Genomic DNA, 72089 nt, shown 5'->3' with positions numbered 1-72089 from the left:
TTAGAACTGACCAACCATTAAACGTGGTGGATTAGAACTGACCAACCATTAAACGTGGTGGATTAGAACTGACCAACCATTAAACGTGGTGGATTAGAACTGACCAACCATTAAACGTGGTGGATTAGAACTGACCAACCATTAAACGTGGTGGATTAGAACTGACCAACCATTAAACGTGGTGGATTAGAACTGTTGTGGTCTGTCTCTAATGGAATTGGAGAGCTTGCTTCAGAGAGCTCCCTGCAGGCAGTGTCCGTAGATCTGTTGGAAGTTAAACAGGTCCAGCTGGGGACTTAGCTATGGTTATAAAGCACACCGGCGGTACTGCCAAGGCCTTCAGGATGTTTGGCCAATTAGCTTAGGAGTAAAATAGATCATAGGACATAGAGTCCACTGAAAGTGTAGCCCAGTTTCAATGCCTCCCAGTTATGAGTTGTGTGAATATCAAATAAGATAAGCGATAGAAAAGGTCTTTAAATTTTAAAACATTTTACAAATATTGGTAATTAATATATTGGCATTAACTGCCTAAAATCATGTTTCTATTAGTAGTATCTCTCATTTAACAATTCGGCAGCATGTTCTAAATCTGTCAATAAATCTATGGTTCCCTAAATGGGTGAGTCTTCCACAAATTTTGAATGCATTTTATCTGAATTCTGTGTGGCTAAATGACCACCTGCAACTAAATGACTCTGCTGTCTTATCGCTGCATTCCAAAGCCTTCATCCTCTTTTCTCTTACTCAGAATCTAAGGATGCAGGGGAATAATAGAAAGAGTACTAAGAAAGAATTCAGAGGACTTGAATAGCTTTCTTGTAACCTTAGGGAAGTAATTCAAATTTCCTTAACTTGTACTCATTGTATATACCATTAAATGAATTTTCTCCTGAACCCATAGTATAGTGGCAAAGATCACGTAAGACGATGTACTTCATAAGCAATTGCACGAACATAGGATACTATTATTGCCGAACATAAGTTCACTATGTTGATATGTTTTGAGATATGAGAGGCAGAATCCTAGATGAGTGGATATTTCTAGCACAACACTTACATGTTTTACATACTGGTTTACGTATCTCTCGCTCTAGTGTATGCTGTGTGGCTTAATTCTTTTAGTGTTTCTGAATATGCTTCTGTCAACTTACATTCCAATCTTTCAACAAGTCTTACTAAGTGCCATATTTAAGTGGCAAGTTGTATTGGGGGATGTTAATACCACAGGGAGCTCTATGTCATGCTTCTTCCCTTCACAGAACAAATGCATCAACAGGATGGGACAAAAACATTCTTAAATAGTCAGCATTTCTGGAACAGATACGGGGTTTATAACATGAGTAAACTGTCTTATATCTGGAAGTATGTCACAAAAAGCCAACATCACCACATTCTAGGAATCTCTTCCTCCAAATCTGTTATCTTTACTTTCTCACTTGAACATTTCGATGAAAGAAAAATGAGGAAATATCCAGGTTGAACAAGCTGTTATTCTGATTACCTACATTATTGAAACAATATTGCTGAGATCACCTGAATTTTGCAATTATTATCAAACTCTTTAGAAATAGCCTAGCATCATACAATGGAACACATTGGAACCTGTAAATGACAGAAAAAGAATTAACTGTGAAAGCGATGTTAAGATAATTATTGCCACTTTTGTTTATACCCATGAACATGTGATTATACATACATATGCCCAAAACTATTGGTTTTAAAGGATAAACAAAATTCCTTCAACTTACCTTGATTTAGAAACAAACAAATTTGCTAGACACTGTGTTCTCCCTGGAATGCGAAGGGCAATAATGACATTAATGCCATTCTATTGGCATTCTATTGTTTGTCAAACCACTGTAAAAACTGCCAATATCTGACAAGAATTCCTATCCCTAAGTGGTAGAAATTATTGAAACCACAGGGCATATAGCACTCTCTCTGGGAAGCTTTATCAGGGAGCTGTTGGAGGCAGGCTTTTTGGAGCAGCCTGTCGTTTACCCCTCAATTGATGCCGGTCAGGTCTTTTACCAAGAGAGTTTTGCTTTCAGTATTTATTTGTGCAGGCAACTGTTTACCTCGGAGCATGCAAGTCAATCTTAGTGCTTAGGAATCAGTATGCCATTACGGCTTTGTTGCCCATGGAAACAACAGCTTCTATGGAGAGAGGGAGCTTTGAATGGGTTGCGGCCGAATATAATATTATCAACTCTAGTCATTGCCCTATTTGAAGGTGTTTTGTTGTATGAACAATAGGCACAAAGAAATTGTACAGGATTATAATATTTTATAATGATTTAAAAACATGCTTTTAAGATTTCTAAATTGTATAGAGTAACAGTTGCACTTTCCTTTAAAGAAATTGTTCCTAACTAGAGTAAACATTCAACTAAGATTGACTTAGATACTTTCTCTTACCTCAAAAAAGAGAGTAAGGAAGTTGATGCTAATTCTAACTACCGTGTAGTAAAGGGCTCTCCGAGCGTGTTATTAAGAAGAAAGCTATGCAACTGTCTTGCATGTTCTTCACATGTACCCCAAAACCTAAAATGCAATAAAAATAAATAAAAATAATAATAATATCTAAAAAAAAAAGAAAGAAAAAAAAAGAAAAGCAGACATGCAAGAAAAAAAAAAGAAGAAGAAGAAAGCATTGGCCCTAGATTAAGCCAGGAGCAGAATGCATGTTTTCAAATGTGATGAAAATGACTTGGACCAGAATTTCACAAATGTCTTGTGTCTTTCATCTAACATTCAAAATATAAACTAAATCTTATTACAGATTTTATTAATAAAGAATTTTGGGGGATTAGCACCCTGACTTTGCCGATGGTCCTGTCATTAGCTCATTTTTTTCCCTCAAAAAAAGCAGAGTAGCAGGTGAATGGCAAAAGAAGATAGAGAATGAGAGACCACTGAGGACAGTATGGCAATAATCTGCCGAGCAATACAGAAGACACGTGGGACCAGAACGGGAAAGAGGAAGAAGAGGAGATGTGTAGTTATTGCCTACTTCGTTGTTGCCAAGCTCAGGGCCGGAAACTTCATAAGTTATCTTATGCAACTATCCTACTAACTCTCTGAGACAGATATCACTATCCCCGGGTGACTGAAAGAAGCACTGTGGACACAGAATCAATAGGTTTCTGAAAATATATGTGGGAGAAAGAAAGCAAATTTTCACAACTAAATTTTCTCACTGAATGAGATTATATCTATCTTTTTTCTTCTTCTTCTTTTAAATTTGAATTTTAGATTTTAAGTTCCAGGGTACATGTGCAGGATGTGCAGGTTTGTTATATGGGTAAATGTGTGCCATGGTGGTTTGCTGCACCTATCAACCCATCACCTAGGTATTGAGCCCAGAATGCATTAGCTGTTTTTCCTAATGCTTGCCGTCCTCTCTGGAGCCCTCTGTCCCTGACAGGCCCCCATGTTCCCTTATTGTGTCCATGTGTTCTCATTGTTCAGCTCCCACTTATAAGTGAGAACATGTGATGTTTGGTATTTTATTCCTCCATTAGTTTCCTGATGATTATAGCTTCCAGCTCCATCCGTGGCCCTGCAAAGGATATAATCTCATTCCTTTTTATGGCTGCATAGTATTTCATGGTGTATATGTGGGCATTTGGATTGATTTCATGTCTTTGCTATTGTGAACAGTGCTGCAGTGAACATACAAGTGCATGTATCTTTATAATAAAATGATTTATATTTCTTTGGGTATGTACCAGTAACAGGATTGCTGGGTCAAATGTTATTTTGGTCTCTAGGTCTTTAAGGAATTTCCACACCATCTTCCACAATAGTTTAACTAATTTAAATTACCATCAACAGTGTACAAAGATTCCTATTTCTCTGCAATATCACCAGTAACTCTTGTTTCTTGACTTTTTAATAACTGCCATTCTGACTGGTGTAAGATGACATCTCATTGTGGTTATGATTTGCATTTCTCTAATTATCAGTGATATTGAGCATTTTTTCATATGTTTGTTGACCACACGAATATCTTCTTAAGAAATGTCTATTCATTTTCTTTGCCCACTTTTTAATGGGGTTGTTTGTTTATTGCTTGTAAATCTGTGTGAGTCTTTTTGATTCTGAATATTAGACTTTTGTCATATGGATAGATTGCAAAAATTTTCTCCCACTCTGTAGGCTACCTGTTTGCCCTGGTGATAGTTGCTTTTGCTGTGCAAAAGCTCTTTAGTTTAATTACATCCCATTTGTCAACCTTGCCTTTGTCACAATTGCTTCTGGAGATTTCAGTTATGAACACTTTGCCCATGTCTATGTCCTGAATGGTATTACCTAGATTTTCTTCTAGGGTTTTAATAGTTTTGGGTTTTGCATTTAAGTCTTTAATTCATCTTAATTTTTATATAATATGTAAGGAAGTGGTCTTGTTTCAATTTTCTTCATGTGGCTAGCCAGTTTTCCCAGGGCCATTTATTAAATAGCGAATCCTTTCCCCATTACTTGTTTTTGTTAGGCTTGTCTAAGAACAGATGGTTGTAGATGTGCAGCCTTATTTCTGAGTTCTCTATTTGGTTCCATTTTCTATTTATCTGTTTTTGTACCAATACCATGCTTTTGGTTACTGTAGCCTTGTAGTGTATTTGAAATCAGGTAGCATAATGCCTCCAGCTTTGTTCTGGAGAATTGTCTTGGCTACATAAGCTCTTTTTTGGTTCCATATACATTTAAAAATGACTTATTCTAATTCTGTGAAGAATTTCTATGGTAGTTTAATGGGAATAGCATTTAATCTATAAATTACTTTGTGCATTATGGCCATTTTCACAATATCGATTCTTTCTCTCCATGAGCATGGAATGTTTTCCTATTTGTTTGTGTCCTCTCTGATTTCCTTGAGCAGTAGTTTGTAGTTATTCTTGAAGAGGTCCTTTACTTCTCTTGTTAGCTGTATTCCTAGGTGTTTTTATTCTCTTTGTAGCAATTATGAATAGGAGTTCATTCATGATTTGGCTCTTAACTTGTCTGTCGTTGGTGTATAGGAATGCTTGTGACTGAACATTGATTTCTGTATCCTGAGACATTGTTGAGGTTGCTTAATGGACACTGTTCCAGAATCTCTGAGACACAGCTAAAGTAATGTTAATACAGAAATTTATAGCACTAAATGCCCATATCGGAAAGCCAGAAAAATCTCAAACTGACATGCTAACATCGCGATTAAAAGAACTAGAGAACCAAGAGCAAGCAAACCTCAAAGTTCACAGAAGACAAGAAATGACTAAGCTCAGAGTGGAACTGAAGGAGAGAGAGATACAAAATACTCTTTAAAAAAATCAGTGAATCCAGGACCTGGTGTTTTGAAAAAATTGATAAAATAGATATACCACTAGCTAGGCTAATAAAGAAAAGAGAAGAATCAAATAGACACAATAAAAAAATAATAAAGAGGATATCAACAGTGACCCCCCAGAAATACAAAAAACCATCACTGAATACTGTAAACACCTCTATGCAAATAAAATAGAAAGTCTAGAAGAAATTGATAAATTCCTGGGTACTAACACCCTCCCAAGACTGAACCAGGAAGAAGTTGAATCCCTAAATAGACCAATAACAAGTTCTGAAATTGAGGAAGTAATAAATAGCCTAACAACCAAAAAAAGCCTAGGACCCAGTGGATTTACAGCTGAATTCTATCACTGATACAAGGAGGAGCCCTTAACCATTTCTTCTGAAATTATTCCAAACAGTTATAAAGGAGGGATTCCTCTCTAACTCATTTTTTTTGAGGCCAGCATCATCCTGACACCAAAATGTGGCAGAGATACAACAAAAGAAGAAAACTTCAGGCCAATATCCCTGACGAATATTGATGCAAAAATTCTCAATAAAATATTGGCAAACCGGAGAGGCGCAGTGGTTCACACCTGTAATTCCAGCATTTTGGGAGGCCAAGGTGGGCAGATCACAAGGTAAGGAGTTCAAGACCAGCCTTGCCAACATAGTGAAACTCCATCTCTACTAAAAATACAAAAATGTTCTGGGTGTGGTGGCAGGTACCTGTAATTCCAGCTACTCAGGAGGCTGAGGCAGGAGAATCATTTGAACCCAGGAGGCAGAGATTGCAGTGAGCTGAAATTGTGACATTGTACTCCAGCCTGGGCAACAAGGTGAGACTCTGTCAAAAAAGGAAAAAAAAAGCATATCCACTGTAATCAAGTTGGCTTTATCCTTGGGATACAAGGCTGGTTAAACACACAAGTCAATAAATGTAATACATCATGTAAACAGAACTAAACACAGAAAGCACGTGATTATCTCAATAAATGCAGAAAAGATCCTTGATAGAATTCAACATTCCTTCATATTAAAAACTCTCAATAACTATGTATTGGAGAAATATAGCTCAAATAATGAGTCATTTATGGCAAACCTATAGCCAATGTCATACTAAATGGACAAAAGCTGAAAGCATTCCCCTTGAAAACTGGCACAAGTCTGGGATGCCCTCTCTTACCATTCCTATTCAACATAGTATTGGAAGTTCTGGCCAGATATATATATTATATATCAGTAGGGTGTGGTGACCTACTGAGACACCAGCAGGGGCAAATAAGGAAGCTCTTGCATTACCCATCCCTCAACCTCAGGTAATATAGCCTGTGGCTCCAAAACAGACCTCTTCCTTCTCCTTGAAGAGAGGAAAGGGAAGAGTAAGGAGGAATCTGTCTTGCATCTTGGAGACCAGTCAGCTACAGGAAGACAGAGCACCAGTCAAGTTTATTAGGCCCTCATTCCAAGTTCTAGCTCCCAGATATTTTCAGACACATTCTAGGCTGGAAGGGAACCCACTTCCTTGAAAAAAAGAACTCAATCATGGCAAAATCCATCACGGACTAAAGAGTGATGGATTTTGACTGAAGATACCTTGTACACTGAAGAATCAGTACTGATACCCAGATAGTATACCATGGACCATTGGTGGGACTCAGATTTACTGGCTTCAGTTAAGAACCAGCACATTTTGATTCACTGTAGTGGACACAGTGAGAGACTCTTGCTTCAGAAAACAGGAGGGAAAAGTAAAGCAGACTTTGCCTCGCACCTTAGATACCAGCTCAGTCACAGTGGGGTAGAGCGCCAGGTGGGCAGTTGGGGTCCTTACTCCAGATCTTGGCTCTGGGACAGCATTCCTGGACCTGTCCTGAATCAGACAAGAAAAAAAAACTCATTAAAAAGTTGGGAAAGAATATGAACAGACACTTCTCAAACAAAGAAATTTATGTGGCCAACAAATATATGAAAAAAAAGCTCATCATCACTGGTCATTAGAGAATCGCAAATCAAAATCACAATGAGATACCATCTCATGCCAGTTAGAATGGTAATCATTAAAAAGTCAGAAAACAACAGATGCCAGAGAGGATGTGGAGAAATAGGAATGCATTTACACACTTGGTGGGAGTGTAAATTAGTTCAACCATTGTGGAAGACAGTGTGGCTATTCCTCAAGGATCTAGAACCAGAAGTACCATTTGACCCAGCAATCCCATTACTGGATATATACCAAAAGGATTACAAATCATTCTATTATAAAGACACATGCACACAAGTATGTTTATTACTGCACTATTCACAATAGCGAAGACTTGCAACCAACCCAAGTGGTCATCAATGATAGACTGAATAAAAAAAATGTGGCACATATACACCATGGAATATTATGCAGCCATAAAAAAGGATAAGTTAATGTCCTTTGCAGGGACATGGGTGAAGTTGGAAACTATCATTCTCAGCAAACTAACACAGGAACAGTAAACCAAACACTGCATGTCTCACTCATAAGTTGGAGTTGAACAATGAGAACACATGGACACAAGGAAGGGAACATCACACTCTGGAGCCTGTCAGGGGGGTGGGGAGCTAGAGGAGGAATAGCATTAGGAGACATGCCTGATATAGATGATGAGTTATGGCTGCCTCAAACCACCATGGCACATGTATACCCATGTAACAAACCTGCATGCTCTGCACATGTATCCCAGACCTTAAAGTATAATTTTTTTAAAAAAGCAGAAAAAGACACATCAAATAAAGAAAACTACAGGCTAATATCCCCGATGAATATTAATGCAAAAATTCTCAATAATATGCTAGCAAACTAAATCAAATAATACGTTACAAAGATCATCCATCATGATCAAGTGGGATTTACCCCAGAGATGCAAGGATGGTTCAAAATATGCAAATAAATTAATGTGATACATCATATCAAAAGAATTAATGTCAAAAACCTTATGATCATGTCAGTTGATGCTGAAAAAGCGTTTGATAAAATTCAACATCCCTTCATGATAAAAACCCTAACAAAATTGGGGTTAGAAGAAATATATCTCAATATAATAAAAGCCATATGAGACAGACCCAGAGCTAGTGTCAAACTGAGTGGAGAAAAAAACTGAAAGATTTTCCTCTAATATTGGGAATGTTACAAAGATGCTCCCTTTAGCCATTGTTATTCAGCATAGTACTGAAAGTACTAGCTAGAGAAATCAAACCTGAGAAAGAAATAAAGTGGCATTCGAATTAAAGAGGAAGAAGTCAAGTCATCCTATTTACAGGTATACGATCTTATATTTGGAAAAACCTAAAGTCTCCACTAAAAAAACTATTTGAATTGATAAATAAATACAGTCAAGTTTCAGAATAAAAAAAATCAACATTAAAAATCACTAATATTTCTATATGCTAAGAGCAAACAACCTGAAAAAGAACTTGAGAACGTAATCTCATTTATAACAGCTACAAATAAAATTAAAAACCTAAGAATTAACCAAAGAAGTTAAAGATCTCTACAATAAAAACCATCAAGAACTGATGCAAGAACTTGAAGAGGACAACGAAAAACTGTAAGATATTCTAGGTTCACAGATTGGCTGGATCAATATTGTTAAGATGTCCATACTCTTAAAGCAATCTACAGATTCAATGCAAGACTAGCAAAATACCAATGATATTTTTTGCAAAAATAGAAAAAAAATCCCAAGATTTATAAAGAATCACTGAGATCTAGAAGAGCCAAGCTATTTTAAGCAAAAATAACAAAACTGGAAGCATCACATTACCTGTCTTCAAATTGGGCTGCAGACTCATAGTATCCAAAACAGCATGGCATAGGCATAGAAATAGACACATAAAACAGAGGAATGGAATAGAGAATCCGTGAATAAATCTACCCATCTACAGTGAAGTCATTTTGGATAGAAGTGCCAAGAACGTACGTTGGGGAAAGAACAATCTCTTCAATAAATGACACTGGGAAAACTGGATATTCATATGCAGAAGAAATAAACTAAATCCCTGTCTCTTGCCATATACAAAAATGGAATCAAAATGGATTCAATACTTGAGTCTAAGATCTTAACTATGAAACTATGACAAGAAAACTTTGGGGAATTCTCCATGACATTGGACTGGGGTAAGATTGCTTGAGCCATACCCCACAACTACAGGCAACCAAAGCAAAAATGGACAAATGGGATCACATCAAGTTAAAAAGCTTCCACACAGCAAAAGAAACAATCAACAGAGTGAAGAGACAACCCACAAATGAGAGAAAATATTTGCAAACTACCCCTCTGACAAGGAATTAATAACCAGAATATACAAGGACCTCAAATAACTCAATAGAAAAAAATCTAATAATTCGATTATTTAAAAAATGGGCAAAAGATTCATTAGCCATTTCTCAAAAGAACAGATACAAATGGAAAACAGGTATATGAAAAGATGGTCAACATTATTGATCACCAGAGAAATGCAAATTAACAGTACAACGAGATATCATTTCACCCAGTTAAAATGACTTTTATCCAAAAAGAAGGCAATAACAAATGCTGGTGAAAATGTGGATAAAACAGAACCATTGTACACTGTTGATAGGAATGTAAATTAGTTTAACCATTGTAGAGAACAGTTTGGAGGTTCCTCAAAGAACTAAAAGTAGAGCTACTATATGATCCAGCAGTCTCACTCCTAAGGATATACCTAAAAGAAAGGAAATCAGCACATTGAAGAGATATATTCACTCTCCTGTGTATTGCAGTAGTATTCACTACAGGCAAAATTTCGATGCCATGTAAGTGTTCATTAACAAATTGCAAAGAAAGTATGGTACATATACACAGTGGATTACCATTCAGCCACCGAGAACCTGTGGCTCATTCAGAATGAAGGAACCTCATTCTGAATGAGAACCTGTAAGTTGCAACAACATGAATGGAACTTGAGGTGATTTTGTTAAGTGACATGAGCCATGCGCAGAAAGACAAACTTCACATTTTTTCATTTATTTGTGGGAGCTAATCATTTCAATAATTGAACTCACAGAGACAGTGAGGACAAGAATGGTTATGAGAGACTGGGAAGGGCAGTGAGTGGAAGTGGGGGAGAAGTTGGGATAGATAATTGATACAAAACATAGAAGGAATGAATAAGACCTAGTATTTGCTGGCACAGCAGGGCGACTGTAGTAAAAAATGATTTAATCAGACATTTTTTTTCAAATAACAAAATGTGCAAAACTGGATTGTTTGTAACACACACACACAAAATGTTTGAAGTGATGGATACCCCATTTACCCTTAAGTAATTATTATATATTGCAAGCCTGAATAAATATATCTCATGTAACCAAAAAATACATACATCTATTATGTACTCACAAAAATTCAAATAAGAATTTTCTATAAAAGAGTGATATGAACTAGCTTTATTTTTGAACGCTCACTCTGGCTACAAGATGAAAGGTCAATTGGCTGATGAAGTGGGGAAAAAGGGACATACTGAAGGTAAGGTTATGTTATTTTGATATTTCACTATTTCATGCTAATGAGAACAAAATTCTGCTTGAACTCGGTATTAGATAGTTCATGCAAAATAGGAAATAGGTTTTAGAACAATTAACAATTCAGAAAGAATGATCAAATAGATTTGGCAATTAATTGTATCTGGTGGGTGAGGGATAAAATTCAATCGGAAATGGAAAACTGGAAGGCTGGGTGTACAGTGATGCTTTTTACAAAGCTATGAGATGTGGGGAAATAAGAAAATACGGAAGAAAAAATTATAAATCTTCTCAAAAATAGCCTATTACATAGTAATATTTTTGCGATCTTGGGCTGGGAATATGCAATGTCTGACTGGAAATACATAGCAAGAAGTTAGATTGCTCCTGGGGAAATCAAGGCTATAGATCTCGTATTCAATATCTACCTCCAGTATCTCTCTCAGTATCTACATGTGTGTCTCAAGTGCATATTGGAAATGGGTTCGGAAAAAGAGTAGGGAATGATCTCTTAGGAAACAAAACATTTAAAGTAAGAAGAGTGGTAGGCTGTGGGAATAGAATGCAAGAAATCACCAGTTTAAATGGTTAGGTGGTTAGGCAAAAGTGATGTTCAGGAGAGAACTTATAAGTAGAGATCAGGTGTTAATAAGATAACTGGTCTCGGCCGGGCGTGGTGGCTCACACCTGTAATCCCAGCACGTTCGGAGGCCGAGGTGGGCAGATCGCGAGGTCAAGAGATTGAGACCATCCTGGCCATCGAGACGGTGAAACCCCGTCTCTACTAAAAATACACACACACAAAAAGAAAGAAATTAGCTGGGCGTGGTGGCGCGCGCCTGTGGTCCCAGCTACTAGGGAGGCTGAGGTGGAAGAATTGCTTGAACCCAGGAGGCAGAGGTTGCAGTGAAACAAGATTGTGCCACTGCACTCTAGCCTGGTGACAGAGCAAGACTCTGTCTCCAAAAAAAAAGATAACTGGTTTCACAGAGGGGAACTAGGAATTAAGAAAGCCAAAGGGCGTATGCGTTCACCCAGTGAAATGTATTACTATCGGTCTTTATTCCAGGAATATAAAAGTTTAAATACATATTTTGATGGTTTATCCTTGCCAGGACAATTTCAGTCTGTTTGGCACAAAAGCCAAACAGCTGTGAGTCACATGGTAAATGGAAAATGCGGAAGTGGGGACAAAGAGTGCAGACTATCCTTTCATGAAAAGAGGGCAAAAAGATTGTAACTACGAAGAGACACAAAGCCAAGGTAGCCACATTTAGGATAGCAGAGAAATGAGAATGCTTAGGAGAAAAAAAAAAAAAAAAAACAATAGAATGAGGAAGTTTAAATGTTGGTGTGATAGTAGTGAAAGAGAGAGTAAGATTAGAGGGGACAAGAGGAGTGGAGTTTCAGAGACAGCAGGACAGGTAGAATGAGGAGGAGAGATATCTTACCTTTGAGAAAAAAGAAGGCACAATAATAGCCTGTAGCTCTAGCTAATCGAGAGGCTAGTGGACAGTATCATTTGATTCCTGGAAATCAAGGCCACCCCGAATAACATAGAAAGATCTTCATCTCTCTCTTTAAAAGGAAAGACATATAAACACAATGTTCAGTTCCACTCCTGCCACTTAGAATTGTGACATTAGACAATTTAACAAATCAAATTTCTAATACTATCTCACCAGATAGGGCAAGTAGTTTAAATAAGGCAAGTAACGCACAGGATTTAAAGTTTATTAATATTAATATTGGATTATAAGTGAACATGAACAGGTAGAGGGGTGTGTGTGTGAGAGAGATGAGGGAAAAGGGAAGCTAAGGAAAACCATACCTACTTCCACACATTTCTTGATGCAGTCCTTGAGATCTTCTTTCCCTTTGCTCTTCCTTCTGTCCATATTCCATGGCATAGAATGGGGGTGGGAGATAGACAAAACATGTGTTTCTAGAAATTTCGAAGTTCAATTCAAAATTTGCTGATAATCTAGTTTGTTCAAGGCATTCCACCAAAGGAGAGTATTTTTTAAAAAGATGATTAAGCAGAGACCCAGTCCAAAGGAGCTCATGGTCTTCAGGGCAGAGAGGTAAACATATAAATACCTAAAGTGTAAATACATAGTCACTTAAGTTGCATCCTTTTTCTCTTTTACAGTAATGTAGAACTCAGCTATTTTAAAACACTAATGAGATCTTCGGAGCTCTTGAAATGTCATTTGCTGTGTAGATACACCTGACATACATTAAAGAAGTAACCTAAGAGGTTTGTGAGATCAGAGGAAGTGTGACTTTCCAGCCTGAGATGGGGTGACGGAAGTCACTGAAATGATTTATTGATAAGTGGTAATATGCAATTGTGGTTCAAAGAAGGGCAGAGTCAGCTCCTAATGAGAAAAAATTTCATTCCAAGGGTATCCTGCATTTTTTTATTTATTTCAGAGATAAAAATAGGGTGTAGGCAGTGAGAATTGGTTTCCTTGAAACAAGAACTTTTATAAAGTGAAAAGCTTGAAATTAGATCATACATCAGCATGAATAAGATAGCTTAGCATGATCTCCACTTTCAACTTTGGTGTCTTGGTAATATGCCTGGTCTTGGCAGAGTTATTTGTGCAGAAATAAAGATTGCCTTTTTTACATAGTGTTCTCTCCTTCTTGGACCTGTGAAAAAACAGGTTCTTCATTTGCAACTCTAAGATTTTCAGATCAGTAAACAGTATGACTATGCACTAAGCTCTGCAGCTCAGTTGTGAAATAGGCAGGAAAAATATTTATGTTTGTAAGATGAATCTCTGATTTAATATGTTGTTAGAGTTGATATGGTTTATTTCCAAATAATTTTTTAATGTAGAATTTATTTAAATTTTACTGAATTTATGCCTGGAAAATGCCCAAATGTGCTAGCTAAACAGTTTGAATTTTAAAGCTTTTTGTTAAAAATAAAATGTTATTTAAAGTAGAATCTATGATTTTCAGTGAATTATGCAATAAAATACTCAAAACAATAGAAGGCACAGAGTCAAAAGATTAAAATTTATAATAAAAAGTATAGAAATGTGGCCAGGTGTGGTGGCTCATGACTGTGATCTTAGCACTTTGGGAGGCTGAGGTGGGCGGATCACCTGAGGTCAGGAGTTCAAGACCAGCCTGACCAATATGATGAAACCCTGTCTTTATTAAAAATACAAATATTAGCTGGGCATGGTGACATGAACCTGTAATCCCAGCTACTCGGGAGACTGAGACAAGAGAATAGCTTGAACCTGAGAGGTGGAGGTTGCAGTGAGCCGAGACTGTGCCATTACAGTCCAGCCTGGGCAACAAGAGCAAAACTCTGTCTCAAAAAATATATATAGAGAGAGATGTAAAACATTTACAGAAAATTACATATATATCATTTATAATTTGTTTTTAAAGATTTTCAACTCAGCATTGCTGTTAATCCATGAGAATTCTATTTTCTGGAAAGAAAGGTGTTCAATGGGAAGCATCCTTCACATCCAAACGCCTCTTCGGCGTCTACCGAATGTCATCCAGCTACAAACCAGAGAAAGGTTGAGAGTAATAGCAATTTCTCCATCTTCAACAGGACAAGCCAGTTGGACTTGGAGAAATACCTCACCACTCACTTTAATCAGTTTACAGGGATAACCAAAGTATCAAGCATGATGTCTTGTCAAAAATAAAAGAGGTTTTGATGTAATATAGCAGGAAAAGGGAAGAGTGGCAACCCAAGATCACGTAGTATACGGGGTCAGATACATATGTAGAGATGTTTAGAGACTGAGGGAAAGTTTAATTCTACTTTATAATCTTTTTCACATTTTCTCTTCCCTACTTTTGTTTATTTGTAATTCCTTTTTTAAAAAAATCTCTTCCTATCGCTTATGAGCAAAAATATTTGTAATTATTCTTACATTATCCAGGAGTTTTTTTTGTTGATGTTGTTTGTTTTTTTGGCTGATTTTAAAGATGTATATGTAGGTCAAACTCCAGATCCTCCTGCAACAAAATCATTGCTTTTATTTCATTTTAGAGCAAGTTGAAATTAACTCAACTGGCCTAAATCAATTTGGACTGTACTTAAGACCTGCGGATTAAGTGCATCTTTTTCCGAAATAATCCCAGGTAATAATCCCACCACAAGTAATGGACATAAAAATCATTCTATGTCTTAATCTCATTACTCTGTATCTCAATATGTTCAAATTCACATAGGACCTATAAATAAATATCATGAAAGAATACTTATAGAGACCGGCTGCTGTGCTGAGTACAGTTTATAATGTTATATCTAAAGGGGCTTTTCCAACAATTTCAAGTATAAGTTCAAATGAGAAAAATTACACATTATTTCCTATTTTCTATTGATATTTCTTATCCCTAAGAAAATGGTAGTAACAAGTGGCTATGGAAATTTTTGTGACTGTGTGTGTTTATGCATGCATGTACATATGTGTTGAAAAGCAGCATGGATTTTATTGATCCAGCATGAAGTCTTAAAAGAGAGGAGACTATGCACGTTTGTTCAAATAACTCTGTCTGTCGATACTTTTCATACAAGTAGTGAAATAAATCATAATAACTACTTATCACCGATTATTACTTAAAGTCATGTCTTTTTGTTTCTGTGTACTACTGCTAGTTCATTTCCTAGAGAAATTTGAATAGCTAAGACTTTTATGTCAGGGTCACTTTCTATTAGATAATGTTAACACAGAAATGTTTCTTCTTCTTGTGACAGAATATTACAAAGAGGATCACATGCTAAAGGAAAACAATCCTTCTTCACAATTAAAATTTAAATCAATCTACAAACCAAGCAAATGCTGGTGTGTTTTTCTAACATTCTCTATGGTAGTCAATACAAGGATCAGAAAAGTAGTATGACTTTTAAATTAACAAAAGTATTAAAACAGTAATTCTAAGATGCAATCCGTAATACATTGGGAATTTTGGTACCAGAGCCAGTTTCTAAAGATAGGGAAAAATCAGATAAAAAATGGCAAAAAATTACAAACTAGAAAGGGCTGATTTACACACACACACACACACACAATTCTCAACCACAGACCCAAGAACAGCAAGCTATTTCAAGTTATATGTGTATATTCTCACTCCATCCCTTTAAAATATTCTTTCTTATCTGTATCTCAACTTCTTCCTTGCCTCATTTTTCTTCAGATTATAATATATTTATATTTCTATACCTGGTACAGATTATGTTAGCATATTCATCTGGAATTCTATGAGTGTAGCCGCATGACCACAAATACTTGACAGTAAATAGGGGGAGCGGTACTTCATGAAGGTAGCAGTTACTGTTCAATGAGAAGACCAAGGAGGACTGCGATGGTAGAAGCTAGAAGACTTGGGTAGGATTTCCATGGCTAACACATGGCACCTTAGCTATGCTTGCTTGAGTCCACTTTTCTTCTCATTTCAACATCAAGTAGTTGAAACAGGCTTAAACCAGTTTTTCTGTTCTGGCTGCTGAGCCAAAAGGACAGGAAATCATTAAAGGGAAAACATTTCTAGCAAAGGTCACCTTAATAGAAAATTACATCAATCACTTTGAAGAAAAAAAGTACATTTCAATTGATGTCATCCGTCCATCGGATAACATCTGTTTTAGTTTCTGACTTGAGTTTTTAAAAGTTATTCTAACTTTTGAAACAAGTACATTAAAAATTAACCATCCCTTCAACAGCGATTTCAATCATTTGAAAGGGAAGAGATGGTTATAAGCTATTTCATGTCAGAAGCTAAATGGTTACCTACTTAGCAGGGGAAGAGAATTTTTTTAAATGTACTCCCAATGGAATGCTAAAAGGAGCAAACCTTTCTGAGCAAGAAGATCAAATGTTTACTTCTTAAGCATACTCTCTTCCGTGGTTGAAATTTGGTAATACGCATCTTAAGGATATTGAAATATGTTTCTTTCTGTATGTCTTCCATCTGCTTTCTAAAAATATCTTATTTACTTTGGTTATGTGTATGTGTTAGAAAGAAAAAAAGAGAGAGCAGGAGGAAAGGAAAAGGGGAGGAAGGGAGGGCGTGAGTGGGAGGGGAAGAGGAGGAGAAAATAGAAAAGAGGAAGGGGGAGAGAAAATTTACAAAAAGTCTAGTAAATGACAAGTACAAATGCTGCAGCTGTTTCTGGTTTTCCTCAACCCTGTGAGAAGGGCTTTCGTGATTTGTTGACCTGAAATGCCCATGCTTCAAGCCAGACCCTTTTCCCCTTTTGTTCCCACTAATGTTTCTGACCTATACAATGGCTGAAATGTTTTCTCATCATATCTTATTTTAAAAGTAAGTGGAATATATAAGACTTATATTAAACTATAGGTTCATGATGCAGGCAAATATCTAGACATGATTCTACTTGAATTATCAGGCTTAAGAGGCCTGGGTGTCCCTGGCTCCCAGGCTACACACATATTCCTGGTCTCTGATCCTTTCTTTCCCTTACAGGTAACTGTAGCAGTCTATGCACCAAAACTGGGAAAGAACTTGTTTAAACTCTAAGAACATCTATATGCTCCATTGCCATGCTTCTTATAATGTGCGATCCTCAGACTAGCAGTCCCAGCCTGGGAAGACTCAGGCTTCATCTCAGACCTACCAAGTTACCAACTCTAGAAGTGGAGCCCAGCAACCTGTGCATGATCAAGTTCGTCAGTCGATTTGGATGCAAACTAAGGTCTGAGAATCACTGCCCTATTTGAATCAGGTACAGGATAATTGCCACGTTTTTCTTCTCTACCCAATAGCCCTGAGCCCCTGTACCTGAAATAAATGAGTTATTTGACAAACTGTGCTAGAAGAAATGAACAGAGGTTCTAGGACTTAATTAAAAGTTTTATTCCATTGACATAGGCTGCTTGTTTTCCAAGGCCAAGTTCAGGGAAATCAGCAAGCCAGTGGCCATCAGAGGCCTATCAGACCCCTATCAGACATGAAAGGATTTACTCCATGGAGTAAGTCTGTCTTTTACAGTGATATGGAAATATATGATCATCTGGCAGGAGAGAAATTGAGCTGAGTAGGCCTTTTGATCACAATACTTAACATGATTTCTTCACAGCCTTACTAAGTAAGCCGCATTCAGTAAAGAAGAGTAAAATAAGGAAACTTGAAAAGTGTTTCCCCAAGGATAGCCTGACTCTTCATATTCTCACCACAATGATTTTGTCTGTCAAAACATTGACACAGAGAGATTAAGCCAGAAAAGATGAGTTCATATTTCTATTATCATAGGGAGATGAAGGCAACTGGTAATAACCACAACCTCTTAGAATTTGTTAGTTACTAATCTCCTCAATTGGAGCAGATTTCTGATAATTTCTCCTTTCTCTGTAAACTAATATATTTTTCATTGCAAGTCCCATTTTCACTCCATTTTAGTCATGGAGTCCCTTGCATACAAGAGCCTGTCATTTTATCTGTTATTAGAAATCTTACTCAAAATATCTTCCCTTTAATATTTGTGTTATTTCTCTTCTCTAGATATTTATGCTTTAGCTAGCTTACCTAAATGTTTTCTCTTTTGCTGTTATTTTAGGCTAAAAGGCCAACATGTCAAGAAGTCTCAGCAGAATAATCACCAAAAGAAAAACTGTTGTTTCAGTAATGTTTTATATTATAAAAGGATACGAAATGCTATTGATAATCTCAAAGCCAAAGAATTCGTGAAATAGATGCTATGGTGCGACCATACTGGTTTATCTAGGGATTTAAAAGCATATGTTTCAGGACGCTGAAATGAGCAACATCAATCCCCAGACTAACTTCTGTTTTTGAAATGTATTTACCAGAATTTGGAAGACAACAAAATATTTGAATTCCAAACAAGTGGAAATTCCATTTTGGGGACTAAAGGAGATGCAGAGCCTTGGCTTCCTTTTCTCTTGGGATCTAACCTAACACCACCTTATTTCTACCGCTAAAAAGGGAGGGAAGGATGAGGACTAAACCATGCCTTTGTTGTTGAATTCTTTTCGACTAGCAGATATCTCAGAACTTTACAAAGATAGGTCTTCCCACGTCTCTGAACCTGATGCGCAAATATCCATTTTCATTGGCATCATGGTGAGAACATTGAGCATCAAGGTAATCCACTTACCAGGTCACTCCCAAAGCTCCTAAAATCCAAAAATAAATAGCAGAGATAATAAGTTATGTGTATGAATGTTGGACAAATCTCCTTTCTACCACTAAATAAGTAGCTGTGGACTTTAACCAAGGTAGACTGGGGAGTTCCTGCACCATCAGTGTAACCATACCAGGTTAATTTCCCAATACATGGTAGGTCAATATACTGAGACACAGAGTGGCAGCAGATAAAGAGGTTAAGAGGAAACCACTAATCTGCCTCCCTGAGGAGTTTGGGGTTAGGAAATTGAAGAGGTTTGGACAGGTAGTTGGCAAAGGTGTAGAGACCAATGATTGGTCAAAGAGTGAAGTCATGGAACCGGGAGATGAAGAAACTGCATTCTTATGCTGATTTGGTTCACTGTGGGTGGCCTTCAAACTGGTTGGCAGCAGCCGTTCCACTGGAATTGGGGATTTGCAAAACATGTTAATAATTCTTAAATAAAAGCCTTGTGATTCTAGCAGCAGATATCCTATCAATAGGAACGAGGGAACTGCAAATGCTCGGTACCTAGTGCTACATAACTTTCGGTTAAGAAACAACCGTAGGGAAATTGGCCAAAGTGCATCCTGTTGAATGCTTTCTTGTAACTATATTTCTGTCTAGAACCCAGAATGCAATTCTTTTTAACCTGTGAAGATGGTTTTACTGTATTTCTCCAACTGTTGACTTATGTATATGTGAGCTATAGCCATGGTCTGGCATCAGGTGAGCGCTATTTCCAACCTTGAGCAATATGTCATAAATATTGGATTATGTGTCCTTTAACAATTTAGGGAGCTCTGTTTTCTGGAAACGAGTCTTATTAAAAACATCTTAGTGTACCAGTAATGTCAAAACAACTGCCAGAATAACTCAGTATTCTCTCTTTATCAAAGGATAGTGCTGCCCATCTAACCCACGGGAAGATCTTAGCAAATTTCCCAGCATAACTTTTTGAAATGTAAGGAGACACTCTCTCCAGTGGGAATTCCCATAATTCTAGTACAGATGGTATATGCTTTTCTCTCCTCTATACCCATCCACCAGTGCCTTTGGGGAACCAAGATAGCATGAGAAAACAGCTATCAGCTGAACATTAGTCTACTTAATTTGACATTATATAAAAGATTAAATTACCTAAAACAGAATCTTTGATTCTATAGGGAAATTCAATGTCCTTACCACTTTTGAGCAACTAAGCATTAGAATTTAAAATACAGTGTTCCAACAAAAAACCCTTCACTTACTTTGAAATTCTACTGAGAAACATCTACATATATAAATAAGTAAGCATTTTTAATAAGTTTAGTTTGGAAAGAGGCTATATCCCTTGCTTTCCTTCTTTTCTTAGTTTCTTCATCTTGTGTTCTAGCTCCTAAGAACCACATTTAGATAAGGAAATTCATGAGAACGGACGTTTTAAGTGTTGCCATGTTCTCACTTAGAAAGAAATTGAAAGTTAAATCGTTATTTTTACTAAAAGAGCCTAGGATGGTTGGATAACATTTTGAGATATTATTTTTGTTCTGTCCTGTATTATTTCCTTTTTCCCCCTGTAGCAGTCAGCTGGCTCTGTTCCACATTGTCTTAGGGTACGTGTGTGATAAGTCAGAAGGTTAAAGTGGCATTACAGAGTTCTTAGCTTTTGTTTCTAAAAATTTGAAACCAGAGTAAAAATAATCTATGGAAGATGGCTGTGATTAAAAGTGGACCCCAGAGTCAGCAAGTCTCCATTCAAAGTCTCACTTTGCCGTTTAAGAGCTGTGTGACCTTGAGAAAATTATTTAACTCTCTTCCTCCATGTCTCATCTGCTAAACAGAAATAATGCTAATATTTCTTTCTTAAAAGTGTTTTAATATTCAGTGAGATACTATATGTAAAGTGATCGAACCATGATTTAAAACTGTGATGATAATAACTGACATTTATTGAGTGCTTACTATGAGTCAAACAGTGTTCTAAGATACATAGTAAATCATGTAACACACACAGGCACTCTTTGCTATAGATATTACACCACCACCACCACCACCACCACCATCATCAACCTTTAACAGTTGAGGAAATAATGACATACTACAGTTTATTTGCTGTGGCTTTGACAAAGTTGACTGTGATTGGATGTCTCCATTCCATTCTGCAGTTTGGATTCAGGATATCTCCAAGTGCTTATTCTCCTTGGAACAGTTGCTACCTAAATCCTATGCTTCTCATGGTGAATCATAAGAATACAAAAGGAAAAGTCATTTAAAGTCTCTGCTTGTGTTCCACCCATCATCAAGACAAATATCAAAGAGTGAAAAAGTAAACTCTGATCACCATCAAGACAAACAAGAGTGGGAATAAATAATGCTAATGAGGAAAAGAGTATGACAATTGAAACAGTAATCTAACCTACAGTAATATCATAGTCTATTAGAGAAATTAGATATGCAAAGAGGTGATTTAAGGTGAAGGTTAGAGTTTCACATATAAGGTGAAGGTTAGAGTATAAAATCACTGAGTCATAGAAAAAATGTAAATAGTTAAAAAAATTTCCTGAAAACCCTTGAGAAAGATACCTCATTAAAGGTTGAGTTTTACGTTAAACCCTATTTCAGTTAGGTTTCCTTCAGTGTTGGGACAGATCATTGTTTTTTGGTTGATCATCACATCAAGCATAAGCCTGTGTGCAGGGGTCATGTTGGATAAACTTAATGTGATGGCAGGATTTCAGTTTCTGAGACACAGATGATTAAGAACAATTTAGAGAACCAGTGTAGAAACTCATGCTCTTTAAGAGCATTTCTTTTGAATGGAACAGGATATGCCTGGGGTCTATAAAATCACCCTCTATTTAAAAATCTCACTTTCTCTGTTTCTCACCAATCGCCATCCATGCACGCTTAGTTGAATTTGTCTTATTAAGTGAATGTTTAATGCAATTCCTAGAGGCATACTGGAAGACGAAATACTACGAACTGTATTACAAATCCATCTTACAACAGAAAAAGCCTATGGATACACAGTGAATGCCTGCGATTATAAGACACTAAGATGGCATACACTACATGGATAAAAATTTGGATGAAACTTAAAAAATTGGTTGAAATTTAAATCGACATATGAGGTAAGGGTATTCCAGGTGGAGAGAACAGTTTGAGCAAATGCACAGAGGCAGGAAAATTAAACAACTGAGACTAATCCCAATTCATAATAAGCTAAAGAATAAAAGTCAAGAATCAATTACCAGGGGGTTATTTTTACTGAAATATGTAATGTCATTCAGAGCTGATATTTACAATGGTAGAATGATGTTAGCAAAGGAATTTGTTTAAACAATCATTAGGCCAAAGTCTCTTTAATTTTCAAAATAACAGTTTTAACAATGATTTAGAAAATTATTTTTTAAATAATACCTCCATTTAATAAATACACTTTGAATCATTGTAAAACCTAGCAATGTGTCATCTGTTCAAATTAAAAATGCATTTATTGAACATCAATAAATTGGCACTGTAGAAAAAAAATCAAGTTTAAAATAACTGAGAAAGCAACTATGACATTAGAATTATAAACTGTAAGCTAATTTTTTTTAAAATTACAATTCCTGTTTCACAGTCAAATAAATATAGAGAGGGCTACTTGCAAATCACTCAAATTGAGACATATAAATAAAAGCCAGTTTATATACATAATTTGTACTTTAATTAAAATGTACATATAACTGCATTTTTCATGTCTTCCAGGTGAATAATATTCCAAAAACTTTAAAAATTACATTTCTTCAAGCATTTTGATGGGTGCCTATCATGGACTATTAAAATATGTATAATTTCTATGAATTTCTATGTGTCCCGACCCAAATCTCAGATTGAATTGTAATTCCCAGTGTTGGAGGTGGGGCCTGGCAGAAGGTGATTCGGTCATGCGGGTTGTTTCTAATGTTATCCCATGACAGACTTCTCATAACATCTGATTGTTAAAGTGTGTAGCACCTCTCTCTTCTCTCTCTCTTACTCTTGCTCTGGCCACATGTAGACTTGCCTCTTTCCTCTTCACCGTCCATCATAATTGCATGTTCCCTGAAGCTTCCCAAGCCAGCATCCTGTATAGGCTGGAGACCTGTGAGCCAATTAAACCTCTTTCCTTTATAAATTATGCTGTTTCAAGTAGTCTTTTATTGCAATGTGAGAATGGACACAGGCTTACTATGTGTATCTTTTTTATGATTAGTAATAATATTTATATAATAAATTTAATTTTTCTAAACTTCAAAATTCTGAAAATAAAACTTGTTTTTATTACTCTCATTGTTTTTATACCTGTAGTAATTATTAATCAGACAGCATAAGATGAACTAAACTCACAGAAACTACATAGTAATGTGTAGTACTATAGGTATTTAGAAAAAATACGTATTTAATTCATGACTTTTTTATTATTAAGTTGCTCCTTTTGAAATTTCAATCTGTATTTGTGATATTCATGTCAAGTCTTTTTGAAAGTCAGCATATTCTAATATGTATCATGTTGCATCTCTGGTATACATAATATCATAGAGGTAGAATGCTCAGCACTTAAAATTTAAAAAAAACATTTGTTGAGATACTAATATGTGGTCAGGCACTGTACTAGGTGCAGGAATACAAGGATGAATAACATAGAATTTAGATTATGCCTTAAAGATGCTTTAATAAGGTGAGTCATAGTATAAAATAAATAATCATAAGGTAATGTCAGCTATGCTAATTAATCAAGATAATTCGAAGGGCTAGGAATAGACAAGCACTGCAGGTCATAGTGTTATATCGAACTCAGCACTGAAAGTCAACACCAGAACAAAAGTATGCCAACTTACAGGGTTTATTGCCGGTGACCACGGAGGACTTACGTCTCTCCAATCCGTGGCCCCATAAAAGTGGGTGACAAGACCTTTTATACCCGTAAAATTACCTTGGGGGTGAGGGGTGGAGATGGGAATGAAAGTTGTCAATCACCTCCCAGGCTAAGACGAGGGTGAGGGGCTTCAGACATTCCAAGGGCCAGTGGATTCAAATCACCTTCTGGGTGGAGAGGTGGGTGAGGGGGTTCCAGACATTTCGAGAGCCAGGGGACTATTTGACATTCTGATTGTTATTTAAGGGGTTCACAGATGCTAAGATTAGCATTCATTTACACATCGTCTGGGTAGGGGTGGGATCCATAGATTTTCAGTTGCTTGGCGCCAGGATGGAATTATCTGGGGGTGCTTACTCTGGGAAACAAAGGCCAGCAATTCTGGCAGATAAGAGAAGGTATGCAGCTTTACCTCTCTTTGCATCCTGCAAATAATCTAGCAGTTTACAAAAGCCAAGGTTAGCAGTCCTTGTGAGGAGAATGGAAACATTTTTGTCTTTTATAAGATGGCAGTATACAGGTTCCAACTTAAGTCAGCTATATCACAATAGAAGATATCACTAAAAAAGATAATATACAAGCTAGATTTTTAAAAATGAACTCACCAGGTTGACAAAAGGTAAGGAAAGATGCAGTTTTCTGGGTTGCTAATAAATCTTATTTTGTAGATTCACTTTAGGCAGAATTCCCTCTCTTCCTCAACCCCAAACACCATTTCTATGGTTCTTTTTTCCCCCCACACAATATCTCAGCTGGAGATGATAAAGTAATATTGTAAAAATCCAGCCATAAAGCAAGGAGGTAGTTCATACAAGATGAGAAACTCATCTGCCCTAGTAAGGTGTGAAGAGTTGCTACATGGAGGATTTTTTTTCTCGATTGAACACGATTAAATCATTGAAGACAAGCATATTTAGTATTATTTATATGTGTTCCTCTCTTGTTTTGGAGTCTCCTCTGTAGTCTCAGATTGGGGTTAATTACTGATGATTTTTCCCTTTGTATTCATAATTTTTCTCTGGCAATTTCACACTGTTATTATTGGAGCTTTCTTTTGTCCTGCTTAATTAAATGCTGAAAAGCTTCCAGTTGATTTCGCAGTAGGCTGAGGTAGCTAGATAATTTGCAATCTAAATAAAGTGTTTAGCATTGACTCAACTCTCAAGACCCACTCCCCTGCAGGCAACGTCTATGACATGATTCTGTTGGTGTTACCTGCAATTAAAAACAAACAGGCAAACTCTGGTTTACAATCCTGCAAACAACAGCTCGATTTTGTCCTGCAAACAAGACCTTGATTTTGGGTTTTAGCTTTCAGAGCTGTCTCTATAATTCATTCAGTATTGAGAACTAATTGCGATTGTCACATTAAGTCACCTATGCTAGAGAAATTAAAAGCACCACTATTTGGGTGACAGTGCTAGGTCTAAAGCAGCAGGCCTGCATGAGTGTAGCAGTTGGGAATGGCTCCTTGTCACTAAGGATAATGGACCTTTGTCAAATGACAAGAATCTCACTGCATGTAAGAGTCAGGGCTCTACAAATGTTTGTAAGGTCAGCTTGAGAGAAGACATTTCTTAACAAAAAAAAGCCATAAAAATAAGGATGCTAGGTAGTTTGGTGTATGTTAATGCAACAAATAATAGTGCATGCACTCATTTCTGCTTGCATTATTGTCACAATTAACCAAAAGTCGGGGATAAAATTTTCTGAAATCTGAAAGCCAATTGCCATGACATGTAGAATTATGAAATAAACACATGGAAGTACTGTGGCTTTCTGACCACTTTGGGATATGTAATGCACTACTTAAGGCTAATTAAAATAATAAAATGAAACCCACAATTCCCATTTCTTTCAGAAGAGGTACTGTGGGAATACTCAGAACCTATATTTTTCTACATTTTCTACAGATTAGGCACACGGCTGGTTTCTCTCCACAAATCTTTTTAATCCATAGGCACTTTGCTTGAGAGCTGCTTTATGATAGTGAGAGGGTTTCTGCAATGCAGCAACTGCTGCTGCTAACCAAGCATATCATCTGCTTGAAACGTTTTCAGGAAATGGAAAGGAGATTAATGATTAGGGTGTGTAGTGGAGTGGGAGGCAGAAGTCCTTCCAATACAAAGATTATTATCTCTAAATCTATTTGATTTTTTAGATGGTCAAACTGGGGTCTTTGAGAAATCATGTAATGCTCACCAGTTTTTCTTCAAGGATAAAATCAAATTATCAAATATCCTCTATTAAGTATTCATTGAGTACTTTCCCTGATCCCAGGCACACGAGACGTTATGAGAGGTAAGGAAATACGAAACTTGGGTCATGCCTCAAACAGGTTATAATTGAGTTAGAGAGAGCAGAATGACAATCAAATTAATAGCAAATATTTTTAAGTATTTTATTTAAATAGTATATTTCATCACAAAACTGTAAGTTTGTAATAATTAAATAATAGAAATCACTGAAGCCTAAAGTCACCAAGGAAGAATGAAATCTTATTACTTAATGTGTACTCCACAAACCAGCAATATCAACATGACCTGGGAGCTAGTTAGAATAGAGAATCTCAGCCGGATGCAGTGGCTCACGCCTGTAATCCCAGCACTTTGGGAGGCCGAGGCAGGTGGATGATGAGGTCAAGAGATCGAGACCATCCTGGCCAACATGGTGAAACCCCATCTCTACTAAAAATACAAAAATTAGCTGAGCATGGCGGCATGCGCCTGTAGTCTCAGCTACTCTGGAGGCTGAGGCAGGAGAATTGCCTGAACCCAGGAAGCAGAGGTGGCAGTGAGCTGAGATTGTGACACTGCACTCCAGCCTGGCGTCTGGCAACAGAGCAAGCCTTTGTCTCAAAAAAAAAAAAAAAAAAAAAAAGGAATACAGAATCTCTATCCACTACATCAGAGATTGTATTTTATACAATCCAGGTGACTTGTATGTACAACAATGTTTGCGAAACACTAGATTAAACTAGAAGAATAAGGAAGGCAGGAAATATGTCTACATTTTTAGTGGATGGCCCTAGTGACCAGTCTCCAGGGTAATCAATAAATATTTGTTAAAAATTAATGCATCCCATTGCTAGGCACACACAGCATAGGTGAATTCAAAGATACATATCCAGATAAACAGGTTGTCCATATATTTTTAAATATCCAGGGAATGCCAACATTGGGCACGAAAAGAATACTTAGATTAATCAGAGGAGACCTCATCTGGTTTGAGAATGTCATCTGAATTACAAATTAGGGATATTTAAAATGTCATTTAAACAAATATATTTTCATGAATTAATCTCTGTAAACTAAAATCATTTATAATACTTTGAATAAAAAGTCCTCTTTTGGCATGCATGCATAAAAATGGAAAAATTATAAATGTATAACTTTAGAACATAAAATAGACATTAGAAATATTTCCTTTTATCTAATTTCTTTTTACTGATAAGATTCTATAAAAATGCTTTTTATATTAAGCTCTCAAAAGGATATTAAGAAAAAACATGACATCCCTGACCATAAGTTTATATTGATTAAATGAAAAGTTAGAAGTATATAACATAAAGATTATGATCATATAGGCATTAGAAAACAGGTCTATCTACTTTTTTTGTCACGTTTTTATAAGGGAGCATAATTTGTGATTTTTTTTAAGGTAAAAATATTCCAACATGAAAAACCCATAAAAAGCACAGACAATTTGCATAAAAACAACTGTTTTGGGGTTATATTTGGTATATACTAGGAATAGGCTGATCTAGATCAGTGGTTCCCATCTGTGACAACTGAATACTTCACCAAAATGACCAGTATAGGCTCTGCTCAGTCCTTTTATTAATAAATCAGAATTTTTAGGGATTAAGACTTTGTCACCTTTCAGGTGAAGGACAGGCTATATTGTGTCATCCCTTATGGTTTCTTTTATGTTATATTTCTTACTATACACATCATATTTCGTTATCAGTAATCATATATCTTTTAAATTTTTATTTCAATGCATTTTGGGGGGACAGGCGACATTTGGTTACATGAATGAGTTCTTCAGTGGTGATTTCTGAGATTTTGGTGCACCCATCACTCAAGCAGTGTACACTGTCGCAGTGTGTAGCCTCCTATCCCTTGTCACCCCATAACCTTTCCCCTGAGTCCCCAAAGTCCGGTGTGTGTATGTGTTCTCATAGCTTAGCTTCTACATATGAGTGAGAACATACTAAGTTTGGTTTTCTCTTCCCGAGTTACTTCACTTAGAATAATAGTCTTCAATTTCATCCAAGTTGCTGTGAATGCTATTATTTCTTTTTATGGCTGAATAGTACGCCATAGTGTACACACACACACACACTTACATATGCTATATATGTATATATAGAGCATTTTCTTTATTCATTTGTTGATTGAGTGGCATTTGAACTGGTTCCATATTCTTGCAATTACAAATTGTGCTGCTATAAACGTGTGTGCAAGCATCTTTTTAAAATAATGACATTTTCCTCTGAGTAGATATTTAGTAATGGAATTACTGGATCAACTGGTAGATCTACTTTTCGTTCTTTAAGGAATCTCCACATTGTTCTTCATAGTGGCTGTACTAGTTTACCTTCCCATCAACAGATAAAAGTATTTCTTTTTCACCTCATCCACACCAACATACATGATTTTTTTCTTATGGCCATCCTTCCAGGAGTGCAGTGGTATTGCACGGTGGTTTTGATTTGCATTTACTTGATCATTAGTGATGCCGAGCATTTTCCCACATGTTTCTTGGCCATTTGTATATCTTCTTTTGAGAATTGTCTATTCGTGTCCACAGCCCACTTTTCAGTGGGATTTGTTGTTGTTGCTTTATTCTTGCCAATGTGTTTGAGTTCCTTGTAGATTCTTGATTTTAGTTTTTTGTTGCATGTACAGATTGTGAAGATTTTCTCCCACTCTATGGGTTACTTTTTTGCTGTGCTGATTGTTTCTTTTGCTGTGCACAAGCTGTTTATCTTAATTAAGTCCCATCTATTTATCTTTGTTTTTGGTGTATTTGCTTTTGGGTTTTTAGTCACAAAGTATTTGCCTAAACCAATGTTTCGAAGGATTACTCTTATGTTATCTTCTAAAATCTGTATGGTTTCGTGTCTTAGAATTGTCATTTAATCTATCTTGTGTAGATTTTTGCATAAGATGAGAGATGAGAATTCAGTTTTATTTTTCTACATGTGACTTGCCAATTATCTCAGCACCATTTGTTGAATAGGTGTCCCTTCCCACTTTATGTTTTGTTTGCTTTGTTGAAGATCAGTTGGCTGTAAGCATTTGGCTTTATTTTTGGGTTCTCTATTCTATTCCATTGGCCTATGTGCCTATTTTTTTATACCAGTGTCATGCTGTCTTGGTAACTATGGCCTTATAATATAGTTTAAAGTCAGGTAATGTGACATCTGCAGATTTGTTCCTTTTGCTTAGTCTTGCTTTTGCTATGTGGGCTCTTTTTTTCGGTTTCATAAATTTTAAGACTGTTTTTCCAGTTTGGTGAAGAATTATTGTGGTATTTTGATGGGAATTGCATTGAATCTGTAGATTGCCTTTGGCAGTATGGTCATTTTTACAAAATTGATTCTGCCTATCCATGAGCATGGAATGTGTTTCCATTTGTTTGTGCCATTTATGACTTCTTTCAGCAGTGTTTTGTAGTTTTTTATCGTAGAGGTTTTTCCACATCCTTGTTTAGGTATATTCTTGTTGTTTGTTTGTTTGTTTTTCCAACTATTGTGAAAGTGGTTGAGTTCTTGATTTGATTTTTAGCTTGGTTGTTTTTGATATATAGCATAGTTACTGATTTATGTACATTAATTTTGTATTCTAAAACTTTGCTGAATTCATTTGCCAGTTCTAGAAACTTTTTGAAAGAGTCTTTAGAGTTTTCTAGTATACGATTATTTCATCAGCAAACAGTGACAGTTTGACTTCCTCTTTACCAATTTGGATGCCCTTTATTTCATTCTCTTGTCTGATTGCTCTGGCTAGGACTATCAGTACTATTTTGAATATAAGTGGAGAAACTAGACATCCTTGTCTTGCTCCAGTTCTTGGGGGAAATACTTTCAACTTTTCCGCATTCAGTATAATGTTAGTTGTGGTTTTGTCCTAGATGGCTGTTATTATCTTAACATATATTTCATCTATGCCAATTTTGCTGAAGTTTTAATCATAAAGGGATGATGGATTTTGTTAAATGCTATGCTTTTTCTGTGTCTATTGAGTTGATCATGTGATTTTTGTTTTTAATTTTGTTTATGTGGTGTATTGCATTTATTGATTTTCATATGGTAAACCACCCCTGCATTCCTGGTAAGAAACCCACTTGATCATGGGGGATTATCTTTTTGATATGCTGTGGGATTCAGTTCACTAGTATTTGGTGAGGGTTTTTGCATCTATGTTCATCAGATATATTGGACTGTAGTTTTTTTTATTGTTATGTCCTTTTCCGGTGTTGGTATTAGGGTGATACTGGCTTCTTAGAATGATTTAGGGAGGATTCCCACTTTCTCTATCTTTTGGAATAGGGTCAATAGGATTGGTACCAATTCTTTGAATGTCTGATAGAATTCTGCTGTGAATCCATCTGGTCCTGGGCTTTCTGTTTGTTGTTGGCAATTTTTATATTACCATTTCAACCTTGCTGCTTGTCATTGGTCTGGTCAGAAATTATGTATTTTCCTGATTTAATGTTGGAGGGTTGTATATTTCCAGGAATTTGTGCATCTCCTCTGGGTTTTCTAGTTTATGAATGTAACAGTGTTCATAGTAACCTTGAACAATCTTCTGTATTTCCGTGGTATCCGTTGTAATATCTCCCATTTCATTTCTAATTGAGCTTATGATCTTCTTTCTTCTTTTCTTGGTTAATCTTGCTAATGGTATATCAATTTTATGTATCTTTTCAAAGAACCAGCTTTTAGTTTTATTTATTTATTTTTTGCATGTTTTTCTTTGTTTCCATTTCATTTCGTTCTGTTCTGATTTTTGTTCTTTCATCTGCTGGGTTGGGTTTGAATTGTTTGTTTCTCCAGTTCCATGTGTGACCTTAGATTGTCTGTTTGTGCTATAAGATTTTTTAATGTAGGCATTTAATGCTATGAACTTTCCTCTTAGAACATTTTTTTCTGTGTCCCAGAGGTTTTAAAAGGTTTTGTCAGTATTATCATTCAGTTCAAAGAATTTTTAAATTTTAAATTTCCATCTTGATTTCATTGTTGACTCAAAGATCATTCAGGAGTGAATTATTCAATTTTCATATTTGCATGGTTTTGAGCATTTCTGTTGGAGTCTATTTCCAATTTTATACCACTGTGGTCTGAGATATTACTTGATATAATTTCAGTTTTTTTAACTTTACTGAGACTTGTTTTGTGGCCTATCATATGGTCTATCTTGGAGAATGTTCCATGAGCTAATGAATAGAATGTGTATTCTGTACTTGCTTGGTACAATGTTCTGTAAATATTTGTTAAATCCATTTGTTCTATGGTATAGTTTAAGTCTATTGTTTCTTTGTCCACTTTCTGTCTTAATGACCTGTCTAGTGCTGTCAGTGGAATATAGCTATAACTGTACTACCATCTAGCTCATTTATTATGTCTATTAGTAATTGTTTTATAAATTTGGAGGCTCCAGTGTTAGGCATAAATATTTACAATGTAATATTTTCCTGCTGCACTAGTCCTTTTATCACTATATAATGTCTCATTTTGTCTTTTTAACTGCTATTGCTTTAAAATTTGTTTTTTCCTGATATAAGAATAGTTGGCCACACACGGTGGCTCAAGCCTGTAATCCCAGCACTTTGGGAGGCTGAGGTGGGTGGATCACGAGGTCAAGAGATCGAGACCATCCTGGTCAATATGGTGAAATTCCGTCTCTACTAAAAATACAAAAAATTAGCTGGTCATGGTGGCGCGTGCCTGTAATCCCAGCTACTCAGGAGGCTGAGACAGGAGAATTGCCTGAACCCAGGAGGCGGAGGTTGCGGTGAGCCGAGATCGCGCCATTGCACTCCAGCCTGGGTAACAAGAGCGAAACTCCGTCTCAAAAAAAAAAAAGAATAGTTACTCCTCCTCACTTTTGGTGTCCATTTGCATGTAATATCTTTTTCCATCCTTTTACCTTAAGTTTATGTGAGTCCTTATGTGTTAGGTGAATCTCATGAAGACAGCAGAAACTTGGTTGGTGAATTCTTATCTATTCTGCCATTCTGTATCTTTTAAGTAGAACATTTAGGCCATTTAGATACAATGCTAATATTGAGATATGAATTAGTATTCTATTCATCAACAAATTCAAATTATTTGTTGCTTGAATGCCTTGTGTTTTTTTCATTGTGTTATTGTTAGATAGACCCTATGAGATTTATGCTTTAAGGAGGTTCCATTTTGGTGTATTTTGATGATTTGTTTTGAGATTTAGAGCTCTTTTAGCAGTTTTGGTAGTGCCGGCTTGGTTGTGGCAAATTCTTTCAGCAATTGTTTGTCTGAAAAAGACTATCTTTCCTGCATTTATGAAACTTAGTTTTACTGGGTAGGAAATTCTTGGCTGATAACTGTTTTGTTCAGAAGGCTAATAATAGGACCCCAATCCCTTTAACTTATAAAGTTTCTACTGAGAAATCTGCTGTTAATCTGATAGATTTTCCTTTCTAGAATACCTAATATTTTTGCCTCACAACTCTTAAGATTCTTTCCTTCATCTTAACTTTAGATAACTTGATGACTATGTGCCTAGGTGATAATTTTTTGCATAAATCTCTCAAGTATTATTTGAACTTCTTGTCTTTGGATGTCTAGATCTCTAGCAATGCTGGGGAAGTTTTTCTTGATTATTCCCTCAGGTATGTTTTCCAAAGTCTTAGATTTCTCTGCTTCTATGAGAATACCAATTATTCTTAGGTTTGGGCATTTATTGCAGTCTCAAACTTCTAAGAGCCTTTGTTCATTTTTTTAAAGTTCTTTTTTCTTTTCTTTGATGGGTTGGGGTAATTCAAAAACCTTGTATTCAAAGTCTGAAATTCTTTCTTCTGCTTGCTTGATTCTATTGCTGAGACTTTCCAGTGCATTCTGCATTTCTCTAAGTGTAAATTGATTTCCAAAAGTTGTGATTATTTTTTATCTATGCTCTCTATTTCACTGAATAATTTTTATTTCATGCTCTGCATCATGTTTTTTATTTCTTTGAGTTCACCTTTCTCTGGTGCCTCCTTCCTTAACTTAATAATCAACTTTCTGGGCGGGCTGTGGTGGCTCCCACCTGTAATCCCAACATTATTGGAGGCCGAGACAGGTGGATCACCTGAGGTCAGGAGTTTGCAAACAGCCTTGCCAACATGGTGAAAACCCATCTCTACTAAAAATACAAAAATTAGCCAAGAGTGGTGGTGGGTGCCTGTAATCTCAGCTACTTGTGAGGCTGAGGCAGAAGAATTGCTGGAAACTGGGAGGCAGAGGTTGCAGTGAGCCGAGATCATGCTATTGCACTCTAACCAGGGCAACAATGAGACTCCCTCTGAAAACAACAACAACAAAAAGACAGAAAAATAATAATCAACCTTCTGAATTGTTTTTCTGACAATTCAGAGGTTTTTGTCTCAGTTTGGATCTATTTTTGGTGAGCCAGTGTGACCATTTGTGGGTGGTAAAAGACTTTATTTTGTTGTATTACCAGTTTTTCTGGTTTCTTCTCATTTAGGTAGACTATGATAGAGGGAGGATCTGGAATTCAAGGGCAGTTGTTTAGATTCTTTTATCCCAAGAGGTGTTCCCTTGATGTAGTGTTCTCCCACTTTCTCTAGAAATGGGTCTTCCTGAGAGCCAAACTGTAGTGATTGTTTTTGCTGTTCTGGATGTAGCCACTCAATAGAGCTACTGAGCTCCAGGCTGGTACTGGGGAATGTCTATAGAGAGTCCTGTGATGTGATCCAGCTCCAATTCTTGCAACCATGAATACTAGCACTTGCTCCAGGTGAGGTAGCACGGAAGTAAAGTGAAGTTCCTTGGTTGTGTTTTGTTGTTTTTTTTTTTTAAGTGTGCTGGCTTTGTGTTGGTTGGCCTTCAGCCAGGAGGTGGCGCTTTTAAGAACTTATCAACTGTGGTCCTATAGGAAGGATGCAAACTTGCTCTAGGAACACCTGGTTAAGTATTCAGGTTCCTCAGGTGGTAGGCAGGGCCACAGAACTCCCAAGAGACTAGGACCTCTGTCTTTGGCTACCAGGGTGAATAGAGAAAGACCACAAGGTAGAGGCAGGGATAGACATGTCTGAGCTAAGCCACTACTTAGGCAAGGCTTGCTGTGGCTACTATGGGGAAAAGGGTGTGGTTTCCATTCTAATGGATTTATCTTCCCCAGGGAATTATGGCTGGTTCTGCTTAGTCATGCAGGTAGCCAGGGAAGTGAGGAAAAGCCCCACTTCCATGCAGCCCACAGTTCTTGAGGTTGGTCTCATTGTCACTCTCCCCACAACAGCACTGAGTCTATTTTCAGGCAACTAGTCACCAAGGCTGAGAACTTGCCCCAGACTAGGAGCCTCCCTAGTGAGAAAGCAAGCAGACAGTTTTTCAGCTACTCATGGAGCCTGCATCATGATCCAGTTCCTTCAAAGGGTCTGTGGATTCATTCTCCCAGATTTCATGGTATGTTCCTGAGGTAGTTCGTAGAGCAAAAGTTCAGTGTGAGTCTCCACATAATACTCTGTCTGTCCAAGTGGGAACTGCAAGCTAGTCCTCCCTCTTATCTGCCACCTTCTCAGCTTCTCCTTGGTATTCATGTTTTGTAGTAACATTACTGGCATCAGTTACACAAATAATTTGGCTAGGAATAAATAAAAAGCCCATTATGATAAAATTCAAAATGAATCTACACTCCTTTTTCGATGCTCTTCAGGAAAGACATAAAGGATGTACAGCTTTTAGGTTTTCATTTAACTATAACTGAGCCCTGTCTCTGATTCTGAACTCCAATGTTAGTGGATGTTGCTGATACTTTGCTGGCACTCTCCATCACTACTTAATTCACTTTAGGAATTCATGTTTATAGTGATGTCCTGTGGGAAAACAGCAGAGTGTGTCTGCATAATTATTCCATCAAACCGAAAATCAACATTTTAAGGTAATAATGATTCCATAAATTAATAACATTTTGGTTATTATTTCTATTTCATTATTATTACTTCTATTTTTGAAGTTATTATTTATAATTTATTTAATACTATTAACAAAATATTTGTTGAAGATTTGCCATGTGTCAAGCCCTCTTCATGCTTTGGGATATGACCATCAAAATGGCAGATATGGTCTATGCACTTAAGGAGCATACATTGGCAGGCAAATAAGATTATTTCAGACAGTTGTAAGTATGAGAGAGAAAAAAGAGGCTGATGTGATACACAGTGATAGAATGAAGTCGTTGGTCAGAAAAGAGAGGGTAACTTTGAGCTAAGAATTAATGGCAAGAAAGAGCCATCCATAGGAATATTTGGGGAAGAACAGCCTATTGCAAAAGATAGAAAGTAGACATGAGCTTAGCATTTTCAGAAAAAAGAATGAATGCTCATATGGCTTAAGCAGAATCAGCAAGTCTTTGAGGACTGAGATGTTAAGTACAAGAGGCTGAGTAGAGCCCACAGGATGTGCCACTTCGGTGGCCATGGTAGGAATTTGGATGTGTGATCTTGTATGTTCATTAAGGCAATTGAAGCATTTGCACGAGATGCAGTAGGGAGAATATTGTGAGGATTACACAATGGATAACATGTCTTGGATATGAGGATCTGGGAATTTCTCTGTATTTTTGCATTAACTTTTATGGAAACAATTCCCTTTATAGGTATGTTTGCTTTATGTTGCTTTTTCTTGTTGAATTTCCTTAAAATCTGATATACAGTTTTTGTATCATTTTACATTCAATGAAACAGGCTCAGAGAGTTCAAAGAACTAGCCAAAACCACATAGCTGGTAAATGGTAAGACCTGCAGTTCTGGTTAAAAAACTTCAAGTTAATATCCCCTTTGGCTGTTAAAAATACATGACAAAAAGATAAACACAAAGCAAAAACAACAAACAATGCTTTCTACCCTGCAACACATTTAAATTTCAAATATAAAGATCTGTGTTTATAAAAATGTCCCATTAGAATGATAAGCAGTAAAGCTACAAGGTTTTAAATGATATAACTTGTAGATTAAGGTGGTACAGAGGTACTAATCTGTGACAAACCCTCTCCTAATTGACTATTAGATTATCCATTCAAGATCACAGAAAACAAAAGAAGACACATAGAACAACAGAACTGGTGAGATAACACAGAAATAAAGCCACAGACCTTCAACCCTCTAATATTCAACAAAGTCAACAAAAAGAAACAATGGGTAAATAATCCTCTAGTCAATAAATGGTGCTGGAATAACCAGCTAGCCATGCAGAAGATTAAAACTGGACCCCCTCCCTATACCATATACAAAAAACCAACTTGAGATGGGTTAAAGACTTCAGTGTAAAAGCCAAAACTATAAAAACTCTGGAAGAAAACTTAGGATATACTATTCTAGACACATAGGCGTTGATGAACATTTTATGATGAAGATGCCAAAAGCAATTGCAAGAAAAATAAAAATTGACAAATGAAACCTCATTAAACTAAAGTGCTTTGTCACAGCCAAAGCAACTATCCTTAGGGTTAAGAGACAACCTACAGAATGAGAGAAAATTTTTGCTAACTATGCATCCATCAAATGTCTAATATCCAGAATCTATAAGGAACTTAAACAAATTAACAAGCAAAAAACAAACCACCTTATTAAACATGGGCAAAGGACATGAACAGACACTTCTTGAAGGAAGACATACACACAGCCAACAAGCATATGAAAAACTGCCCAACACCATTAATCATTAGAGAAATGCAAATCAAAACCACAGTGAGCTACCATCTCACACTTGTCAGAATGGCTATATTAAAGTGTCAAAAGATAACAGATGCTGGTGAGGTTGTAAAGAAAAGAAGACATTTATGCACTACTGTCAGGAATGTAAATTAGTAGAACCACTGTTTTAAGAAGTTAAAATAGGACTACCATTTAAGCCAGAAATCCCATTCCTGAGTATATACCCAAAGGAATATAAATTGTTATACCATAAAAACACATGCACTTACGTTCATCTCAGCACCATTCACAATAGCAAAGACATGCAATTAACCTAAATCCAATCAACCTAAATGCAATCAACCTAAATGCCCATCAATAGTAGACAGGACAAAGAAAATGTGGTACATACATGCCATAGAATACTACACAGCCATAAAAAACAACAAGATCATGTTATTTGCAGTAACATGTATGGAACTGGAGGCCATTATCCTCTGCCAATTAACACACAAACAGAAAACTATATAACACATCTTATCATTAAAAAATGAGAACTAAAGATTAAGTATACTTGGAGAAAAAGATAGGAACAATAGACACTAGGGTCTACTGCATAATGGAGCATGAGAGCAGGATAAACCTGACAAAAACAAGCAATGGGAAAATGATTCCCTGTTTAATAAATGGTGTTGGGAAAACTGGCTAGCCATGTGCAGAAAGCAGAAACTGGACCCCTTCCTGACAACTTACACTAAAATTAACTCCAGATGAATTAAAGACTTAAACATAAGACCTGGCACCATAAAAACCCTAGAAGAAAATCTAGGCAAAACCATTCAGGACATAGGAGTAGGCAAGGACTTCATGACCAAAACACCAAAAGCATTGGCAAAAAAACCCAAAATAGACAAATGGGACCTAATGAAACTTCACAGCTTCTGCACGGCAAAAGAAACAGTCATTAGAGTGAACCGGCAACCAACAGAATGGGAAAAAATTTTTGCAGTCTACCCATCTGACAAAGGGCTGATATCCAGAACTTACAAAGAACTCAAACAGATTTACAGAAAAAAAAAAAAAAAAACAAGCCCATTCAAAAATGGGCAAAGGATATGAACAGACACTTTACAAAAGAAGACATACAAGAGGCCAACAAACATATGAAAAAATGCTTATCAACACTGGTCATTAGAGAGATGCAAATCAAAACCACATTGAGATACCATCTCACGCCAGTTAGAATGGCGATCATTAAAAAATCTGGAGACAACAGATGCTGGAGAGGATAAGGAGAAATAGGAACACTTTTACACTGCTGGTGGGAGTGTAAACTAGTTCAACCATTGTGGAAGACAGTGTGGCGATTCCTCAAGGCCTTAGAAATAGAAATTCCAATTGACCCAGCAATCCCATTACTGGGTATATATCCAAAGGACTATAAATCGTTCTACTATAAGGACACATGCACACGAATGTTCATTGCAGCACTGTTTACATTAGCAAAGACATGGAACCAACCCAAATGCCCATCGATGATAGACTGGACTGGGAAAATGTGGCACATATACACCATGGAATATTATGCAGCAATCAAAAATGATGAGTTCGTGTCATTTGTAGGGACATGGATGAGTCTGGAGAACATCATTCTCAGCAAACTGACACAAGAACAGAAAATGAAATACTGCATATTCTCACTCATAGGTGGGTGATGAAAAATGAGAACACATGGACACAGGGAAGGGAGTACCAAACACTGGGGTCTATCAGGGGAAGAGGGGAGGGACAGTGTAGGGGGGAGCTGGGGAGGGATAGCCTGGGGTGAAATGCCAAATGTGGGTGAAGGGAAGGAAGGCAGCAAAACACACTGCCATGTGTGTACCTATGCAAATGCCTTGCATGTTCTGCACATGTACCCCAAAACTTAAAATGCAATTTAAAAAAAGATAAATAAAAAAAAAAGAATAGAAAAACTTCTTATTGGGTACTATGCTTATTACCTGGGTGACAAAATAATCTGTACACCAAGCCCCTGCAAAATGCAATATACCAATGTAACAAATCTGCACAGGTACTACCTGAACCTAAAACAAAATTTTGAAAGAAAAATAAGCACAAAAAAAGACAAAAACTCTCAACAAGCTAAGGAGCTAAGACCAAATAAAGTGAACCATCTTCAGGGGTCTGGGACACAGCCTGAGCATCTCTGCTGATTAGCTGAGTTCCTCAAAGTCATGTGGACATAGGACAGGAATAAGACAAGAAGTAGAGCATCCTAGGGAACCTAATGATAGATCTGGTCCCCCTGCAGTGGGTAAAAGTAAATTTGTGTGGGTACCTTTTGAAAATTATCTCAGAGCTTTTATTAAAATATAAAAGTAATAGTATGAATTCTTACATGCAGTGGAGAATAAGAGCCTTCCCCATGCTGAGGGAGAAGCAGACAGGTAGAGCATGAAGTTATTTCCCCAAGACCAGAGTTGAGTAATTAGGCTATCACCATTGGAGAAAGGTTGTCCTTATCACAATTGGCAATGCCCAGAGAAACTTCCAGAACTAGGCAGAAAATACTATACTGGCATCACTTCCCAAGACATGAGAGGTTGTGCCATCGTGATTTGGATTAGATCTGGATTTGAGAAGCAGGACAGTGTCTTAGAATCTGATCAAAGTCCCACTCTTCTGCTTACTAGTTATGCGATCTTGTACAAAACACTTAACCTCTCCATGCCTCAGATCCTTTATTTGAAAATAAGGAGAATAATTGGGCCTATGTCATAAAAATGATTTGAAGACTAAGTGAATTCGGTATATACACAGTATATCAGGTATTATGTACCTTGTGCATAATAATTGCTCTGTAAGTATTAGCAATTATTACCAGTGTTCATATTACTTTTACTATGGATGTAGTTATGTAACTCCTAACGCAGAAGAGGTAGAGCAAACGTACGTATTGGAGGAGGCCAATAGAGCCCATAAAGAGGTTCCATTTCTTCAGAATATAAATAAGAATTTGTAAATTTTGTATTCAATCTACTGTTAATATGAAAACATAAATACACCTATAGATTGTTGATGAAAATAGATATGCTTTTTCCAACTGAAAGTCTCAATGCTTATTTACAAATGGAGTTAGCTGGGTTAAAAGACTGTATCCACAATAAAATTATATGTAAGAGAAAGCCATCAACATGACTTGATCTATTTGTCTAAGCTTAACTAACACCTGATACTGTGAATATAATTTACCATTCAAAAATAAACATTAATTGCCATGGGAATAACGTATTAATTGATTCTATTTGATTATTTTTTTAATGGACTAAGTACCATATATTAGGCAGAGATCGAGTTCAAATATTTAATAAAGGAGTCAGTGGACATATTTACATTCCCAACAAATTGCAACACCTGGATGCTACCAGTGAGGCGGCACGTGGCTAGCAATTCTGTCGTTCATCTAGCTCTCTTTCTCCTTCAGCTCAGCTGCCCTGCCCATCAACTCATCCTAAGAATGTCAGTTACTGTAATTAAGTGCCTGCTGCAAATGAAATCACAGTTGGGAGAAAATTTCAACATTCAAAAGGAGTACAACTTTGTATAATAAACTTTACAGGCCATTGGTTCGAAGTGAGCTATGCACTAGGCCTAACAGACCAAACCAAAATGGAGTTACTCATCCTGAAATTCCATGCTACCAAGCCAAAGCTAACATCTTTACGTAATTTCCAAGAAATCAGAAGAGAGAGAATTAATTCCAAACAGGACAGTTGTAGCTGGCATGATAAGGAAGTCCCCTCTGCATTAACCTTTACAAGAAAAGTAACTCTGAAATGACCAATCTACTTTTTGTTCTTTATTTCTGCTTTCCTCAGCCCTTTTTTGTCTATAAAACACCCTTCTCTGCTCAGCTCATGGAAACAGTCGTTCTATTTTATAGAATAAAATATTGCCTGATACTAGAATCACAAATAAACGCCAATTAAGAGCTTTAAAGTAAATTTGTTGTAATTGTGTCTTTTGACAGCCTTTATGTGAATGGTAAAGATAGGATTTAAAGAAGGAAGATAAGACTTCCTTTTCTCCTTGTTCAGAATGCCATTTTCTTTCTGACCTTGCACAGACCCTCCTTTCACTGAGTCCCATAATTGTTTGACTGTCACACCTTAGCCACATCACTGCTGCCGACCTGCACTCCTCCATCCACCTGCACTGCTGCCGACCTTCACTTCTCCGTCCACCTGCACTGCTGCCGACCTTCAGTCCTCCGTCCACCTGCACTGCTGCCTACCCTCACTCCTCCATCCACCTGCACTGCTGCCGACCTGCACCCCTCCGTCCACCTGCACTGCTGCTGACCTCCACCCCACCATCCACCTGCACTGCTGCCGACCTGCACCCCTCCATCCACCTGCACTGCTGCCGACCTTTACTCCTCCATCCACCTAGTTACTCTCCCAGGGCCAGGTCCTCCTACCAATTCCAACCCTGCTAGTCAATCTTGGCAGCTTACTTTCCTCAGCCAACTTTTACTTTTCCAGTTGACTTCTGCTTTGTTAACTATCTCAGCACTAAACATAGGTCTCTGCATTACCCTTGTTTCTCAACCCCAGAGAAAATTCATGTCTGCAATTAGGTCAGTCTTATTCTCTATTTAATATAAACTATGGCATTATTCATGGACATTCTAGGCCACGATCTAGAGAGAAAACAAGGTTAAATACAAAGTGCTCATTCTTTTGGGGATCTCTCAATTTAACCAGAAGCATAATCTATGCAATCACTAAAATGCTGGACTTACAATAAAAGACAAGTATGCAAAATACCTGTGATCATTGAGCAGAGACTGAGTGGAGAGGGGAGATGGAGGGCATGTCCCAAAACTTGACATTTGGGATGAATGTAAAAGAACAAGATCAGATTTATTGGTAGAAAGAGGCAAGGGATGAGGAGGGTGAGTTGAAGGCAAAGGAAATTATAAGTATAAAAGCTTAAAGGAGAACTGATTTTACATTAATTTTATAATTATTTTTACCAGCATACATTTCTTAGTCTTCTACTAGTTTCTATTTCTCATTTATCCTCAGCACAATTTTTTAAACTGACACCAAATTCTAAACCCTATTCTTTGAGTTCTTCCTCCATCACTATAAAACATATAATCAAAGCATATCCCCCACTAGACATGTCAGAAATATACAGAAGAGAAAGTGAAATACATTTCAGATGAATAAAATATTTAAATATAAGAAACTATGCAAGTATAGACATAAAAATTGATAAAATATTTTTGTAACATTAGAGTGGGAATAGTCTAATTGTGACATCAGTACCAAAACTCTAAAGAAGTTTAACCAAGTTGATTAAATAAAAATTAGCTACAGATATTTGACAAAAGAGAGTATTCGCATAGCTAAAAATGACACTGTAGATTTGTCCCTTGGAATCTACTTTCTATCCTTTTTTAACCTGCTCTCTATTCCTGTGGCTGAACAATAGGCTTCCAGTATCTTCAGGGATCACTGGAATTGATTACATTAGTGGCTCTTGGGGACCCTTGGTTTTCCTTGGGCTCAGCCAATGGACAGTCCCCAGGGCCATGTAAGATAGAGGGAGACTGATATCAAGGATATTCTTTTTTTAATCTCCCCTTGGTGGTGACCTACAGCTTGCTGTGTCATTCAGTCAATGTTCATATTTCTTCTCAGTTTCTAGAAACCTCTCCTCCCCTTGTCCCTTCACCCTGGAGGTAATGAGCTCTGGATTTACTGTAGGATTCCCTGTGATTCCCCAGCCCATACCTTCTAAAACAAAACACTGTAAGCTCCATAATTCAATTTTTCTCAAATTATCATAATTTTTGCCTGTGTTTTCTCTTGGGTCCCTGACAGATACACTAGGAAAAAAACAAATGTGTATAACAGAAAAAAAATTAAAGTTTATAATGTATATTATAAAGGAATATAATTATTGTGATTTTTACAGTAACTGCTTTGTTGAGTGTTTTCTCCATGACACTTACTTGGTAAAACATAGTCAAAGAATTAATACATTAATTCTCATAACAATCCTACAAAGATTCTAATTTTGCCAATAGCCAAACTGAAGTTCAGGGAGATGAAGTAAGTTGCTCAGGGTTACATAGCCCGTAATAGGAGAGTGGGTGCCCAAATCCCATCTGATTACAAATGTATACGCTTAACTCTAACGCTATACTTAGAAGAAATAAAAAAGATTAACTGATTTGAATAATAATGGCAAGAGCTAGCACTTGCATAGCATTTGCCTTCTGTCAGGAAGATTCCTAAGCATTTTATTTGTATTAACTCATCTAATCCTCAGAAAATCTTTATGAGGTAGAAGGCTAAGTAACATGCTAACGATAATACAGCCAGTAAGTCATTTTAAAATCTCGACACACTAACTTGAGAATCTGTGAGCTTTACCTCTGCAGGTTACTGACCCTCAACAGTGAATACAAAATTTACTGAAAAAGCAATACAAATGAATATGCATAGTATATCAAATAACTCAAGAATTAAAAATAAAATTTTTGTCTATATGAGTGGTCAAAATTTTAAAAATAGTTTTGGTGAGATTGAGGAAAATTTGACATTGCATTATGCTATTGGCAGGAGTATGAGGTAAAATAATATTTCTTGAAAACCCAAATATTTGTTATTAGAGAATCTATTAAACAAATTATGGAAGCATGAAATACTGCCAAAATTATGTCCCATAGATAATAAACTCATTAACAGAGAGAGAATTTGAAATTGTATTTTTCTGTTTTTTTTTTTATTGTACTTTAAGTTCTGAGGTACATGTACATATCCTGCAGGATTGCTGCACAGGTACACATATGCCATGACGGTTTGCTGCCTCCATTCCCCATCACTTGAATCAGGCATTTCTCCTAATGTTATCCTTCCCCAACTTCCCCACCACCTGCTTTCCCTCCCCTGGCCCCCCAGCCTCCAACAGACTCCAGTGTGTGATGTTCCATTCCCTGTGTCCATGTGTTCTCATCGTTCAGCACCCATCAATGAGTGAGAACATGTGTTTGGTTTTCTGTTCTTGTGCCAGTTTTATAAGAATGATGACTTCCAGATTACTCCACATCCCTACAAAGGACATGAACTCATCCTTTTTTATGGTTGCATGGTATTCCATGGTGTATATATGCCACATTTTCTTTCTCCAGTCTATCATTGATGGGCATTTGGATTGGTTCCAGGTCTTTGCTATTATAAACTTCACAATGAACATATATGTGCATGTGTCTTTATAATAGAATGATTTATAATCCTTTAGGTATATACCCAGTAATGGGATTGCTGAATCAAATGGTATTTCTATTTCTAGATAATTGAGGAATCGCCACTCTGTCTTCCACAATGGTGGAACTAATTTACACTCCCACCAACAGTGTAAAAGTGTTTCTATTTCTCCACATCCTCTCCAGCATCTGTTGTCTCCAGATTTTGTAATGATTGCCATTCTAAGTGGCGTGAGGTGGTATCTCAATGTGGTTTTGATTTGCATTTCTCTAATGACCAGTGATGATGAGCATTTTTTCACATGTTTCTTGGCCTCACAAATGTCTTATTTTGAAAAGTGTCTGTTCATATCCTTTGCCCACTTTTGAGTGGGTTTGTTCATTTTTCTTGTAAATCTGCTTTAGTTCTTTGTAGATTCTGGATTATTAACCCTTTGTCAGATGGGTAGATTACAAAAACTTTTTCCCATTCTGTTGGTTGTGTGTTCACTCTAATGATAGTTTCTTTTGCTGTGCAGAAACTCTTAAGTTTAATTAGATCCCATTTGTCTATCTTGGCTTTTGCTGCCATTGCTTTTGGTGTTTTAATCATGAAGTCCTTGCCTATGCCTATGTCCTGAATGGTTTTGCCTAGGTTTTCTTCTAGGGTTCTTATGGTGTTAGGTCTTATGTTTAAGTATTTAATCCATCTGGAGTTAATTTTAGTGTAACGTGTAAGGAATGGTACCATTTTCTGCTTTCTGCACATGGCTAGCCAATTTTTCCAACACTATTTATTAAATAGGGAATCTTCTCCCCACTGCCTGTTTTTGTCAGGTTTGTCAAAGATCAGATGGTTCCAACCAGTAACAAAGTGGCAGGATCAAATTCACACATAACAATATTAACGTTAAATCTGAACATCCTAAATGCACCAATCAAAAGACACAAAATGGCAAACAGGATAAAAAGTCAAAATCCATTGATGTGCTGTATTCAGGAGACCCATTTCACATGCAAAGACACACATAGACTCAAAATAAAGGGATGGAAGAAGATTTTTCAGGTTTTAATAGTTTGCATAGTGCACCTAATATGATCGTATTTACATAAAATTGTGCATGCAATGGAATAATGTATAGAAGTTGTTCACTAAAATGTTAACAGTGATTTCTTCTCTGCAGGGCCAGTGCTGACCATTATGGTGCCTGTGTGAATTTGAAATGCCCTTCCCTTTAGCATAAAAAGGCTAAATGTTAGTTTCCATTGGTCCTTTGAGCCAGATGCTTGGCATGGAGCACAAACCTTGTCTAGGACATGGTACTTGCCTCTGGGTGGTGTTATACATTAACATAAATAATTTTTATCACAAAAGAAAAATGACCTTTTCATTTTGAATAGAAATAAATGTGTAAAAACATATCCCTTGTGAATTTTTCTTACTAAACTCACAAGTATGTGGTTTGCATATCTGATTCTAATCTGTAGCAGTAAATACTACTCATTGCCTTATTGACTACCTATATTTTCCAATTTAGACTGTATGATTGATCATTTAAACAATCTTCTATCAATCTTATCAATTCTGTTCTTATTCCAAACATCCTTAGAATTCTCTAGATCCTGATCAATTTTAAATTTCCTCTCATTCAATCCTACACCCAGCATACTCAGTTCCTTTGAAGAACATTGTACAGTTAGTGGATGGCTTCCAAATTTAGTGGATGGTTTCCAAACTCAGTGTGTTTCGATCTAAGCCACATTAAAAAATCTTTTTAATGTCTGTATCAGTCAGGGCTCTCTAGAAGGACAGAACTATTCCATATATATATGTGTGTATGTGTGTGTGTGTGTGTATGTGTGTGAATGAAGAGGAGTTTATTAGGGATTAGGTTACATGACCACAAGTTCTCACAATAGGCCATCTACAGGCTGAAGAGCAAGGAGAGCCAGTCTGAGTTCCAAAACTGAAAAAATTGGGATCTAATGTTCAAGAGCAGGAGGCATCCAGCCCAAGAGAAAGATGAATGCTGGGAGGCTAGGCCAGTCTCTCTTTTCATATTTTTTGCCTACTCATGTTCTGGCAGTGCTGGGAGGTGGTTCGATTGTGCCTACCAAGATTAAGGGTGCGTCTGCCATTCCCAACCCACTGATTCAAATGTGAGTCTCCTTTGGCAACACCCTCACAGACACACCCAGAATCAATACTTTGTATTCTTCAATCCAGTGAAGTTGACACTCAGTATTAACCATCGCAAGTTCATCCACCCCTTGTTAACTTGAACCCACAACCATCCAACATCTTCTGAGATCATACATCATCTTGAAATAAAGGCAATAATAAGATCGTAAGTATACCTAACCTAAAACAACTATCTTTTATACAACCAGAAAGGCATCAATCCCCAACCAAAATACTATTACATAAACTTAGTAATACTTAAATGCTGATGTGAAGTCAATAAATCTTATGTCACATGATAATGGAGAAAGGAAATAAAATTAAGATATTTTCTTAGTACAAGTGTACACTTGCACAAACATGTTTTTAATAAAAGAAATAGAAAATGCTCCTAATAATTACAGTCCTTGTTTCTGCAGCTGGTCACGTGGTTGTAGCTGGTATTGACAACTATCTTCTTTTACTATCCATTCTGCATTCCCTTTGCTTTCAGCAAACACCTCAGCAGGGCTCCCCTGCCACCCCGCCCTGGTGGAGTGACCCAAAACATCATTCCTGAAGGGTCTGGACCATTTGTAGTCATGCCAGGATTGGGCTGTTGTAGTTTCCCATTGACCTTAATCACAGGGCATGGTAATACTAAGAGATGCCCTAAGGGATCTCCCGTATTCCATGCATACTGCTCCTTACCTCCATTGTGGAGTCAGAGACTGATTTCATCTTCATAGTCCAGGTCAGTTACCCAAGCCAACACTGTAACTCTCTTCTTAGCCTGTTGACTTAAAGGCAGGAGGAGTCCAAAGTGTCCAGGTGGCAATATTGACTTCCAGTTTAATGGAATCATTGTTATGTCTCCTGGAGCAGCATTCCTCCCTCTCAAACTAAAGTATCTAGGCCAGTAGAATGTAATGTCACAGGAATAGGAAGCAAAAATGTTGCTAGTGGATCACTAGGGATAATGGTGCCACTTCCATTTCCACCCCTTGATTCCTGGACCTGTGAATTCTGGTAATGAAAGAAACAGTGCCATACATTGGATGCTGATTCAGAGCATACATAGCCTTCTGGTGAACTCTGCCCCAGCCCTGCAAAGTATTGTCATATAGTTGGAGTTGTAATTGTGACTTCGAATGGCCACTCCACCATTCTGTCAATTCAGCTGCTTCAGGATGCTGGGGAACATGATGAGACCAGTGAATTCCATGAGCATGAGCCCACTGCCCCATTTCTTTAGCCATAAAGTGAGTGCCTTGTACAGTGGCAATGCTGTGTGGAATACCATGGTGGTGGATGAGGCATTCCATGAGTCCATGGGTGGTAGTCTTGACAGAAGGATTGATGCAGCATAGGAAAACCATATCCTGAGTTAAGTATATTCCAGTGAGAACAAACCCCAGTCCTTTCCATGATGGAACAGGTCCAGAATAATCAACCTGCCACAAGGTAATTGGATAATCACCCCAAGGAATGATCCCATATTGAGAGTTCAGTGTTTGTCTTTGCTGCTGGCAAGTTGGGCACTTATCAGTGGTTGTAACCAGGTTAGCCTTGGTGAGTAAAAGTCCATGTTGCTGAGCCTATATGGCATCTGCCACCATGGCCACTTTTTCCATGGGCCCATTGGGTGATGACAGAGATGTCTGGGGAAAGAGGCTGAGTGGTGTCCATAGAGCAGGTCACCCTATCCACTTGATTATTAAAATACTCCTCTGCTGAGGTCACCCATTGGTGAGCACTCATATGGCATAAAAATATCTTCATGGTTTTTGACCACTCAGAGAGGTCCATCCCCAAATTTCTTTGCCACCAATTTTCCAGTCATGCTTCTTTTAAGTCCCTGGCCATCCAGACAAACCACTAGCTACAGCCCATGAACTAGTATATAATCGCACATCTGGCCATTTCTCCTTCCATACAAAGTGCATGACCAAGTGTACTGCTCATATTTCTGCCCACTGAGAAGATCTCCCTTCACTGCTGTCCTCAGGGATGTCGTAGAAAGGGACTGTAGTCTGCAGCTGTCCACTCTCAGGTGATGCCTGCGTATCTTGCAGAACCACCAGTGAACCAGGCCCTAGTCTTCTCTTTCTCTGTCAACTGATCATGGGAAACTCTCCATGAGGCCATAGGTGCAGGCTGGGGGAGAGAGCAGGGTGGCAGGAGTGGAGATCATGGGCATTTGAGCCACTTCCTCATATAACTACTTGAGTCAGATCAGGACCTTCTTGAGCCCGATCATGTATATACTACTTCCATTTGATAGCAGAATGCTGCTGTGCACAACCCAGTTTATGGCTAGGTGGGTCAGAAAGCACCCAGATCATGATAGGCAGTCCAGGTTACATGGTGACTTGATGACCCACAGTCAAATGTTCAGTTTCCATCTAAGCCCAGTAACAGGCCAAGAGCTGTCTCTTAAAAGGAAACTAGTTATGTGCAGAAAATGGTAGGGCCTTGCTTCAAAATCCTAGAGTCCCTTTTGTGATTCATCTATGGGGGCCTCCCAAAGGCTCCAAACAGCATCCTATCTGCCACTGACACATCAACCACTATTGGATCGCCAGGTCATATGGTCCAAGTGGCAGAGCAGGATGGACCTGTTGCAGAGCCTTCTCCAGTTCTGGACCCCACTAAAAATGGCAGCCTTTTGGGTCACTCAATAAATGGGCCAGCGTAACACACACAAATGTGGAATGTGTTCCCTCCAAAATCCAAATAGGCCCACTAGGCATTGTGCCTCTTTCCTGGCTGTAGGAGAGGCCAAATGCAGCAACTTCTCCTTCACCTTAGAAAGCATGTCTCGTTCACCTTAGAAAGCATGTCTTGACATGCCCCACACCACTGCACCCCTAGATATTTTACTGATTTCAAAGGTTCTTGAATTTTAGTTGGATTAATTTTTCATTCTCTGGTACACAAATGTTTCACCAGTAAGTCCAGTGTGTTTGTGATTTCTTGCTCACTGGATCCAATCAGCATAATGTTATCAATGTAACAAACCACTGTGATATCTTTTGGAAGTGAAAAGTGATCCATGTCTCTCCAAATAAGATTGCAATACAAAGTCAGAGAGTTGATAAACCCCTGAGGTAAGACAATAAAGGTATATTGCCGGCCTTGCCAGGTGATGGCAAATTTTCTCCATTCAGGAATGGAGAAAAAGGTACTGCCAAGTCAATGGCTGCATACCAGGTACCAGATGTGTTAATTTCCTCAAGCAATGAAATCATATCTGGTGCAGCAGCTGCCATCGGAATCACCACTTGGTTAAGCTTATGACAATTCATTGACATTCTCCAAGATCCATCTGTCTTCTGCATGGGCCAAATGGGAGAGTTGAATGGGGATGTGGTGTGGATCACCACCATGCATTTTTCAAGTCTTTGATGGTGGCAATAATCTCTGCAGTTCCTCCAGGGATGCAATATTGTTTTTGATTTACTATTTTTCTAAGTAGAGGCAGCTCTAATGACTTCCATTTGGCCTTTCCTACCATAATAGCCCTCACGCTACCAGTCAGGGAGCCAATGTGGGAGTTCTGCCAGGTGCTAAGTATGACTATGCCAATTATGCATTCTGGCATTGGAGAAATGACCACAGGATAAGTCTGGGAACCCACTGGACCCACTGTAAGTTGGACTTGAGCTAAAACTCCATTAATTACTTGACCTCCTTAAGCCCCTACATTAACTGGAGGACCACAATGATGTCTTGGGTCTCCTAGAATCAATGTCAGCTCAGAGCTGGTGCCCAATAGTGCCCGAAATGTCTGATCATTTCCCTTTCTCCAATGCACAGTTATCATGGTAAAAGGCTGGAGGTCACCTTGGGGAAGGATTGGAGAAAATTTTACTGCATAAGTTGTCAGAAATGTAGCAGGGTCCTTCTTCTAGGGGACCCAGCCACCCTTTCATTCAAGGGATTCTGGGTCTGAAAACTGGCTCAGGTCCGGAAATTGATTGAGGGGCTATGATTCTGTTTTTGTAATTCAAATTAGCCTTTTGTTCATTCGACCTAGGTTTTCTGCTTGTATAAATTAAGTAGTAATGCAGTAGGCTTCCTTTCATTTTCACTTCTAGGAACACTGCAATTAATTGGCCAATGCCAGAGCTCTACACAAGTTAGACTATTCTGAATGCCACTTTGCCTCTTCTGTCCATTACAGTAGTTATGCCCACCTTGCCTTTGTCAGTTGAGTGCCACCACTTGGTCCCTGCCATTTTGAGATCCAATTATTCCCGTTGTAGTTGCGTGACTGTGGTTCCCACTGTGTGATCTGAAATACAGAAAAGAGCAAGTACAGGAGTATTTAAAGATGCAGAGGCTGCCCTCACAAATCTATTTCACAAGGCATTAGTCAAGATATACACAAAGGTATATGTTCTGGACCCTCCCAGCTGGGATGAGTAGGTGTAAAGTGACTAATCCAATCTACCAGCCCAATTTTCCTAAGATTTTGAATCCCTTTCTCTTCATTAAATCAAGAAAGATCAGGCATCACCAGCTGACTCACAGTGGGCCATAATTTAATCCATATTTCAGCTAACCAAGCAAATAAACTATGAGAATGTTTTCTAACTCCCCAAGCGGCAACATTAAATGAGAGTCCCTACTTAGTGGGCTCAAATCAATACATTCAGCCTGATCCCACTCTATGTTCCTTCCATTATCTCACACCCTTAATATCCATTCCCATGCCTGTTCTCCAGATTTCTGTTTATAGGAATTAGAAAACTCAAGCAGTTATTTTTGAGTGTAGTGTACTTCCTCATGGGTCATGCTCCCAACCTCACTTCTAGTAGTGTGCCAGGACTTTATTTCAAGTTATAGGTCTAGAAGCAAACAGGGGTGTTGGGGGGGGGGTCTGAGGAGAATCAACATTTTCTTGCCTGGCAACTGCCTTAAGGGAGGCCATCACTGTTGCCTTAGGGGGCACATGGTTTATCTCCTCAGACAAAGCTGGACAGGTTGATGACAGCATGGGTCAGGGAGGGGATCTTGCCACTTTTGGGGATGAAGAAGCTGTTTCTTCTGGCAAAACATGTTCATCAGAGTTTACGAACTGCGAGTTTCCAGCTTCATTAGGGTCCTATCACACAGCCCCATTTCAAGTTGCAGGATCCCATTCCTTTCCAATCAATGCCCCCACTTTAACAGTAGACACCTGGCGAGGCTGTGCATGACCTTTGCAGGTCAGCTACTTGCATGATAAGAGCTGTGTCCATTTTTCCACAATTTTAGCTCTTTTCTACAGGAGATAAGACTCTCACTCAGGGCAGTCTTACGAGAATTCAAGCTCAGTATCTGCTTCTAAAGTCAGGTGACAGAATCCCTGTGTTCATCATTTTCTTTCATTACTTCATCCATTGAACTTACAGCAAGCAACCAGCTTCATTACGTTCCATATTTTCTCCATATGTGGTCAAAGGTATTGTGTATAGAGTCACTAAACTTGTCTCATGAGCAATGAACCAAGAGTGCCAAATGCATTTATTTTGCATCACTCTCTAAAGTGTTTACAACAAGGATTATCAGTGTTCTTCATACTATTTATTAGAAATAGAGTCCTTAGCATTTTGGTCTCTAATTATACTAAGCAGCAAACTCCAGAAAATTCAAAACCACTAAAAGAACTCCATCCTTAATATTTTGTTCCTCTGGAACAACTGCAGGTACCAAAATCTGTATTAGTCAAGGTTCTCTAAAGGGACAGAACTATAGATATATATAAAGGGGAGTTTATTAAGTATTAACTCACACAACAAGGTCCCACAATAGGCCATCTGCTGCCTGTTTATATTCCAGCTGTGCTGGCAGCTGATTAGATTGTGCCCACTCAGATTAAGTGTGGGTCTGACTTTCCCAGCCCACTGACTCAAATGTTAATCTCCTTTGGCAACACCCTCACCATACACATACCCAGGACCAATACTTTGTATCTTTCAATCCAATTAGGTTGACACTCAGTATTAACAATTACACTGCCCTTGTTCAGAACTATCTCCCACTCACTTTCTAAAATATTCCAAACTTTCGTTGTTCTCTGCCAGCATTTGATCCAATATTTAAATCTTTCTTTTTCAGAAAGATGACTTGCTACTAACTTAATCAAGAAAATTGAAAGTATCAACATGAACCTCCTCAAACTAGAAGTATCCGCCTTTCATTCATGTCATGTCTTTTGAGGCCAACTTCCTTACATGGTTGTAATCACATTTCTTTATGCCTCCTTTGGGTCTTTGCTCTCTTTCTCTTATGTTTGTTTACAAATGTTTTATTATTTCTTTTCCTGCACATCTCTCTCAGCATATCAGGTAATTTCCTGATCCAAAATGCACGCTTCTCTTCTCAGCCAACCTTCAAACAACTGTGTCCAAAGTCATGTGTACCTAAACCAACAATATAACCCCTTGTTTAATCCAATTGACACTTCTTGCAGCTCTTACCATATTAAATCTCTGCTGCTTTTAATATACTTTTCAATTTTTTCTTCTTGAAAATTATCCATTTTCATGGATTCCATGGCATGTATTCTTTAACAATATATCACTTTACCAATAATACCATTTTTGTCTATTTCACATGGTTCTCATTGTCTTTCAGTCTCTTTATTACACTCAGCAGATTCCATGTTACTTTGTATTTTCATCTCAATTTATCAAACTGCCTATTGTAGGACTTTGGAATACACCTGTGAGCAACACAAAGTTTCTACATACATATAGTTTGCAATCCTGTTTGTATCTGTCTGTAACAAGGTAAGTCAGATACAGGGAAACACCCTATAACAAAATAAGTGATGGAAAACAACAAATTTTGATATGTGCTATCTAGATAACTGAATTAAGCTGATATGACAGTGACTGGGAATCAGATAATGTTTTATTGAGATGATATTTAGGTTGTTCTCTGAATAATAGAAGAAGGGAGCCACAGACTGTTGCTAATGATAATAGTTCAGGAGAAAAACTGATCATCTGATGTTATGAATAAATTGACCATGCTTGAAGAAGACAGTGATGTTTATTGGGTTGAAAGTCTAGTGAATGATGAGAAAAAATATAGTTAGGGAAGGTGCCAGATCAGTAGAGCCTTAAAGTCAATATAAGAAGGCTTTAATAGAAAACAGGAAAGTAAAATGATGTAATTCGTATCTCTGTATTAATACATGATAGTTGTATGAATTAATGTGGAAGGTACAATATTTCGTTAAAGGAATGTAATGTATATGATCAAGTTAGAGTGTTCGGAGTGTTTATCACCTCAAGTATTTCTATGTGTGGGGAACATTTCAAGTCCTCTTTTCCTGCTATTTTGAATCACATAATACATTGTTGTTAATAATAGTCACCCCACTCTTCTACCAAATATTTCAATCTATTCCTTCTGATGTGTGTTTGTGGAGAACTGGTGTTAGTCTTCTTTGAATGTTTAGTAGAAGTTGGCAGTAAAGCCATTCAGTCCTGGACTTTTCCTTGCTGGGAGATTTTTTTTTAATTGCAGCTTCAACTTAATTACACATTATTGATCTGTACAGATTTTTTATTTCTTTCTGATTCAATCTTGGTAGGTATATGCACCAGGAAAATCCATTTCCCCTAGGTTTTGCAATCTATTACTATACAGTTTTTCATAACAGACTCTTCTGAAGTATCAACTATAATGTCTCCTTTTTCATTTCTAATTTTGTTTAGTATATTTTCATTCTCTTTTTGCTTAGTTAATCTAGCTAGTAGTTTATTGATTCTTTTGTTTATTATTTGTATTGTGTTCTTTTAGTCTCTATTTAGTTTAGCTCTGTTCTTTATTATTTATTTACTTTTCCTAAATTTGGGCTTGGTTTGTTCTTGCTTTTCTAGTTCCTTAAGGTGCATTACTAGAGTGTTTATTTGAAACATTTCTACTTTTCTGCTTTAACATTTATTGCTATAAATTTTCCTCTTAACTCTGCTTTTGTTGCACCCCACAGGTTTTGGTGTGTTGTGTTTCACTTTAGTTTCTTTCATGTCATCTTATTTTCTTTCTTGACTCACTGGTTATTCTAGAGCATGTTAATTGTCACATATTTGTACAGTTTCCAAAGTGTCACCTTATTATTGATTTCTAGTTTTATTCCATTGTGATCTGAGAAGATACCTAATATAATTATTATTTTTTTATTTTTATTTGCTGAGACTTGTTATGTGTTCTAACATATAATCTGTCCTGGAGAATGTTCTGTGTACTAATGAGAAGAATGTGTATTTTGTAGCTGTTACGTAAAATATTCTGTAAATTTCTGTTCCATTTGCTCTAAAATGCAGTTTAAATTCAATATTTTTGTTGTTTAATTTTCTGTCTGGATGATATGTCTAATGTTGAGAGTGGAGTGTCAAAGTTCCCAACTGCTATGGTATTATAGTCTATCTTTTCCTTTAGATCTGCTAATATTTGCTCTATATATCTGGGTGCTCCAATATTGGGTGCATATATGTTTAGAATTGTTATATCCTTGATCCTTTCAGGATTATATAATGACATTCTTTGTCTCTTCCTACTTGGGAGGGTGGTCTTGCTTTCAGTGGCAGCAGCTGTATGTAGGCAGCTGGGGAGCACATACTTCCCTCGTGCTTCTCTGTGGTGGCAGCTGCAGCCGCTTTGCGCAGGAGACTTTGTCCTCAGAGCACATGAAAATCCACAGTAACTCTGATCTGGAGCAGTAAGAACTTTGCCAATGGCTCATGCTTCAGACTAAGTGGCATCATCATGCCATGGTGATCGCTGCAGGTGAGAAATGTAAATGGTACTCTAGAGAGGTAGTGATGCAGAGGCTTTTGGTTCCCAGGGCAGAAAACAGCTTAGCATCTCAAAATGTTGTCATGCTGCAGCTTTTTAAGATTCAGAGTGGGTATGGGTCCCAGTGTGAGTTCCCTCTCTGGAGAAATGCCTTCATGTGTTTTTCAGGAAGCTCCCTATTTTAGCCTCAGGCCCACCAATGTCTATGTGTTTTCTTATCACTAGGATACAGGAGTTTATAGTTAGAATGTGAACCACTGGGGATCATTCACTTCGGCTTTCCCTCAGTTCAAGAGCCATTCCAGACTCTTAGAGAATCCCATCTAAGCAGACTACCTTGCTTCCCTCTCCCTTCTTGCTTTAAATGTTTCACTCCTCAGCTGAATGGCAGTGTTTTTCCTTAAATGGCCTGATAAAAGTGTAATTACTCACTATTTTGCTTCTTCTTGATGATGGAGGTGAGTGCAAGATGCCTCTAGTTGTGTATTTTGAAGCCCCTCCAAAAATTTGTATCTTTATAAGGTCAGGCTGCTTTGGGAAAGTATATTGAAAGTAGCAAGGAGTAGCCACAAAAAGAATTCTTAGATGGTTGTTGCACTGAACTGTTTCGGATATAACAATGGCCTCCTGGGAAATTGAGAGTAATAGGAGTAAAGATGAAAGCAGAGGATATTTTGGGGTACATTTGGAGGTGATGACAGAAGTTGCCAGTAAATTGAGGACGAAGAATTATGGGAAAGAAATAACCAATGAATGAATGGCTAGATCATTGTTCACTAGTGATACAATTCATTGTGATGAGGAATGGGTGAGTGGTAGTTACATTAGAGAAATAGGTATGAGGAGTTCTGTTGGGCAATGTTTGAGGTAATTATTGACATGCTTATGGAGGTGTCAGCTAGGAATTTGAAAAAGATCAGTTTGAAATTCAAGGGAAAGCAGAATGCACATGATATAAACTTAGAAGTTACTACTACATATAACTTGTATTTTAAGCTGTGGGACAAGAAAAAGTCTACAAGGGAGATTGTATTGATACAAACAGAGGGGAGAATGGAGCACTGGTTCATTTCAAGATTTAGTCATCAAAAGAGGATACAAAGCTAGCCAATGAGATCTACAAGAGAAATAAGCAGAGTAATATATTATAGAAGTCAAGAGAAAAATGTATTTTAAGAAGGAGGAAATATATAATGCTGTTTTGGGCCAAATAAGAAAAGACAAATGATCAGAACATTCTATTTTGACAACTTGAAAGTCATTTGTGACCTACACAGGAACAATTGCAGTGAAATGGTGAGGGCAAGGACCCTATTACAGAAGGTGAGAGGACAAGGTAAGGGGAAATGGAATCAGCAACTCGAGATGACACCTTCAAAAAGTTGTACGATCACAGGTAAGAAAGAAATAAAGTGACAACTAGGAGAGGAAGTGGGTCACAAGAGGATTTGTGCTTTTGTTTGTTGTATTCACTTGATTTTTTATTAAGATAGATAAAACAACTATATTTTTGTTACAGATTCCCGTAAGGCACCATATCAATTTCATCGTTGAAGACTGGACAATGGAAACTTTTCTCTACTCCTTTGTCTCACCCACTCATAGCCCATCAGTGATCACACACTGTCAGATTTACCCTCTATTTCTTGAATCTAGCTTCTTTTCTCCATCTCTACTGCCATTGTTTTAGTTCAGACACTTACCTAGATTAGTCTATACTCTCCTTTCCTCAATTCTCTCATTCTTTAAAGAGTTTCTTGGCATTGCAACCAGAGTTGGGCAGGTAAAATATGACTATTTTAACACTTTCCATGCTGATAATAGAATTAAGTTGAAGCATTGTTACTTGGGATAAGAAGCCTAATTAACTTTCTTAACTTGATCTCACATTTTGCTTTATTATTTATCAGTGCTGTGGCAAATTAAACTACTAAAATTGTTTTCTGCTGAACACCCATATGGTTTCAAGCTAAAGTACTTCCCTGACTGACTTTCCTATCCCTTACTAGGTTTTTTTTTTTTTTTTTTTTTTTGAGACGGAGTTTCGCTCTTGTTACCCAGGCTGGAGGGCAATGGCGCAATCTCGGCTCACCGCAACCTCCGCCTCCTGGGCTCAGGCAATTCTCCTGCCTCAGCCTCCTGAGCAGCTGGGATTACAGGCACGCGCCACCATGCCCAGCTAATTTTTTGTACTTTTAGTAGAGACGGGGTTTCACCATGTTGACCAGGATGGTCTCCATCTGTTGACCTCGTGATCCACCCGCCTTGGCCTCCCAAAGTGCTGGGATTACAGGCTTGAGCCACCGCACCCGGCCTACTAGGTATTTTTTATTCTTTAAGGTTTAGATTAATATTTCACTTCTTTCAAAAATGTGCCTTAAAACTCTAAAATTGCTTAAGCACACCGTCCTTCTATCAGCTTAAATGTGTGTGTATGTGTGCACGTGTGTTTTTCATTGAATCGAAATTATCTTCTTAAGCATCTGTCTTCATCACTAGCTTAAGGCTCTTTAGGACAGGGTCCTTGTATAATTACTTTTTGTTGTTTTGAGCCTTAGCTGATATCTTAGCTGGACTTAGTAAAATAGTTGATAATCTGAACACTAACCCATTATGCAGATATGATGTTCAGTGATACTTATGCATACAAATATTCTTACCCAAATGGAACTTACATGTTTACATGCAACTAATCAGAGCAAGAAAACATAGATTTTTAGCAACAAAAAAAAAATTCCCTTAATATCCAGAACTATTATTCATTGGTTGTCCTGTAAGTCACCCAGATGCTTGAAACCAGTGTCTTTAATCATAAAATGATGATACTAATACTTATTCTATGATGTTACCAATAATTAGAAATATTTTGAGAAATAAAATATACGATATTTTAAATATCTGTACCTACTTTAATATTTGGAAAATAATAAATGGCCTTAAAATGGTAATCCCCATTTGAAAATTTCAGATTTATTAATTTTCTGAATATTCATTAAGCATTAACTATAATGCAGATCCCATTCTAGACATTAAAATCCAGCAATAAGCAAGATAAACATAATTCTTACTGTCACAGAATGTATATTAGGAAAACCAAGGCTCAAAAAACAATTACAGAATTTGTTATTTAATTGCAATTGTAAAAAGTGCAACCAGGAAGCATTTTGTGTTATGAAAGTATTAAGCTTGTCACCCACAACTTTCTTTTCATTATTTTGCTCAGGTGTTCTTTGACTAGTGATTATTCAGACAATTACCCAGTGTTATTATTTGGGAGATAACGTATCAGTGATCTGTTTCCATATGTATATAAATTATCATTAAAGCAAAGAACTGGGTAATGTTGTAGTGGATTCTAAGAAGTATACCATAGTTTTGGTGTCAAGGAGTTCAGTAGTAGAAACAAGCACTTAAAATGAGTAATTTTTTTACAGCACCATAGGAATTTAAAGGCAGAGATTCCCAGATGTGGAATGCTTCAGTTTAAAGATGGCATCTGAATTGGACCTTTCAAAATCAATAGCAGTTTGAAAGCAAATTCTTTTCAATATCTATTAACTATCACCAAAAAAAATATGCATTTGTAATCTCAAAACCTTACTATTAGCTGACATCCACTACATTAATATAGGAACGTATTACTTGTTACCTATATTATTGACAAAGATTTCTATGTGATTTTCACCTCACTATGCTTTGAATATGTCCCCCAAATTTCATGTGTTGGAAGCTTAATCCCCAGTGCAGCAGCGTTGAGAAGTGGAGCCCAACAGGAGGTGTTTAGGTCATGGGGGCAACAGCCTCATGAATTGATTAATGTCATTACCATGGGACTGTGTTTGTTATTTAGGGATAGGTTTCTTATTAAAAGACTAAGTTGAGACCCCTCTGACTCTCTCTCTCTGGCCCTCTTTTTGTCCTTCTGTCATGTGATGCCTCTCCTGTCACAAGGCAGCAAAAAGGTCCTTCCCATATACTGGCCCCTCAGTCTTGGATTTCTCAGCCTCCAGAACTGTGAGCCAATAAATTCTGTTCATTATACATTTTCCATTCTGTATATTCTGTTATACTAAGAAGAGCTATGGATTAAGATTCTCTTCCAATTGCTTTCTTCTTTGTTTTTTAGGGTAAACTTTGCAAAAGCATAAATCAAATTCTGTCACATCCTTGCATTCAATCTTTCATTGGCTTTTTAAGTTTTCAAATAAAACCCAACATTCCCAACATTAAATATGAGCTCTTGCATGATTCAAGCACCACGATCTAATATAGTAGTGAACTCTAAACCTAGGCATAGCAAAAATGTGCAAAACCCAACTAGCCCACACACTCTCCGATCACTGTGCTTTTCCCTATTCTGCTTCTTTATTTTATTTTTCTAACTTCTACTGCGCTTATAGGTTCAGATAATATACCATCTTTTATAGGTAGCTTTTTCTGAATCTCCTCCAATTTCTGATAAGGAGGGTTAACTACCCCCACAAAACTCTCTGACACCCTCTACCTTAACAGGTATCATCTGTATTCACTTGTCTACTTATTCCATTAGACTGTGACCTTTTGCAGGGCAACAGCTATATTTCTTGGTATTTTTTTTTTACAATACCTAAAAGACTTTCTGTCATCACAAAAAAATTTTACTTATTTAATCTCAAAACCTCAAGAATAAATACATGAATTGTTGAAGTAATTGAGATATTTCAAGTGATAATATAAAATTTTACAAAATGGCTAAAGAAAATGAAGGCACAGTCTGTTAGCGAGGGAAAAAAAAAAATTTTTGGAAGGGGCCCAATAGGTAACAAGCCTAGAAAATATATGGAGCAGGTCTATGAGATAGAGCTTCTGGTCATGATGAAAATTTTCTATTTCGCACTGTCCAATACAGTAGCCACTAGCCGGCTGGACAATTGGGCACACAAAATGTGGCTAGTGTGGTGGTAATGCTAAAATTTAGCCCATTTTAATTAATTTAATTTTAAATTTAAATCATTGCTGTGGCGTTTACTGTACTGGATAGTACAAAAGGGTCACATCTGTAGAAGACCCTGTATATCAGGATAATGAGACAATATTTTTTAGGTAATTAAAAAAAATTGAAGTACTCTAAGGAGAAAATTAACATAATTCAAAGAGTGTCTTAATGAGTTCTGAAAATGAAATACTAATAAGCAATGATACAAAGGTATAAAAATCATAAACTGTTATAATGTGCATGCTGGTTTATTTCTTCTAGTAATTCTGTTTTGTTTCTCACTTTAACCATCTAATGAGGTGAAGATAATGGACAATAATTTTTTATCTAACTTGCTAATGTGGAACGATAATGTAATATTTTGGAAATATCTTCAATAGAATTGGAGTAAGAAGTCTGAATATCAATTATTTTCTTAGTAGTGAATTAATTGGATAACAAAATATGCAATTTGTAATTTGAAAATATTATGACTTTTTATTGCATACATTTTATGTAATAGATAAATAATGTGTTCTGCTGTTTGATACGTATTCATAAAATTTCTGATGTTATATAGCTACCAGGCAAGGCTTAGATATAAGGTAAGCACAAACCCCATATTCCTAGAACAATTCAGTCATACCTAATGTAAATCAGTTGACACACATATTAAAATATTTTATCCTCCCGTTTCTGCCTCAAAAATGTCTATCTTCTGATAATAAATTATATGGTTACAATTTGTGCATCTCTATCACAAACTACAATACACATTTCTTTTAGAAAATATACACATTAGACTATTTTATAGTAAAAACAGCTAATATACTTCTATTTGTTTATTTCTCTGGCAGCAAAAGCATAAGCCACAAGGTAAAGAAAGTTCAGAGACTCAGGTCACGACATTCTGAACACATCTGAAATGCTTATGAACATTTAACGTGAATTTACCTTCATCAATTTGCTGACAGTATTGTATCTTGCTCATATGGTTTGTCAAGATTAAATCAAAATGATTATATAAAACATTTAACAGTATTTGGCAGAGCCTAACTAATTAGCAAATGTTAGACAATCTAATTCTTACTGCTATTTTGTGTCATTATTATTAATGTTGGTTTTTGTTCTACACCTCTTCTGGCAGGTTAAAACATCCCGGGGTAAGGTTTGGCTGGGAAGAGCATGGTGGCTATTAAGATCTATGGCAAACTCAACAGGTGAAGCTTCCCTTTCCTGCTTGGCCTTGGAGCATTTCTTGGCTATCAGATGGCTCCTCTCATAGGCAAGACAGGTAGGAGGGACACCAAAGATTTTCTGTCTTCTTCTTGGCCATGGTTTCTAACATGTGTCACAACAGGTTAGGTGTAAATCTACACTTGCCTGATCAGTCTCAGCAAGAAAAACAATATATATACATTATCTCATAATCTCTCAAGTAGAAATTTTTGCATTTATATATTTATACAATATTCTCCAAAGTGTCTTCTTTTTAGATACCCAAAGCAGGTTTGCTCAAACATATTTCAAATTATAGTTGCATTAGAATATAAAGAGAGGCTAGAGGTCTTATGTCATTTTATTTAGATAATATTTCTGCCTCCCAGGTTGCAATAAAGACAATGTTTAGAAAACACCATTATATGTGCTTAAAAAATAGTGACTATTATTATTTTCTGATTGATTTAGAGATTATGATAGACGAACAATACTGGGGAAAATGTGAATATGGACGTATGAGAAAAATGTCAACAGAAAGGCAAAGAAATTAATTCAAAACAATGACCATTTTAGGTTTTAAGAGAATTAATACATCTGGGGGCAAAGGACTGGAAATCTAAGAAGATTACCTGGAAATTAAACACATTTGGGTATAGTTTTCTTAAATTATCAAAAAAAAAAAATAAGTGTTGTGATCCTTGGGGGAAAAAAACTTCAAATATTCTAAAGATGTTTGGCTAGATTTTCAAGCAATGGATGGAAGAAAGACAGAGCTGTACCAATACACTGTAATGTTATGTGAACCAACTTGGACGCAAGCAGGAGACCAGGGGCAAAGACATGAGGAGACAATAGTTACAGGGTTTGTTGTGACAATTAGGACTTAAAAATTATTATAGGCTTCTGAAAAAGAGAATGCCAAGATATAAATGATGGTTCGGGTATCTGTTTTTCTTTTTACTACTTATATGGAGGGTGATTTGCACATGGTGAAAGGCTACAGGAAGTCAATAATTAAGTTGTATCAAGGTGAAAAAGGAAGTCAGAGCACAATGAAGCCAGGGTGCAATATTACTGTTGTAGCCTTCTTACCTGTCCTTTAAAAGAGAAATGAAAAACATTATTTTCAGATAACTAAATTGGGACATGTTAACAACCTCAATAGGAGTAGAAAAATGAAACAGTCATTCCTATACAATTAGCACACAAACCAACACATTATAATTAGATTCAGCATGTAAATTAATCAATAAAACATTAAATAAAATAAGCAAAACCAGTGAAAGGGTGTGCTGACAAAATCCATTGCTCTTGTTTTATTTCTGTTCCTCCATGCAACTTAATACATATCCAGTCAGTTTTTACACTGAATCTCACTATACTGCCCTTCAAACTTGGGAAGATATTGAAACTTGTTTGGTGTAAGATGGTAATTTTCATTAGACTTAGAGAAAATATCTTCAAAATTGAACTCCAGTACCGTTTCTAATGACCCAGGCTCATCTACCCAAGGTGAGGAAAACAGGCCATGTGAGAAAATGTTGCTGATACTTTTGTCAAGAAGCAACTAGGAGATTAGGATACTGAGGGAACGAGATGGAGTGCTGCAAAAACAAAGTGAAATGGAGAATTTCCCAGGAGAGTAGAACTGAGATATTTACAAATACAAACAATGCAGACATATAGGAAGAGACTTTATTCAGGAGAAAGACTATTGCAATAAGGGGAAAACTCCATTCTCAGATATCTGCAAGCATCTCAAAATTAACAGAAAAAACAATCCTCTTTTATAGAATAAGAAAGGCAAGCAAAGATAAGCAAAATCATATAAAGGGAAGTTAGAGAAGCCGAGAGAAATGAACCATTGAATCTGACAGGAAAAGCGTCTTGCCAGTTCCCATGAGAAGCTTACAAGGGGGCTCATTCCATTTTTTAGTGCTTGCTTAGGCTTAGAGGCAAGCAGAGTTTAGAAGCTTTTAGGAAAGAGAGTAGCCTGACTCTAGTTTAGTCAAAACAAAGCCATGATAAGAAATTGGAAACAGGCCGGGCGCGGTGGCTCAAGCCTGTAATCCCAGCACTTTGGGAGGCTGAGGTGGGTGGATCATGAGGTCAAGAGATAGAGACCATCCTGGTCAACATGGTGAAACCCCGTCTCTACTAAAAATACAAAAAATAGCTGGGCATAGCGGCGCGTGCCTGTAATCCCAGCTACTCAGGAGGCTGAGGCAGGAGAATTGCCTGAACCCAGGAGGCCGAGGTTGTGGTGAGCCGAGATCGCGCCATTGCACTCCAGCCTGGGTAACAGGGGCGAAACTCCATCTCAAAAAAAAGAAAAAGAAAAAAAGAAATTGGAAACAGTGAACATTTGGGCAGAATTATGTCAGCAGACTATAAGATACATTACTGAGTGAGAGTTTGTATGTAAAATTCATAGGGAAGACAGGATTAAGGAAACTAGTGTAGAAATTAGGACTTGTTACAGAACTAGAAATACAAGGTGATGATGCCATGTGTCAGTAATAATTAGCACCAAGACCTAAAATCGTCACCCAGTCCCTCATTTGCCATGTGCCAAATGCCCTGCATAGTTAGGGGGAGCTACCCAGCAAACCAAAGAGGAGCAAGCAGCAATAGCAGAAACTTCTTATTGGAGCAGAACGAGAAACAGAACAAAATCCTCAGAAAACAAAAAACAAACAAATATATATTCATAATGTAGCTTTATTATTTGAAATTTTTATTCAATATCACAATGTAATAAACATTTTTAATTCAAGATTAGGCTATCTGAAATATCATCTGACTAAAATTTTTAAAAAATGGATTATGATATTTTTGACTTACTCAATAAACTATCAATTTATGTTCACCAAGATGGAGACATATTCACAATGACAATAATGGTGGCTAATATTTCCTGGGTATTCACTGTGTGCCAAACACTGAGCTTATATGTCTCTCATACACTGTAACCTGTAAACCTCTGAAATAACCTAATGAATATGCATTATTAGTATTACAATCTTGCAGATAATAGTAACCTTTACTAAAATTCCATGAAATGACACAAAAATTTTACAAGTCAGTCAACATGTATAAGAGAAACAACGTCTAATGCATAGAATTCTTCACTGTGCATACACTGTAATGACTGTCATGCTTCAGTTCTACTAAATTACTTAAAGATCCGGGAACTGGGGAAAGAAAGAGGAAAAGTAACTACCATCTACTGAGATGAAACTATGTGCCAACCATTTCAGACATATTATTTAACTTAATTTTATCACATATAATATAATGTAGGCATTGTGGCTCCTCTTCCAAATAAAGAAACCAAAATTCAGGGGTTAAACAACTTTCTCAAGTAAATGTATTTGTAAAACTGAAATTTTAAGTTAGGTTTCTATGACTCTAGGCCTGTAATTTTCTCATTTCACAGCCGCTACATTCAGTTATTCAGTGACCTCAGCAACTTTTCAGTTGAAGATTCTGCATCACTAGATAACAGAACAAACTCAAGAGCTAATCCACATGTATGTCTAAGTCAATTTATTTAAGCTGCACAGTTTTATTCTACCTGATTTTCATGCATTCAGCTGTCTATTTTTAAGCTAGGCATTAAAGAAACTTGCAAAAATATAAAACAATGACACTTTTCTCACTATTTTTTGTTTGTTTTGGAAAATCTAGTTGTTATTCATGTAATATGTTATATATTAATATGTAACAGATTTATTTCTGTCATTTTTAATGAATCAGAATTTTAATTACCAGTTCTTATTTCTAATGGTGAAAATATCTATAAATGTGACCCACATAAACAAAAACGCTGGTATTCTTGATAATTTAGATTCTAAGGGAATCTCAAGACTAAAAACTTCAGAAGTGTTTTTCTAATCCAGTATTGGTTTTGTCTAAATTTCTACATCTTCTAAAACCTACCACCCCACTTGGAGTAATCAACCAAATCTTAGGGGCTAAGTCTTTCAGTAATTTTTTGTTTTATACTTACCTTGTATTTACAATAACTTCTGGGGCCTTCCTTCTTTCTGGTAGACACAAAACACCTGCTTAACAAATAAATTGCATCATTTAATACTCTGATGTCCAGGCTCAGGTATACCATTAGGGAGCTGTGTGTCCAGAAGGCACAGCCACATGTTCCTGAAAATGTAGGTGAGTAAGGCCCAAATTGACATTATATTATATGTCACAGAATTCTTTTAAATAATGAAGATGGTTAATTCTTTTCTTCAACAAATACAATACTATTACTAAGCATAAGGCCCTATTCACTGGGGAGTCAGAATTGAATATTATTAAACAACTCCTTTAGTCTTTGGAGCTTTGGTTGTGTGGGAAGGTAGCCACTAAACAATGAATTGTACAATTCATCATTAATTGTAATTTACAATAAGAGTGACAAAAGAGACTTATAAAATATTATAAAATCCTACAAGGCATATCGAAATAAACATGTTGCCAAATGTCTGCCTTCATAGCCAAAAAAGGGTCTTAGGCTAGCTTCTTTCTGTTTAAAATAAGGAGGGGAGTGTCACTGACCTGTACTCATCCTGTGTATCACTTACCAATTTTTGTTCCTATAATTATTGGCTCAGTAATTACTTGAGCAATGTCTACTTTCTCCATTATTCTATAGGTTCCATAAGAGAAACTTATATTTTGTTCACAGCAGAACTCCCTGGACTAGCAAGGCACATGATACATCAAGAAACATGGTAGGTACTTAATAATACATTTGTTGAATAAATAAATGAATATCACATCTATCCAGAAGGCTTGCTAGAGCTTCCTTTTAAATCTACATATTTACTGAACCATTATATATATATATAAAACTGATATTCTAAAAGAGTTAAAAAAAAAGTCTAAGAATTTTTAAACTTTAATCACTTACTGGTAAGCAAGAATGTGACAATATATTAATGTAACAAAATACATACATTTATATTTAAGAACATGTAGTCTCCTAAGTGTTAACATCTGCCAATGAACAATGGAATAAAGAAAGATCCTGACCTCATGAAGGTTACATGCTTCCTTGGTTATACAATGACAAACTGAATTTATAGTCATACATAGTTAAAATTGCAATGTATTTGCAGAGATTAAGATAAATTATGTTTAAGAGGTAAGTTGGTTAAAGGAGTATATTATTCTACTTGGAATGTTGTAACAAAATACTACAGACCAAGTGGCTTGAACAGCAGCCATTTATTTCTTAAAGTTGTAGAGGCTGGGAAGTCCAAGATCAAGGTACTGGCCAATTTAGATTCTGATGAGGACCCTTTTTCTGACTTGTAGATAGCCACCTTCTGCCACCTTATTTCTGTGTCTTCACATGGTTGAGAGAAAACTATTCATCTCTCTTCTTATTCTTATAAAGTCATTAATCCTACCATGAGGGCTCCTCTCTCATAACCTCATTTAATCCTACTTACCTCACAAAGACCCCATTTCCAAAAAAAATCATAATAAGGATTAATGCTTTAATATGAGAATATTAGGGGGCAGAATCCATTGCAAGGCAAGAAATAAAGGACAAAATTTGTGCTGTAAGATAAAAGGAGAAAATTAATACAGCTTGTCTGAGAGAGGACGCTGGATTTAGGGGTATGTAGTCACAGATACAAACACTTAGACATTGAGTGGCCAAGGAGCCATTGTGATCATCTTTGAGCCTACGCTGGGGAGAAAGTTCAATATATAAGCAAAATATGAAATTAATTTAATAAATATTTAAATTTATAAAATATTAAGAGTCTGACAAATAGCTGTCTGAGTAATCTAATATTGGCGACATTGAAATGTCACCAATTTTCCCCAACTAAAATGCAGCAAACCACATCTGCTGGCAGAAGAATATAAAGAATGATCTATTTTACCCATTTCTATTTCTAGCTTTTATGAATGAACTTAATGTCAAATAGGTATGAGCAGAAATCTCAAAGGATGAAAGATATAGCTGCTTCTAGAAGCCAGCAATTTGAAGGATTAATCTATTATTTGCTGCAACTGAACATTCTTTTCCAATTAGTCAGACTTTTAAAACCCAGGAATAACATTCCATTTCCCTGAGTAAAACAAAGTAAATGAAAGAAAACTGTTAGCATTCATTAGCTAATGCTCAAAAGATTTTCTGCCTTCTTTGAAGGGAAAAATAATGTCCTTGATTTTGAGTGATTTTGCTGTGATCTCATCAGTAGTTTTAATACAGGCTCTAATTAAAGACTGATATCATATATTTGAAATCACAATCTCATTAAAGAATAGCATAAAACTGATTAATATTTTTTTAAAGTGAATAAAAATTTTAACCTTTCAATAATATGATTTTATATTAAAAAATGCTTGAAGGCAACATAAGAATATAAATAATATGTAAATTGTGTATTTACATATGTATACAAAATATACATTATGTATATGAAATATCTACATTACATATATATGAAAAAGAGAAAGACAGATGTGTGTACATATATATGTACATAGGATAACATATCCATAGAAAATAAGCTAGCAGCGAGACACTTTCTTGTACAAAGAGTACTTTATAGCCTACAATTCCTCAATAAAACCATTGATATTAAGGTTTAAGTCCAAGTATTGCCTAATAAAATATCAAGAAACCTATGTGCTTCTATTAATTAATGACTAGTAAGAAGCGCTAAGCTGATGCTTCTCTTGCCGTTTTTTTGGTGAGTTGTCTTCATAACTTAGGAAATCTAGTGAATTATGCTTATAGGACTTTAATGATAGCTCAATCCAAAGGCAAAAAAAAAAAAAGGCTAAAAATATGAAAGTCATTGTCTAGGGGACACTTGCAGTGGGCCTGACTCTTACATGGCTACCAACTCCCTGAATCACAGTGTATCATCGTACACCCCCGTTGGCTCCAGGATGGGGTCTGACTTCCAGGTTGAACATGACGTAAAACTCTCTGGGAATGATAGCACTGGTAGCTTTATGTTTTTGAGTGGCCATCTCAGGATGCTAGCTCTTGCTGAAAGAAAAGAGTCCAGCACCCAGGAGTAAAAATTTAAAATAAGACATTCAGGAAAATTGGTCTTCACAAAATAGGTTGAATTCCACATACGATTCAGCTCTAAGGAATGAATAGGTATATACTCTAAAAACCGAAACCAATCTCTTTTGTAAGGAATGAGCAAACACAGTGGATGGTCCTGGTGAAAGCTGAGATTTGATAGGCAATGGGAATTTAGGACTTACTCCAGTACTGCTAGATATGAGGCTTTAACATAGCATACAAAATCCAAGAGGTCACTCACGATTATGTTTGAAATGTCTAATAGATGATCAAGCTTGTCATGTATAAGGACTGGCTTGACTGATGGAATAAATGGAGCTGAAGACATGAATTTAACTTTATCAATGCCTAATTTCATCCTGGCCTGCAAAACTAACTCAAGACCAGGTTCAAGTAAAGAAACAAACTAGTAAATGCTAAATGAAGAATTTTCTTTTGGCAAATAAAGAGCCAAAACAGAAGCCACTGGGAAAGAAAAGAAAACCAGAGGATTCAACTAAATGCAGATGGTACTATAAAGAGGACTAATGCAAACAGTTGGCAAAAGAAGAATCAGATGATCTACCAACACCTGGCAGAGACATGATCTACCAACACCTGGCAGAGACATGACCTACCAAAACCTGGCAGACAAAAAGGAAAATTTCAGGCCAATACCCCTCATGAATATAGATGCAAAAATCCTCAATAAAATAGTGGCAAACCAAATCCAGCAACACATCAATAAGCTTGTCCACCAGAATCAAGTCGGATTCATCCCTGGGATGCAAGCCTTGTTCAACATATGTAAATCAATAAACATAATCCATCACATAAACAGAACCAATGACAAATACCACATGATTATCTCAATAGACGCAGAAAAGACCTTCGATAAAATTCAACACCCCTTGATGCTAAAAACTCTCAATAAACTAGGTGTTGATGGATCGTATCTCAAAATAAGAAGAGCTATTTATCCAAGCTCACAGCCAATATTATACTGAATGGGCAAAAGCTGGAAGCATTCCCTTTGAAAACCGGCACAAGACAAGAATGCCCTCTCTCACTACTCCTATTCAACATAGTATTGGAAGTTCTCCAGGGCAATCAGGCAAGAGAAAGAAATAAATGGTATTCAAACATGAAGAGAAGAAGTCAAATTGTCTCTGATTGCAGATGACATAATTCTATACTTAGAAAACTCCATTATCTCAGCCAAAATTTTCCTTAAGCTGATAAGGAACTTCTGCAAGTCTCAGGATACAAAAATCAACATGCAGAAATCACAAGTATTCTTTATTATTATTATTATTTTTTGAGATGGAGTTTCGCTCTTGTTACCCAGGCTGGAGTGCAATGGCACGATCTCAGCTCACCGCAACTTCCACCTCCTGGGTTCAGGCAATTCTCCTGCCTCAGCCTCCTGAGTAGCTGGGATTACAGGCATGCGCCACCATGCCCAGTTAATTTTTTGTATTTTTAGTAGAGACAGGGTTTCACCATGCTGACCAGGATGGTCTCGATCTCTTGACCTCGTGATCCACCCGCCTCGGCCTCCCAAAGTGCTGGGATTACAGGCTTGAGCCACCGTGCCCAGCCAAAATCACAAGTATTCTTATACACCAATAATAAACAGAGTCAAATCATGAGTGAACTCTCATTCACAATTGCTACAAAGAGAATAAAATACCAGGAATACAAGTTACAAGGGATGTGAAGGACTTCTTCCAGGAGAACTACAAACCACTGCTCAAGGAAATAAGAGAGGACACAAAACATGGGAATGCTTTTACACTGTTGGTGGGAGTGTAAATTAGTTCATCTGTTGTGAAAGACAGTGTGGCAATTCCTCAAGGATCTAGGATCAGAAATATCATTCGACCCAGAAATCCCATTACTGTGTATATACCCAAAGGATTATAAATCATTCTCCTATAAAGACACTTGCATGCATATGTTTATTGCAGCACGTTCACAATAGCAAAGACTTGGAACCAAACGAAATGCCTATCAGTAATAGACAATATAAAGAAAATATGGCACATATACACCACAGAATACTATGCAGCCATAAAGATAATGACTTCATGTCCTTTGCATGGACATGGATGAAGCTGGAAAACTAACACAGGAACAGAAAACCAAACACTACATGTTCTCAGTCATAAGTAGGAGTTGAACAATGAGAACACAGGGACACGGGGAGGGTAACATCACATACAGAGGCCTACTGGGGGTTAGGGAGTTAGGGGAGGGATAGCATTGGGAGAAATATCTAATGTAGATGACAGGTGGATGGGTGCAGCCAACCACCATGGCACATGTATACCTATGTAACAAGTGTATACCTATGTAACAAACCTGGACGTTTGTTACATCTGCACATGTACCCCAGAACTTAAAGTATAATAAAAATTTTAAAAAGGAGAGGAACAAAAAATGAAAAATAGAATCAGATGATCAAGGTAAAAGTAGGAACAAGAGAAAAACTGGAGAAGCAGAGAGACTTTATTAGAACGGCAAGACAAACAGGATTAGAAAAGAACAGAGGTTAATGATGACATTTTGAGATAGAGGTGAAGAGGAAAGAAACAGAAGGAGAAAAAGAGAGAAGTGAAAACAGAAAGCAGTAGACTGAAAAATCATCTAAATCTCTCTTGGGTTGATGAATTTTAACTGACTTCCTGTAGGTAAAACAACTAACAATTAGAACAAAAATCTACTTGTAAAGTCTTTCATATATCTAACTTTTGCATGCATACAAATAGTCAACACATTTATTTTATAAGTCCGCACACAGCGGTATTAAGCAGTATTGAGTGCGTTATCAAGAAAATAAAGGCGTATCTCAGAAATATTGCCGACTGAATTCTAGACCATACCAATAAAACAAATATCACAATAAAGTGATTCATACTACCTTTTCAGTTTCCCAGTGCATATAAAACTTATGCTTACACCGTACTGTAGTCTAAGCAGATAATAGCATTATATCTTTAACAATGTGGATGCCTCAATATAAAAAGATCTAATTGCTAAAAATAAATGGCAACTGTCACCTAAGCCGACAGCAGTCATACTATGTTGCTGGCAGAAGGTCTTGTCTTGATGTTGGTGGCTGCTGACCGATCAGGGTGGTGATTGCTGAAGGCTGGGGTGATTGTAGTGATTTCTTAAAAGAAGGCAACAATGAAGTTTACCATATCAATTGACTCTTCCTTTCATGAATGACTTCTCTGTAGCATACGTATTGTTTGACAGCATTTTATGCAAAACAGAAGTAGAATTTCTTTCAAAATTAGAGTCATTCTTCTCAAACTGTGACACTGCTTTATCAACTAAGTTTATGTAATATTCTAAATTCTTTGTTGTAGTGTTCACAACATATTCACCAGCAATAGAATTCATCTCAAGAAAACCCTTTATTTGCTCATCCAAAAGAAGCAACTCTTCGTTCAGTCAAGTTTTATCATGAGATTGCAAAATTCAGCTGCAGTTTCATGCCCCACTTCTAATTCCAGTTTTGCTATTTCTACCACATCTACAGTTACTTTCTTTCGCTTGAACACTTAGAGGCTATTATAGGATTATTGGTTGGGCTAATTTCAATATTGGTCTGTCTCAGAGAAAAGGGAAGTTTGAGGAGAGGGAGAGAGATGGGGGATGGCCCAGTAGTGAAGTAGTCAGAACATACACAACATTTATCAATTAAGTTCATTGTCTTCTATGGGCATGGTTCATGGTGTCCCGAAACAATCACCATAGTGACATAAGCAATCACAGCTCACAGATCTCCACAGTATAAATAATAGCAATGAAAAAGTTAGAAGTATTGTGGAAACTACCAAAGTGTGATGGTGTGATGCAGAAACACTAAGTGAGCACATACTGC

The sequence above is a fragment of the Callithrix jacchus genome, chromosome 7 (genome assembly GCF_049354715.1).
Source record: "Callithrix jacchus isolate 240 chromosome 7, calJac240_pri, whole genome shotgun sequence".
NCBI classification, from domain to species: Eukaryota; Metazoa; Chordata; class Mammalia; order Primates; family Cebidae; genus Callithrix; species Callithrix jacchus.
The sequence above is the reverse complement of the archived record's forward strand: the minus strand, read 5'-3'. Positions refer to the sequence as shown.